Raw genomic sequence first — 51,860 nt, 5'->3', positions numbered from 1 at the left:
TTGTTAAAATCAAACTAAGTTTAATTTTGGACCCTTTGGACCTTAATGTAGACCAATTTAAAAAACAGGACCCAAAATTAAAAAATCTAAATACATGGTTAGATTTGGAATATCAAAGAACCCTAATAATTCAATTTTAGATGAAATCAAACAAAGTTTAATTTTGGACCCTTTTGACCTCAATATGAACCAATTTGATAACGGGGTCCACAAATAAAAAATCTAAATACATGGTTAGATTCAGCATATCAAAGAACCCCATATATTCAATTTTTGTTGAAATCAAACAAAGTTTAATTTTGGACCCCAATTTGGACCAACTTGAAAACTGGGCCAAAAATCAAAAATCTAAATACATGTTTAGATTCAGCATATCAAAGAACCCCATATATTCAATTTTTGCTAAAATCAAACAAAGTTTAATTTTGGACCCTTTGGACCTTAATGTAGACCAATTTGAAAACTGGACCCAAAATTAAAAATCTAAATACACTGTTAGATTCGGCATAACAAATAAATAAATGTGATCAAAGATTTTACAAATCTAATGCGCCATACTGTGCAATTAAAGATTACTTCTTGAAATTTTTCAATATTTGAAATTTGAAAAAAAAATAATATTTGAAGAATAATTCTTTTTAATTTCTGAAATCTGAAATGAGAAAAAATTGACCCCCCACAATTTCTTTTTATCCCCCCCCCCCCAATTTTTTCCCCCAAAAAATTCTTTCCCTCAAGATATGGTCAAAATCTCAATTCAAATTTCCAATGGAGTTGGCAACCATAATTACCCATTTAAATTTACCATAGTGCTAACTTAATCTATTTTATAATAGAATTAAAAATATAGTGTCAAATCTTTCATATGGATTTTTTTGTAAAAAAAAAGATGCAACATTTGCAGATATTTTTACTGGTCTTCCTTTATAATTATGCATTTCTTTAAACATAATTTAAAAGCAGTGTAAGGGAAGTAACCAAAACGTTGTATTTGGATTACCTCCCTTACACTGTTTTAATTTATCTTTATTGTTCATTAACCATTACTTTATACATAATTCAAAAGCAGTGTAAGGGAGATAATTTCAATGATGTATTTGATTTATCTCCCTTACACTGCTTTAAATTATGTTTTGTACTAAAGTATTTGTCCATTAACCAGGACAACCTTGTTTTTCCCCCTTTTTTGCCCCTAATTCCTAAACGGTTTGAGCCATAACCCCCCAAAGCAAATCCTAACCATCCCTTTGTGGTATGGAAACTTGTAGTATAATTTCAGAGAGATCCATACACCGTTCCACAGTTATTGTCTGGAAACTAGAAAATGCTTATTTTTGGCCCCTTTTTGGCCCCTAATTCCTTAACTGTTGGTACCATAACCCCCAAAATCAATCCCAACCTTCCTTTTGTGGTATTTAACCTTATGGTCAAATTTCAAAAAGATCCATTCACTTAAACTAAAGTTAGAGTGCGAAAACCAATGTGTATTCGGACGACGACACCGGACGACGACGACGACGACGCCAACGTCATACCAATATACGACCACAAAATTTTTTTGCGGTCGTATAAAAAGTATGGTAACAATTTATTGCCATAAATAAAATCTCATACAGTACATGACTTATTCCATAGTTCAATCCAAATTTTATACAAAAGATATACTGTCAGCAGTCTTGATGGAAATACAAAAGTGGAGAAGGCTTAAAAAGGTGTAGCCTGTTTTCCAATATCATTTTATTTGCTATTAATATGTAATATCTAAATTCAATATCAGCTGAAAAGAAATGTTTTAAACGTTAAAAATACATTTTTCATATAAACGCTTTCCTATGACATTAACATCTCAGTTAACTAATTCATAAGCCATTTAAAACATTTCTTAGTAGAAAGATAAATATTTAGAGATTTTTATTTTTGGTTTAATCTACCATTAATTTTAAAATAGGGCTCGGAAATAGAATAGTATTTTAATAAATTACAATTAAATGATACATATGCATAAAATACCAACGGTTCTCATAATCTAAAGTAGCAATGATTTACAAACTAGTGACAATTAGTTTTGTGTACAGATCATTTCCTTCCCCATAAGATATTGTGTTTGTTGTTAAAATCTCTTTTTTTGTAATACTGTTCAATATGCCTTATGTTCAAATGGATTTTTTCAGAATTTATCTGTTCTGGGACCAAAGAAAAATGTTTTAGTCCCAGATGTGTTAGACATTTTCATTGCAAGTTATCAATATTGTTTAAATTATGACATACAAAATTCAAAAATGCTCAAGCAGAACTTACTATAAATTGATGGTAAAATTAACTCATAAAAAAAATTAAAGGTTGTTCACTTCCCAATTCTCATTTAATATGCTTATACTTTTCTTAAAATTTTCTATAATAATCTCAATAGAGTTGTTCCATCACATAACAATTAAAATGTGTGCCTAGCAAAGTTGACCCATGAATGGTCCTTTAACATTTTGGGAACCATGGAGACCATTTCAAATCGACCAACATAGTTCATTTCGAGAATATTAATGAAAATTACAAGTTTTTACAATGAAAAAAAGAATAAACCTGTATCTAAATAGGATGATAAATAAATGCTGTATATCAAATCAAGTGCCCTTTATAAGCTCAGAATACGATTGGGCCACTACATGCTTTCATATTGCCAAGGATAGTTATCTTTAATTTCCTAAGAATCAGTCAAAATTTAGGTAAAAGAAATGCATTGTGTCTACTAACAAATGCCACAAACATACCTCAATACAAGTACATCTAAATGTGGTAAGATAAAAAAAAATTTCCACAAATGTTTAAAATATCTATACTCAATTCAATCATACATATAACTTTCACTCACACACTGTTAACTAGCATGCTTTATGTTCAAATGGATTTTTTCAGAATTTATCTGTTCTGGGACCAAAGAAAAATGTTTTAGTCCCAGATGTGTTAGACATTTTCATTGCAAGTTATCAATATTGTTTAAATTATGACATACAAAATTCAAAAATGCTCAAGCAGAACTTACTATAAATTGATGGTAAAATTAACTCATAAAAAAAATTAAAGGTTGTTCACTTCACAATTCTCATTTAATATGCTAATACTTTTCTTAAAATTTTCTATAATAATCTCAATAGAGTTGTTCCATCACATAACAATTAAAATGTGTGCCTAGCAAAGTTGACCCATGAATGGTCCTTTAACATTTTGGGAACCATGGAGACCATTTCAAATCGACCAACATAGTTCATTTCGAGAATATTAATGAAAATTACAAGTTTTTACAATGAAAAAAAGAATAAACCTGTATCTAAATAGGATGATAAATAAATGCTGTATATCAAATCAAGTGCCCTTTATAAGCTCAGAATACGATTGGGCCACTACATGCTTTCGTATTGCCAAGGATAGTTATCTTTAATTTCCTAAGAATCAGTCAAAATTTAGGTAAAAGAAATGCATTGTGTCTACTGACAAATGCCACAAACATACCTCAATACAAGTACATCTAAATGTGGTAAGATGAAAAAAAATTTCCACAAATGTTTAAAATATCTATACTCAATTCAATCATACATATAACTTTCACTCACACACTTTAGACACAACCAAGATTTATGTCCTATAAACATTTGTAGAACCAGTAACAATAAAATGCTTCGCTGGGGCGCAGCTTGATACGACCGCAGAGGTCGAACCCTGAACAGTTGGGGCAAGTATGGACACAACATTATAGCTTGATACAGCTCTGAATTTGGATTGTTATTAAATATTTGACACAGCATAGGTTTCTGACACAGAAAGAATGTGGTCTAAGAACTTGAATTTTTTTAATTTACCTATTATGGTCCAATGTCCAAAATCAAAATACATGGTTAGATTCAGCATATCAAAGAACCCCATATATTCAATTTTTGTTGAAATCAAACAAAGTTTAATTTTGGACCCTAACTTGGACAAACTTGAAAACTGGGCCCATAATCAAAAATCTAAACACATGTTTAGATTCAGCATATCAGAGAACCCCAAGAATTCAATTTTTGCTAAATTCAAACTAAGTTTAATTTTGGACCCTTTGGACCTTAATGTAGACCAATTTAAAAAACGGGACTTAAAATTAAAAATCTAAATACACGGTTAGATTTGGAATATCAAAGAACCCCAATAATTCAATTTTAGATGAAATCAAACAAAGTTTAATTTTGGACCCTTTTGACCTCAATATGAACCAATTTGATAACGGGGTCCACAAATAGAAAATCTAAATACATAGTTAGATTCAGCATATCAAAGAACCCCATATATTCAATTTTTATTGAAATTAAACAAAGTTTAATTTTGGACCCCAATTTGGACCAACTTGAAAACTGGGCCAAAAATCAAAAATCTAAATACATGTTTAGATTCAGCATATCAAAGAACCTCATATATTCAATTTTTGCTAAAATCAAACAAAGTTTAATTTTGGACCCTTTGGACCTTAATGTAGACCAATTTGAAAACTGGACCCAAAATTAAAAATCTAAATACTCTGTTAGATTCGGCATAACAAATAAATAAATGTGATCAAAGATTTTTAAAATCTAATGTGCCATACTGTGCAATTAAAGATTACTTCTTGAAATTTTTCAATATTTGAAATTTGAAAAAAAAATAATATTTGAAGAATAATTCTTTTTAATTTCTGAAATCTGAAATGAGAAAAAATTGACCCCCCACAATTTCTTTTTATCCCCCCCCCTCCCACCTTTTTTCCCCCAAAAAATTCTTTCCCTCAAGATATGGTCATAATCTCAATTCAAATTTCCAATGGAGTTGGCAACCATAATTACCCATTTAAATTTACCATAGTGCTAACTTAATCTATTTTATAATAGAATAAAAAATATAGTGTCAAATCTTTCAAATGGATTTTTTTGTAAAAAAAAAAGATGCAACATTTGCAGATATTTTTACTGGTCTTCCTTTATAAATATACATTTCTTTAAACATAATTTAAAAGCAGTGTAAGGGAAGTAACCAAAACATTGTATTTGGATTACCTCCCTTACACTGTTTTAAATTATCTTTATTGTTCATTAACCATTACTTTATACATAATTTAAAAGCAGTGTAAGGGAGATAATTTCAATGATAAATTTGATTTATCTCCCTTACACTGCTTTAAATTATGTTTTGTACTAAAGTATTTGTCCATTAACCAGGACAACCTTGTTTTTCCCCCTTTTTTGCCCCTAATTCCTAAACGGTTTGAGCCATAACCCCCCAAAGCAAATCCTAACCATCCCTTTGTGGTATGGAAACTTGTAGTATAATTTCAGAGAGATCCATACACCGTTGCACAGTTATTGTCTGGAAACTAGAAAATGCTTATTTTTGGCCCCTAATTCCTTGACTGTTGGTACCATAACCCCCAAAATCAATCCCAACCTTCCTTTTGTGATATTTAACCTTATGGTCAAATTTCAAAAAGATCCATTCACTTAAACTAAAGTTAGAGTGCGAAAACCAATGTGTCTTCGGACGACGACGACGACGACGACCCCAACGTCATACCAATATACGACCACAAAATTTTTTTGCGGTCGTATAAAAACTTGTTTGATCTAACATTCACAACCTTCTAGATGAATGCATGGTCTTATTGACATTTATGTCACTGCAAGCATGGGCTAATCTCAAAGTTTGAATATCAATCACAGTAAATTTAGAAATATTTGATTTATCTATTATTGTGATTGTTGAACATTGAGCAAAAATGTGAAATAAATTAAAATGATTTTAGCTAATGCTGCATACATTTAATTTAATAATGCTATGAAAATTGAAAATGCAAATTTTTTACTTTTGGGAAGCTGATTTCTTTATCAATTTTCACAAAAAAAAACTCACTAATATTCCGAATTTCTAGTGAATGTTCAAAGTTTTAACTAAGAATAGAACTTACAATTACTCAATCAAATAAAGCAAAAGAATAATAAAAACATTATATTTTTGGTATGAACATACTATCAATTAACTTATTTTTGCAGAAACTCTTTTGCATTTAAAACTTTTTTATACAAATTTGTTGATATAAATTATTAATATAACGACAAAATTCAATTTGACTTGTTCTCGATAAAATATATATTTGTGTTAATTTACTTTTTTTTTATGGGATTAATGAATTGAAAAAAAAAACTAGTCAGAAAACAATGGTATAATATAATTTTCATTATCATTTTCATGATTGAATAAAAGCTTCTGCAAACTTGATTGATTGTCGTTTATCGAAGGTCCAGTAGCAAATATTTCATGCATATTCAGGACAGCTGCAAAACTGGTTATATCCACTGGGAAAGGAAAACATATTGGTTTCTTTTTTTAAAAGTAAATTTATTGTAGATTGCTTTTACATGCCCATGTGTAACATGATTTGTGTACAAAAGTTTTATTGGTTAACATCTTTGTATAAAAACTACTAAATTGTTTTACAACACACATTCAACTCTATATTCATACTCTTTTAATTGATGTTTATAAATTTGATTTAACTTGTTTTCCCCTCAGTTATTTACCATGTGATTACGTATAAGAACTAGGCTGTTCAATGGCAAGCATAGAAAAACTTTGGGAACACTATATCTCTGAGTAAACCGTCTTAAAAATGTAAACCAAAACAATTTGTTACAGTTTTTTATACGGTATACAAAATTACATCTCTCAAAAATGACACTTACATTTTTTTTTTTATAACTATATTTATATATATGAAAATTTGAGTGCTATTTTAATTATGACCTGTAGACCTTAACATCTATGAGAATTACATGAACTCCTTGTAAAATAAGTGTTAAAAATAAATAGCAACTAAACAGATCAATGAACTAATGAAAGACTCATGCACTGACTTTGTGCAAGCACCAACCACAATATTATGAATGAAAGACATTATGTAAATCTTAACAATGTTATAAAATGCTCTTATAAAATATATGCATCAATGTCATTGACAATATCACAATAAGTTAAATGGAATGTCTTTCTAAGAAAAGAGTGCTTTAAAAAAAAAATATATACAATATATATACACAGCTGAAAGTCTCAAAATTTGAATAAAATCAGAGGTACTAATAATGTTCAGATATTTTTAACCTTTTTGCAATAGCAATCTGATTTTAAAATGTCAACTAAGTGGCATAAAAGGTAGGTATTACCAGCGCCAAACAAACAGGATGATGTCAAGTGAAATATTACTATTCTTAATTCACTCAAAGACGAGATAAACGAAGACTTAAGTGGAATAGAATTCATTGTTGCCACAAAAGGAAGTGTAGTTCTAACTGTAGATAATTTGCTGAAAATGTTGGAAGCAGATGAAAAATTAGAAACGACCCTGGCTTCATAATTATTTGTCGGATATTGAATTTTGTGGATTTTCGTTGGTATAAATAAACTATAAATAAATGTTCAATGAAGTTCATGTATTAATATCATACAAGCTTGTAAGCAGACTTAGCTAAAACCACAAATCAAATATCCACTAAAATGCAACTTTTCCTCAATCTATGAAAATCAGTTCCCACGAAAAAATAAATGAATCCATAGTAATATAAATATGCAGAATTTAATAAGTAAACCTTACAATTGTTTAAAAAATAATAAACTAGATAAAATGATCTGCATGTTAAGCATTAGTGTAATATGTACAAATAAATCTTTATTTGCCAGATTTATATCACAACAAATTATAGTGATCTTTTATCAGTTTAATAATTATAATCATTTTTTTTTTAAATTTTCAAATGCACCATAAAAATCATCATTTAAGATCATTTGCCAACAGCAAATACCACCTTTACAAAACAGCTATTACTTCCATTTGAAAAAGTAGCAATCATAATCAGCTGGTTCATTACCGGGGTACTCAAGGTATAATTTTTTAGGAGCTGAATTATAATGCTAAATTATAATAGGGTCTAACATTTTGCAAAGAGAGAAAGAGTGGTCTCAACATGAATGTATGGATATATATAGATATCCAACAGTTAAAAATGTAGTGTGTTGTGTATCATCTGGTAAAAATTTAAATATGTTTCACAATGTCCTTTTTAGATCAGCAGCTGACAAAGTTTCTATGATGAATTTGACTGAGATCAGTATTTACAAATATATGCATAAATAATAATATTTACCCTTAAATTTTTTTAAAGTGGGTGAAATTGGCAAGTATAAAAAAACAAATAACAGATTAAAACTTCATGGATTATATATTAAAAGCTAACAAAGCACCTTAATCATGGATGCTATAATGTAAAATTATAGTGAACACCAGAAATGCACCATCTCAATGCTTTTTCAGGTCCATAGTTTCAATTGTTTATAAATGAAATTTTTGAAATAGTTGCTTGAAATCTGCCAATAGCTGATAACATATATACGCAGTTTTCAACAAATATTTTTTTTTTGAAAAAGGATGTACAATCATATTAAAACAGAATAATCTAAGAGAAGCTTTCTAACTATTTACATGGTCCCACGAAATATAAAGTAATTTCTAAGCTAGATTTGCCTTATACTTTTGTATGCAAAACAAGGGAAGTCAAGAAATTTTACAAAATATTCTTATTCCATCATACTTTTTTGCCATAATAGCTTGTCTAATGTGACAATTGTCTTCTTTTTTTTTCTTTTTTTTCGAACATCTTCCTAACCTTAGTCATGTGAGGAGGACAAATTTAAATTAAAAACTGGTGATAAATTTTTAAGTTTAATTGCTCCTAATTTGGGGCCAAATATGACCCTTACTGCTCCAACTCCTTTTGAAAAATTTTAATCCTAATCAACAGGAATCTGTCTAAACCTTAAAAAAATGCTCCAATAATATTGTATCCCTTCCATTATGACAGTCTTTATGTAAAATGGACAAGTTTTTAATTACAACTGAAACTAGTACAATGCATAAACAACACATAAAAATTAGAGCTATTTTCTTAATGATTGTAGTTTAAAATTTTGGTTGGCTTGCTTGCTTTGTTTATATAAATGTTTGCTCAAGCATTGTAATTAAGATTGACATCTGCAATCAATACATAGGTGGAGCTTCAGCTTGTATACTTTATACTTGTAAATGTTATTGGATGATATATAATGTATACAAGCTGAAGTCCTGCCTATCTATTGATTGCAGATGTCAATCTTAATAACAATGCTTGAGTAAACATTTATACAAACAAAGCAAGCAAGCCAACCAAACCTTTAACTACAAGCATTAGGAAAAAAGCTCTAATAAATGAACAATGTCTGTCCTACATGTTAAGGGAGTCACAGGGCAATAAGTGTGTTAGAAAGGAGTTTTAAAAAGAAAATAGAAAACATCAAAGAAGAGAAGAAAGAAATAAAAAATTAATGGAAAAAAAAAGATAGAGAGAGATACAGATTGAATGAAGATGGTTTAAAGATAAAAATATACATCAGCTTTCACTTTTATAGGGAGGTAAATTTTCAAATTGCAATATTGATTTATTTATCTAATGGAACTGATGTGGATCAATCCTATCATTGTATAAGAAAAAAATGTGTAAAATAATCTCATTACTATGAGAAAACAAACATGGGAAGCCCTTAAATCCTTTTTTATAGTCTAATATGATTTATATGACTTCAACTCATATAATAAATCAGCAATAGTCTATCAGGTTTTAAGATACTCTATATATAAAATCCTATTATATCACATTTCATTTTCAACATTAACAAATTTATCTATACACTTTTTAAAAAAACACAACCAAACAGATAATATACAATCAGTATAAAAAAATCCATATAAAAATTCACATTTTGATCAATGATGTATTTTGACAAAATCCACGAGTCACAAGATTTGATCACTAAGACTATATTTGTGTCAAGTTGCCTTCTGAGTTGGTGAATAGAGTTGGGAAGCTATGATGGAGTGGAGACTGAGGTTCAAAATTATCCTGAACTGTGTCAGCATGGCCGAGATCAAATTGTGGTCTGTTTAAAAAAATTGCACCTGATGAAGAAGACAATCTGTGATGCCTCCTCTCTTGGTCTTCGAGTAATGGAATGTTTGATTCTTTGTCTGAAAGTTAAAATTATTTTGGTCCATTAATCCTAAAATCAGTAAGTTTGATTTCATCACAATTAATATTTCTATTTTCATTTTACCGAAATTTGGCTCCAGAGTATGTAATTTTTTCACTACTATGTGGTAGGACATTTAGGGGAAAAAATAACTGTTTTATATTTTCCATACACAACAAAATCATCGGAAAGAGTTAATTTTTTCCCAAATGATTTTCTTAAGCACAAACTATAAAATTTGACAACACCAATGGTGCTGAAAACAGCACATCTAAGTCTTGCCACTTTCGCAACAAGCGAAATAAAAATAAATACTTAAAAGTATTTATAGCTTTTACAGCTAGGATAATAAACGAATTTCAAATTCAGGCCTTTTCCTGTACATTTCCAATATCACAATGATTATGTTATTACATATTATTCAATGAAGCCAAGTGATATAACTCATTCATAAATAAAATGCTTTGCTGAGCGCAGCCTGATACAACCGCAGAGGTTGAACCCTAAACAGTTGGGGCAAATTTGGATATAATATTCAAGCTTGATACTGTCTGAATTTTGATTGTGATAACATTTTTGACATAATATAGGTTTCTGACACAAAATAAATGTGGTAAAAGACCTTACAAATCTATTGCGCAATACTGTGCAATTGAAGATTACTTCTTGAAACTTTTACAAAATTTGAAATTTGAAAATTTGTGAAAAAAATATGAATTCCTTAAAAAAATTGGAACCCCCCCCCCCTGCGACTTTTGGAATCCCCCCTTGGAGCAATTACCCCAAGACTCGATCCAATTCTTTCCTTTGTAGTATGGAACCTTGTAGCACAATTTCAGAGAGATCCATACACATCTAACACAAGTTATTGTTTGGAAACTAGAATAATGCATGTTTTTGGCCCTTTTTTGGCCCCTAATTCCTACATGTTTGAGGCAATTATCCCCAAACTCAATCCCAGCCTTTCCTTTGTGATATGGAACCTTATGGTACAATATCAGAGAGATCCATACACTTACACACAAGTTATTGTCCGGAAACTACAAAAATTGTTTTTTTTGGCCCCTTTTAGGCCCTTAATTCCTAAACTGTTTGCCCCATAACCCCTAGTATGAATCCCAAACTTCTACTTGTGGTATTAAACATTGTTGTACAATTTCAGAGCAATCGAAATACTTATACACAAGTTATTATCCTGAAACTAGAATTTTTTTTGTTTTGGGCCCCTTTTGGGCCCCTAATTCCTAAACGGTTGGGACCATCATCCCCAAAATCAATCCCAACTTTTCTTTTGTATTATTGAACCTTCTTAAAAAATTTCATAGAGATCCATTCACTAAAACTAAAGTTATTGTCCGGAAACCAACGTGTCTTGGGACGACGACACAGACAACGACGACTTCATACAATCCCAAAAATTTTTTTGCGGTTGTATAAAAAAGAACTCAACATTGGTCTATTTGGATAATTTTACCTAAAATGTTGACCACTGAGTCCTGATTTAGCATTAGATTTTGTAAATAATTAAATTTACCTTCACTATGGTGATATGGATGTACTGCTGCCACTTTTCTGGAAGACCTATCAGAATCTGCGCTTATAGATTCTTTGGAGTTTGTTTGAGCAGAAGAAACCCCTGAATCGGAAGATATGGTTACAATGGAAGACTTTTTAATCACTGGACGGGTAACTGCTGCAAGATTTTCTGTAATATTAACTTCTGGCATTTCATTTTCTTCATCTGTAATTTTGGGATCTGGAAGACAAGCAATATGAATTTGATTGTCAATATATAAGCAGTAAATCAGATCACACAGGCTTACAGTACAGGCTTCTTATTTTAATGTTTTGTCTTAGCAAGGAGAATATCACTATACTGACCATGTAACTAAACATGTTGCAATTTTTTAGAATTGGCAGATACAAGTGTAAAAAAAAAAAGACCATAGAATAATAATGTTAAAACTTTCAAGTCATCTAATGTTTCTATGAACTTTAATTTCACTGAATTTAATGGTTCGAAAATTGGGTTATATACCCCGAAAGCCATAAGCTTTTCAAATTTAGTGCAAGTTTAAGATATCTCATATGGTACCGTACAAATAAAACAATAGGTGTGAAAATCTCTCAGCCTGTAGACCAAACTATTAATCACACTGTTTGTTGCTGTTTACAGTTTTTGTCATGCATACCTTATAATCCTTATGAATTGTTAGTAAAAACAAAAAAAAAATCAACCTAACAGCACAGAAATACCAAAAATAGACATCTACAGGGTATCATATCAAAAACAAACGATAGCGCCTAATGGAATAATGTCCAAAATCTAGACAACTTTTGAATGAATGCAACAGACGATCAAAGATAGTTATAGACACCAAGTTAGAGAGATCTACTCTGATACAAGTCAATCTATGCCACATGATATTTGATTTTTTTAAAAAAATAAATAGCAAAACTTCAGAGGAAAGTATATTTAAGAGATGAAAAATTTCCTGTTGTCAGCTGTCACTATTTTTGCATAGTGTTTAGTGCTTCAAAGTTATGACTATTCTGATTATGCTCTATGTCAATAAAATAATTTCGATATTTCCAAAAGTTTAACAAAAGGCAACCAATTAATTAACAAAATCTCTATTTACTTTCAGTTTATTAAATAGAGTTAATCAAGAATGACAGAAGTTGAATTTATTCAAATCAAAGTAGTAAATATCATTAATAAAAAAATTAATTTGAAAGAAAGTTTGATTGATGCAAAGGAGTAGGCCCGGTAAGACCCCTTTTTGGCCCCAAAATATAGCATTTTTACAAATTTGTTGAAATGTAAACTTTTAGCTATTTATTGGAAAGTAGAATACTTTTGTTCCATAAGTATGGGCTGTTTTTTGACAATGCAATACACATGCATCAGGTGCTAGCATCATAAAGTCATGCAATATTACTGAAATCTTCACAATTTTAGCATGTGCTAATTTCAAGACAGTTTTTGTCTAAAATGGAAGTGGCCCCATTTGTGTTCAGTCTTAATATTAAAATAAATGTTGTATTTGATGATAATACATAACATATTTAAAGGTTGAGACTGAACCTGAATGTGGCACTTCATTTTAGACAAAAACCATCTGAAAAGTAATGTTTTATGGCATATTTAATAGATTTTTCATATTTAAGCTTGAATTTGAGAACCTTTAATGACCAAATTAGTTCAAATCTTTTACATAAACTAATTGAATCGACTGAAGACAAGTAAGTGTTAAAAAAATGTCAAAATTTTTTCATCATATGTACTTCGAATTCTAGGCCAAAACTAGCCCTTACCAGACCCTCTCCTTTAGACTGAAACTATCTTACCTCCTATAAAGCTCGGTTCTTTATGACGACTTTTTTTATATCGATAGATACGACAACAAACTATAACAAATATCACAACCAAAGCTCCTAAACTACAACCTGTAATTATCCACCTTAAAAAATAAAAATAAAAATATCTATCATACATTTCCTGATATATATGCAGCAGGCCACATATTCATGTGCCTGTTCCAAGGCAGGAACCTCGACAGTGATTGTCTTGTGTCATATCTTTAATGTTTGGCGAAGACTGCATGACGATCCCTCAATATCTATAATTTATTTTTGTTGTTGGCTTGCTGTCTCATCAGTGTTGTTCGGTGTTGTTTGGTCACGAGTGGAAAATTTTTCCATATTTGAGTTCTTTGATTAGTTATTCTTTTTATTACATTGACAATGGGCTTTTTAATGGAATTAAAGTAGAAAATGTAGGAACTATATCTTTTTCTACGCATTCACAATTTGCTTTGATGCGACATCATCGACAACGTTTTGACACCTCCTATTGTTGTGTGACGTCAGAGGAGTGAAATAACCCAGTTTATTTCAAATGTGAAATTATCGGTTTTTTATTTCACTGGGAAATCACGGTAATTCATTGCAACCAATGTAATAATAACCTTTATCTCAAACTATTCGCAGTAATGCTCATTGAATATAACACAGGGATTTAGGTCTACTGATAAAGTTCCTGTGAATGTAATGAAAGTTTGTAAATATTATGTATATATGTTAGTAAACGTTTCGAAGGGATGAATTCATCTTCACCACTTGGAAATCTTGGTTTAATAGCTAATGAAAATGCATGCATACCAGTTCTTAATACCTTTCAATCAATACAGATTTTAATAGAAAGTACCTTACCGCTTGTCTTTAAAGCTGCCATCTTTTGATTTGTTATCTACTGTTTTATTACCTAGTAAGTAAAAGACAATAAAATATTAAAGATGTGAATATGCTATAAATCAGCAGAGTCTTTCTCTTTCGATTAAAGCCTGATGCTTCATCTGGCAAACATATGCTATTTTAATGTTTATTTTCACTGCTTAATTTGTTCCCTGCACGACATGTTGCAGGGGGACATAGAAATACTGTCCATCCAGTCTTGTTAGCGCTCTCACATGTACAATTCTTGCAAGATTTTTATAAAACTTACATCATAGATTTATATCATCATTGTCTTGGACAATTTGAAAATCAGTGCCAAACAACAATTTTTAAAAGAGTTATGCCCCTTGGAAATATTAATTATATGGAAAATTGCATTGTAAGTGCTCTCATGTGTACAATTCTTGCCAGATTTTTATGAAATTTATATCACAGGTTTATATCAGCATGTATATATTTCTGTGTGAGGCACAGGAGCAAATAATTTATACTGATGCAAACAAAGCAATGCAAGATTGAATTTATATACTTTGGCACAAATTTGAATAAAATGCTTCGCTGGGCGCAGCTTGATACGACCGCAGAGGTCGAACCCTGAACAGTTGGGGCAAGTATGGACACAACATTCAAGCTTGATACAGCTCTGAATTTGGATTGTGATTAAATATTTGACACAGCATAGGTTTCTGACACAGAAAGAATGTGGTCTAAGAATTTCAATTTTTTTAATTTACCTATTATGGTCCAATGCCCAAAATCAAAATACATGGTTAGATTCAGCATATCAAAGAACCCCATATATTCAATTTTTGTTGAAATCAAACAAAGTTTAATTTTGGACCCCAACTTGGACAAACTTGAAAACTGGTCCCATAATCAAAAATCTAAACACATGTTTAGATTCAGCATATCAAAGTACCCCAAGAATTCAATTTTTGTTAAAATCAAACTAAGTTTAATTTTGGACCCTTTGGACCTTAATGTAGACCAATTTAAAAAACGGGACCCAAAATTACAAATCTAAAAACACGGTTAGATTTGGCATATCAAAGAACCCCAATAATTCAATTTTTTATGAAATCAAACAAAGTTTAATTTTGGACCCTTTTGACCTCAATATGAACCAATTTGATAGTGGGCCCACAAAATAAAAAATCTAAATACATGGTAAGATTCAGCATATCAAAGAACCCCATATATTCAATTTTTGTTACAATCAAACAAAGTTTAATTTTGGACCCCAATTTGGACCAACTTGAAAACTGGGCCAAAAATCTAAAATCTAAATACATGTTTAGATTCAGCATATCAAAGAACCCCATATATTCAATTTTTGTTGAAATCAAACAAAGTTTAATTTTGGACCCCAACTTGGACCAACTTGAAAACTGGTCCCATAATCAAAAATCTAAACACATGTTTAGATTCAGCATATCAAAGAACCCCAAAAATTCAATTTTTGTTAAAATCAAACTAAGTTTAATTTTGGACCCTTTGGACCTTAATGTAGACCAATTTAAAAAACGGGACCCAAAATTAAAAATCTAAATAAACGGTTAGATTTGGCATATCAAAGAACCCCAATAATTCAATTTTTGATGAAATCAAACAAAGTTTAATTTTGGACCCTTTTGACCTCAATATGAACCAATTTGATAGCAGGCCCACAAATAAAAAATCTAAATACATGGTAAGATTCAGCATATCAAAGAACCCCATATATTCAATTTTTGTTGAAATCAAACAATTAAAGTTTAATTTTGGACCCCAATTTGGACCAACTTGAAAACTGGGCCAAAAATCTAAAATCTAAATACATGTTTAGATTCAGCATATCAAAGAACCCCATATATTCTATTTTTGTTGAAATCAAACAAAGTTTAATTTTGGACCCCAACTTGGACCAACTTGAAAACTGGGCCCATAATCAAAAATCTAAACACATGTGAAGATTCAGCATATCAAAGAACCCCAAGAATTCAATTTTTGTTAAAATCAAACTAAGTTTAATTTTGGACCCTTTGGACCTTAATGTAGACCAATTTAAAAACGGGACCCAAAATGAAAAATCTAAATACACGGTTAGATTTGGCATATCAAAGAACCCCAATAATTCAATTTTTGATGAAATCAAACAAAGTTTAATTTTGGACCCTTTTGACCTCAATATGAACCAATTTGATAGCGGGTCCACAAATAAAAAATCTAAATACATGGTTAGATTCAGCATATCAAAGAACCCCAAGAATTCAATTTTTGATGAAATCAAACAAAGTTTAATTTTGGACCCTTTTGACCTCAATGTGGACAAAGTTGATAATGGGGCCCAAAAATCAAAAATCTAAATACATGGTTAGATTCAGCATATCAAAGAACCCCATATATTCAATTTTTGTTGAAATCAAACAAAGTTTTATTTTGGACCCGGATTTGGACCAACTTGAAAACTGGGCCCATAATCTAAAATCTAAATACATGTTTAGATTCAGCATATCAAAGAACCCTAAAAATTCAATTTTTGTTAAAATCAAACTAAGTTTAATTTTGGACCCTTTTGACCTTAATGTAGACCAATTTGAAAACGGAACCAAAAATTAAGAATCTAAATACACGGTTAGATTCGGCATATCAAAGAACCCCAATAATTCAATTTTTGATGAAATCAAACAAAGTTAAATTTTGGACCCTTTGGACCTCAATGTGGACCAATTTAAAAACGGGGCCCAAAATCCAAAAACTTAATACTTGGTTTAATTCAGCTTATTAAAGAACCCCAAGAATTCAAGAATAAAACCCCATTGAAATTGATCAAGAAATAAGCAATTTATACGAAGTATCTTCTTTTGCACAATACTGTGCAATTGAATATTTCTTGCTATTGTGCAATACTGTACAATTGACAATTTCTTGCTATTGCGCAATATTGTGCTATTGGATATTTCTTGCTATTGCGCAATACTGTGCAATTGAAGATTTCTTGCTATTGTGCAATACTGTGCAATTGAAGATTTCTTGCAATTGTGCAATACTGTGCAATTGAAAATTTCTTGCTATTGCACAATACTTATTATATAATAATTTACACATCCTGTTTGGTGTGTATCTCCTACCATATCATTATTATTTGCTTTTAAATATTAATCAGAAATAACCAACTTAAAATGGAAAATTTTAAAAGAAAAAAAAAAGGAAAAAAAGAAAAAAAAAGAAAAAAAAAAATCCCCCCCCCCCCCAAATTTTTTGAACCCCCTTATGATTCATCACCCCCAAACTCAATCCCAGCCTTTCCTTTGTGGTATGGTACCTTGCAGTACAATTTCAGAGAGATCCATACACTTGAACACAAGTTATTGTCTGGAAACTAGAAAAATGCTTATTTTTGGCCCCTTTTTGGCCCCCTATTCCTAAACGTTTCGGGGAATTACCCACAAACTCAATTCCAGCTTTCCCTTTGTGATATGGAACCTTGTAGTACAATTTCAGAAATATCCAAACACTTACACACAAGTTATTGTCATGAAACTAGAAAAATGCTTGTTTTTTGCCCCTTTTTTGGCCCCTAATTCCTAAAATTTTGAGGCAATTACCCCCAAAATCAATTACAGCCTTCCCTTTGTGATATGGAACCTTGTGGTACAATGTCAGAGAGATCCATACACTTACACACAAGTTATTGTCTGGAAGTTACAAAAATGCTTATTTTTGGCCCCTTTTTGGCCCCTAATTCCTTAACTGTTGGTACCATAACCCCCAAAATCAATCCCAACCTTCCTTTCGTGGTATTGAACATTATGGTAAAATTTCATGGAGATCCATTCACTTAAACTAAAGTTAGAGTGCGAAAACCAAAAACAAGTTTTAAATGCAAATTTTACACATGGAATCAATTTGGAATAGTATATAATACCAATATATAATTGTTCATTGTAATCCTAGAGCAGAAAGAAATGTAACAAAATAAATGATAAAAATTGTGATTTTTCAAACAAGTAAGATTTTTCAAAAATTAATTAGCTGAATTTCACCAAAATATGTTATGCACATCTACAGTTTATGTGCAACAACTGTGCACAATTGCATTGGCCTCCTATCTATAATTTTGGGAGTTTTTGTTTTTACAAAAATTGTTGACAGACAGGTGGAAGGACAGACAGACAGACAGACAGACAGACAGACAGACAGACAGACAAAGTGAAAACTATAGGGCTCCAGCATCCCTTGGTCCTATCAAGAGTTACTATGCTGTCATTGTTGGTCAAAGGTAATAAACTGCTTCGCTGAGCGCAGCTGGATACGCCCGCAGAGGTCCAACCCTGAACAGTTGGGGCAAAAATGGACACAATATTCAAGCTTGATCGATACAGGTCTGAATTTGGATAGTAATTAAATATTTGATATATTATAGGTTTCTGAATAAATGTAGTCAAAGAACTTGAAATTGGTCATATGAAAGATTTCTTGCTGTTGTGCAATACACTGTGCAGTTGCGCAATACTTAGTAAATCTGTTGTCAGACTATAAACAAATAAAATCTTATAACTCTGAAACGTAAAATCGAAAATTTATAAAAATCAAAAGGGAGCTTACAAAAATAGATATAAAAAATTTACCAAAGTCTCATAAAAAATGCTGAAAGCATTTTTGAGTTATTGTCCGAAAACAGGAAAATCCCCCTTTTTGTAATGAATAAAACCCCATAAATATATATTCTGAAATTTATAATAAAATGCTTCGCTGGGCGCAGCTTGATACGACCGCAGAGGTCGAACCCTGAACAGTTGGGGCAAGTACGGACACAACATTCAAGCTTGATACAGCTCTGAATTTGGATTGTGATTAAATATTTGACACAGCATAGGTTTCTGACACAGAAAGAATGTGGTCTAAGAACTTCAATTTTTTTAATTTACCTATTATGGTCCAATGTCCAAAATCAAAATACATGGTTACATTCAGCATATCAAAGAACCCCATATATTCAATTTTTGTTGAAATCAAACAAAGTTTAATTTTGGACCCCAACTTGGACAAACTTGAAAACTGGTCCCATAATCAAAAATCTAAACACATGTTTAGATTCAGCATATCAAAGTACCCCAAGAATTCAATTTTTGTTAAAATCAAACTAAGTTTAATTTTGGACCCTTTGGACCTTTATGTAGACCAATTTAAGAAACGGGACCCAAAATTAAAAATCTAAAAAACGCGGTTAGATTTGGCATATCAAAGAACCCCAATAATTCAATTTTTGATGAAATCAAACAAAGTTTAATTTTGGACCCTTTTGACCTCAATATGAACCAATTTGATAGCAAGCCCACAAAATAAAAAATCTAAATACATGGTAAGATTCAGCATATCAAAGAACCCCATATATTCAATTTTGTTGAAATCAAACAAAGTTTAATTTTGGACCCCAATTTGGACCAACTTGAAAACTGGGCCAAAAATCTAAAATCTAAATACATGTTTAGATTCAGCATATCAAAGAACCCCATAAATTCAATTTTTGTTGAAATCAAACAAAGTTTAATTTTGGACCCCAACTTGGACCAACTTGAAAACTGGTCCCATAATCAAAAATCTAAACACATGTTTAGATTCAGCATATCAAAGAACCCCAAAAATTCAATTTTTGTTAAAATCAAACTAAGTTTAATTTTGGACCCTTTGGACCTTAATGTAGACCAATTTAAAAAACGGGACCCAAAATTAAAAATCTAAATACACGGTTAGATTTGGCATATCAGAGAACCCCAATAATTAAATTTTTGATGAAATCAAACAAAGTTTAATTTTGGACCCTTTTGACCTCAATATGAACCAATTTGATAGCGGGCCCACAAATAAAAAATCTAAATACATGGTAAGATTCAGCATATCAAAGAACCCCATATATTCAATTTTTGTTGAAATCAAACAAAGTTTAATTTTGGACCCCAATTTGGACCAACTTGAAAACTGGGCCAAAAATCTAAAATCTAAATACATGTTTAGATTCAGCATATCAAAGAACCCCATATATTCAATTTTTGTTGAAATCAAACAAAGTTTAATTTTGGACCCCAACTTGGACCAACTTGAAAACTGGTCCCATAATCAAAAATCTAAACACATGTTTAGATTCAGCATATCAAAGAACCCCAAGAATTCAATTTTTGTTAAAATCAAACTAAGTTTAATTTTGGACCCTTTGGACCTTAATGTAGACCAATTTAAAAATGGGACCCAATATTAAAAATCTAAATACATGGTTAGATTTGGTATATCAAAGAACCCCAATAATTCAATTTTTGATGAAATCAAACAAAGTTTAATTTTGGACCCTTTTGACCTCAATATGAACCAATTTGATAGCGGGTCCACAAATAAAAAATCTAAATACATGGTTAGATTCAGCATATCAAAGAACCCCAAGAATTCAATTTTTGATGAAATCAAACAAAGTTTAATTTTGGACCCTTTTGACCTCAATGTGGACAAAGTTGATAATGGGGCCCAAAAATCAAAAATCTAAATACATGGTTAGATTCAGCATATCAAAGAACCCCATATATTCAATTTTTGTTGAAATCAAACAAAGTTTTATTTTGGACCCGGATTTGGACCAACTTGAAAACTGGGCCCATAATCTAAAATCTAAATACATGTTTAGATTCAGCATATCAAAGAACCCTAAAAATTCAATTTTTGTTAAAATCAAACTAAGTTTAATTTTGGACCCTTTTGACCTTAATGTAGACCAATTTGAAAACGGAACCAAAAATTAAGAATCTAAATACACGGTTAGATTCGGCATATCAAAGAACCCCAATAATTCAATTTTTGATGAAATCAAACAAAGTTAAATTTTGGACCCTTTGGACCTCAATGTGGACCAATTTAAAAACGGGGCCCAAAATCCAAAAACTTAATACTTGGTTTAATTCAGCTTATTAAAGAACCCCAAGAATTCAAGAATAAAACCCCATTGAAATTGATCAAGAAATAAGCAATTTATACGAAGTATCTTCTTTTGCACAATACTGTGCAATTGAATATTTCTTGCTATTGTGCAATACTGTACAATTGACAATTTCTTGCTATTGCGCAATATTGTGCTATTGGATATTTCTTGCTATTGCGCAATACTGTGCAATTGAAGATTTCTTGCTATTGTGCAATACTGTGCAATTGAAGATTTCTTGCAATTGTGCAATACTGTGCAATTGAAAATTTCTTGCTATTGCACAATACTTATTATATAATAATTTACACATCCTGTTTGGTGTGTATCTCCTACCATATCATTATTATTTGCTTTTAAATATTAATCAGAAATAACCAACTTAAAATGGAAAATTTTAAAAGAAAAAAAAAAGGAAAAAAAGAAAAAAAAAGAAAAAAAAAAATCCCCCCCCCAAATTTTTTGAACCCCCTTATGATTCATCACCCCCAAACTCAATCCCAGCCTTCCCTTTGTGGTATGGTACCTTGCAGAACAATTTCAGAGAGATCCATACACTTGAACACAAGTTATTGTCTGGAAACTAGAAAAATGCTTATTTTTGGCCCCTTTTTGGCCCCCTATTCCTAAACGTTTCGGGGAATTACCCACAAACTCAATTCCAGCTTTCCCTTTGTGATATGGAACCTTGTAGTACAATTTCAGAAATATCCAAACACTTACACACAAGTTATTGTCATGAAACTAGAAAAATGCTTGTTTTTTGCCCCTTTTTTGGCCCCTAATTCCTAAAATTTTGAGGCAATTACCCCCAAAATCAATTACAGCCTTCCCTTTGTGATATGGAACCTTGTGGTACAATGTCAGAGAGATCCATACACTTACACACAAGTTATTGTCTGGAAGTTACAAAAATGCTTATTTTTGGCCCCTTTTTGGCCCCTAATTCCTTAACTGTTGGTACCATAACCCCCAAAATCAATCCCAACCTTCCTTTCGTGGTATTGAACCTTATGGTAAAATTTCATGGAGATCCATTCACTTTAACTAAAGTTAGAGTGCGAAAACCAATGTGTCTTCGGACGACGCCGGACGACGCCAGACGACGACGACGACGACGACGACGACAACGTCATACCAATATACGACCAAAAAATTTTCAATTTTTGCGGTCGTATAAAAATCAAAAGGGAGCTCATGTCAATAGAAATAAAACAATTCACCAAAGTTTCTTGCAAATTGGTGAAATTGTTTTTGAGTTATTGTCTGAAAACTGGAAATCCCCCCTTTTTTAATGAATAAAACCCCAAAACTTGGAAACGGTAAATCCGAAATTTATATAAAATGAAAGGGAGCTCACGTAAATAGATATGAACAATTCACAAAAGTTTCATGGAAATTGGTGAATTTGTTTTTGAGTTACTGTCTGAAAACTGGAAAATCCCCCCTTTTTTAATGAATAAAACCCCAAAACTCGGAAGCGGTAAATTCGAAATTTATAAAAAACGAAAGGAGGCTCACGTTAATAGATATGAACAATTCACAAAAGTTTCATGGAAATTGGTGAATTTGTTTTTGAGTTATTGTCCGAAAACTGGAAAATCCCCCCTTTTTCAATGAATAAAACCCCAAAACTCGGAAATGGTAAATCTGAAATTTATAAAAAAAGAAAGGGAGCTCACGTCAATAGATATAAACAATTCACCAAAGTTTCATGCATATTGGTTAAAGCAATTTTGAATTAATGTCCGACATGTTGACGACGGACGGACGGACAGACGGTCAGCGGTATACCATAATACGTCCCGTAAACGGGCGTATAAAAACAGATACCGCTTATAAATTGTTTATCAATCCATCCAACTGTTATTTAAGTTTCAATTAAAACAAAGAACTGCTTCTGCATGGAAGTAACACTAATAAGTCTTTATAGGTATCCTTTCAAATTGTAATGATGTTTAGATTTTGGGAAATTAAGAGCAGGGGCAGATCCAGCTATTTTTAAAAGGGTGGGGTTTCCAACCATATGTCCACATTCAAAAGCATTGATCGTCAAAAAAAAAGGGGGGGGGGGTTTCAACCCCCAGAACCCTCCCTGGATCCCCCAGTGAAGAGTTTTAAAAAGATATGCATTCATGTGGGTGCTTGTCCATCACATGGTGCCCTTTATGTTTGTATTTGAGCTAGCTATTTACTATCATATCTTTTAGAATTCCAATTAAAAGTAAGAAACATACCTGTAGTTTCCTCTTCTAATATAGGAATAATTACTGGATTAATTGGTTTTGTTAAACTTTCTACTACTTCTGCTTCCCTAAATATAAAATTTTAGATGCAATCTTTTATAATGTTAAGGAGAAAAATCCTCAATTTGAATATATACATATATTTTTAAAATATAAGCGACAGTGAACCAACGCCTGGTAAATCTTCAATGCTATGAATACCTCGGGTATGCAGGGTTTTTACGACAAAAAACACAAAATGTGAATGCAGTTATAACAACATTTCAGGGATTTGATCAACATGTTTTGGGGTCTGATGATGGTGCCCTAGGCACAGAAACATGTCAATCTCATTAAATTACTGCAGCAATCCCTTAAGTGTTGTTGTTATAACTGCTTTCAAATATGTTATAAAGTACAGTACTTACAGATCTTTTTGCAAAATTAAAATACTGTGGATTCATTTTGTTCAGGGTTCATGTTCTAGTTTGCATGAATTTCATGGGCTAAGGTGGTACATAACACTACAGGGAGATAACTCTGTAAAATTCAGCTGAATGTTTTAATCACATTCTATTGGTAAGGATATATTAAGGTTCTCAATGATCAAAATTAGTGTTTGTCAAACTGCTATATATATATATATATATCCAAGGCAATTTTCCCGATAAAGTGTGTGGTTCAAGTTTTTTGAATTTTTTATATTTTTGTCAAAGGGTCAAAGTAAATATTTTGTCAAAATTTTATGAAAATTACACGAGCCAAATTAATTTTAGTCAAGGTGTTTGGTACCACCTTAAGACGAACCACAAATCCAAATACAAATTTCCTAAAGGCTTGAATGAAAAATTATTTCAAACCACAAAATATAAAGTACCCACGACAATACAATTTGTCCTTGACCAATAAAAATTGGTACCCACGAAAAAAAATGAATCCACAGTATTTAGCAATATATTTCACTACTCATTCATGGAATCAAACAAGAATTTTTTTCAATGGCTTCAACTTTTTTCATTAAATGATTAACTTATAATTTGTCTATATCTTCCTTTTTATGCTACAGCAATGCTGCTGTTAAAAATCAAAGTAAGAAGAGAAAAAAACCAAGGACCTGAAGTTTGAAAGTAAGCTGTGTAGGAACTATGGAACATGTCGATAGTAAAGGGAAAGGCGGCAATCCATCTATTCTATCATCTCAACTGGAAACTGGTTATCAAATTGAAAATATATTTTACCACAAATAAAGACCTATGTGTTACTTACTCAGCTGTAAGACAGGATCCATTTAGAGCTAATACTGTTCCAGGTATACATTCTCCATTAAAAGGAGAACAATTACAACTATCAAAACCATAAAAGTTTAAGTCTGTATTACATATACAGGGTTTATGACACCCTGTCTGTGTTAAGTAGTCTACTTGTTTTGATTCTGAAAAATTAAATAGATATAAGCTGAGTCAGATAGAAATCATCCTTAAGGAAATGAATATCAATACATCTGTTAACCTATTTTGGGTTTAAAAAATCTCTACGAAAAGTCATTAACTGTCTGCAAATTGACTTGTTATAAGAACCTTACAAAACAGACCAAGATCTTTTATTTGGTTTTTGAATGTTTCATAATCAATCAAATTCTTATACAGGTACATGTATACGTGCACCTGCATTTGGTCGATTTGTCATCATATTTTGTGTCTGTACCACTAAGTTTGGCTATTTGGATCATGTGTTGATCATTGATGTTAGATTAATATAAGGAGATGTGGTATGATTGCCAATTATATGTATCCTATTGCCTTCAACAATGAGTAAAACTCATACCTTTAGGTGGCTATAAAAGGCTGCCCCATGATAAAATACGAAATAAATTCAAATAAGAAAAATAACCTTTTTTAAAACTCACACAATTCATTGAAATTACTTTTAATTCTTTTAGGTTTTTTAAATTTTAAGTCAAGAAATGGTCTCTCTCAATTTTGATGTATAATATTGTATATTTTTGTAGGACAATTTCAATTCATTTAAACAATTCCTTAGACGGATATAATTTTATTTTAGTGGAAATGGAATAAGGTATAAATGTACAAGCACTGTCAGTTTTTTTTTAATTTATTGGATAATCTCCCCTTTTGAAATTTCAAGAGTCTGAAAAGTTTCTAATCCATAGGCAACTTAGGAAAAACTCTGGATTCAAAAAGATGGCATTTATAATAAGTTTAAATACAATTGACTAATTTGTAAATGTAAGTGACTTTTTTTCAAGTTGATCTATAAGTTTTATCAGAAAAGGGGAGATAATTCATTTTTTGTACAGAATTAATGTAGATTCACAGGAGAATTCATTAACTTGTTGAATTTATCTGTTGCTTTTTTCTAAATACTGTGAAACAGAAAATGTTTTGTATGTATATTTTTTTTATTGATTTTTCAACAGAATTTAAATTAACACTATTCTGAATTCCCAAACTCTAGATCTATTTGTGGATGCCACATGTGGAGCAGGAAATGCTTGCCCTTCCATAGTACCTGAGTTTATTGTTGGGATTTTTGTTGCTCATTCTTTACTTTTCTATGTTGTGTTTTGTAGACTGATGTTTGTCTGTTGGTAGTTTTTGTATTTTTGCCATGGCATTGTCAGTTTGTCTCTTATTATGAGTTTGTTTATCCTATATAATGAAATAACCACTACAATAAGTAAATACAGTATTAACTTTAAACAAGGAATTATTATACCCCAGGCAAAGTAGTTGCGAAGGGCATAATGTTTTTGACCCGTCGGTCTGTCTGTCCGTCCGTCAGTCCTGTTCTTGTCATCGCAACTCCTCTGAAACCACACAACAGAATTTCATGAAACTTTGTAGATAATAAGGACATACTATGTAGATGTGCATATCGACAGGAAATTATGATTCAATTTTTTTTCTAGGAGTAATGCCCCTTTGAACTTATTGGCCTCAATATACTACTGCAACAGTTTGTCATGGCAACTCCTCTGAAACCACACAACAGAATTTTATGAAACTTTGTGATAATAAGGACATACTATGCAGATGTGCATATCGACAGGAAATTACGATTCAATTTTTTTTCTAGGAGTTATGCCCCTTTGAACTTATTGGCCTCAATATACTACTGCAACAGTTTGTCATCGCAACTACTGTGCATATCCACAAGAAAATTTTATCAGTTGACTTTTGTAGAGTTATGAGTCTTTAAACTTAGGAATCTGGTGAGATTTTGTTTGTCCAGGTAGTTAGTTCATACTAAAATAAATTATCAGTGATAGTAACTTGAACCTTAGCCATGCCATGGCTAACCCACTAAAGTTGGGTTAGTTTTTATCATAATTTTTTTCGAATTTTCTAGAAATCAAAATTATTCTAGATTCAAATAATTCCTTGTTTTTTAATAATTATATGGTTTGACCAGTGGCCAATACTTTCAATTTGTCTAAACATTTATCATAAAACAAGGTTATATGTACAAGTTAACAGTTTTTCATTCATTATTTACTACTACGAATGCAGTTCATTCAAAGACCTTGAAATTGCATTTGACTATGAGTGCTTTTCTCCATAAATTGCTGTTCATTCAAAGTTCTGACCCAATTGTAATTTGTTTTATCAAATCAAATTGTTCAACTGGTCAGAAATTTGAAATCATTCAAATTTTAAATTTAAACTTATAATTTTTTGTTTTAAATACATTACCTAATGAGCAACTGTAATGAACACAAGGGTGTATATTAGTTGAATTTGTTCGATCTGCTAAATACTGTCCTTTGGGACATTTTTCACAGGAATCTGTTCCTAAATTTTCTGTACATTTCTTTACTCTGTAACCTATAAATAAAGAAACAAAAGCATAATCAAATTATTGTTGGAATTGAAATCCTACAAATTTATAGTTTAGTTTGATTAAATCATAACTCCATTATTATGCATTTTTTTCCTGTAAAAATATAAATAACAAAACAGTTTCATGTGTTGATATTTTGTAATATACCGATAATGTAAAAAGCTCATAGTGAATGTGTTAAAAATCAATGAGAAAACTATGTAATTTTATGAAGAAACACCAAAATCATGAAAATCAGGGGCAGATCAAGGATTTTGTAAAAGGGGCATTGTTAGGAATACCGGTAGGTAAAAAGTCTATATGCATTAACCATAAATATATCTCCATAAGAAAATAAGAGAAGACCCTCCCCACCAATCTGTATCAAAATTATCATTCATATTGTATGTCTATTTCATAATTATCACTGGTGTCAACATGATGATTGTAACTGCAATTACGATCATCCCAATATGGCGGACACAAATTCAGGTTAATTTTATAAGGCCGATTTCACCACTTTAATAAAATTGAGAATGGAAATGGGGAATGTGTCAAAGAGACAACAACCCGACCATAGAACAGACAACAGCAGAAGGTCACCAACAGGTCTTCAATGCAGCGAGAAATTCCCGCACCTGGAGGCGTCCTTCAGCTGGCCCCTAAACAAATATATATACTAGTTCAGTGATAATGAACGCCATACTAAACTCCAAATTGTACACAAGAAACTAAAATTAAAAATAATACAAGACTAACAAAGGCTTTAATAGCTTATTTTCAGATTTGTATTATGTCAAGAAACATCTTTATAAGCATTGCTATTGAATGTTTTTTTCCTAAATGATGGAAAAGCAACCAGAAGAACGAAAATCGAGATAAAAAAAACATGATGATGATCGTAACTTTTATTTATTTTTATCAACGATGATCGTAACTTTTACTTATGATCGTAGCTGTCTGTTCCAATGAAGCATTTCCTGATAAATATAGCTGTCTGGTATGCAAAAAAGGGTGCGTAATCAGCCAACATTGTGATAATAATGAGGGATGATCACTGGAGGGGAGGGTAACATCCTACTGATTGGTATACGGGTAAGTGCACTAATATGGGTCATGATTTTGCGAGATTTTGTAACTTTTTAATCTAATTCTATATTAAAATGCATTGGGGTTAACAACTTTATATTGATTTCATATATCTTATATAAATAAGGTATTGGACATTTCATATTAATGGCCAGTTTGGTAACATTTGAGATTTTTTTGTCTGTGGAACAAACTGTAAATGTCATTTTTTGGGTGTGGGTATTAAATCACAATATTCTACATAAGTAAAGGTCATTCTTTTTAAATACATGTATTTATCTAAGTATTGATACCAAATTAAAGTGAAAGCTATATAAAAATGGGTACATTTTTAAGGCAGAAGTGGCACATCCCTACAAAAAAAAAATCGAAGTACCAATTACTCCCCCACCCCCTTTTTCACCAACACACACATACACTTTGATGGGACAATAGTACATTTCGAGAACCTGATAATTTTGGGAAAACAAGCTCAAACCGAGGGAAACACATCAAAATAATGTAACTTCAAGTCTTACCATTACTTATTTCTAAAATGTTTTATAATATTCAGTGAAAGTTTTGCCCTGCAATCTTAAACTGTATCATGAGGATGATATTATCTTCATATAAACGTATTCCATTTTGAATGTTAATTAAGTAAACTACTCATCAGAAAAAAATATTGATAACATTTGCAAATAAGCTGGCTAATTCCCCCTTATGTCATTTCTTTTTGACAAATTGTGGTGTTCATTAACGCTCATTTTGTTCAGTTATAAAATCTTACTACTTTCAGTGATATTAATATATCGTGACTGCTAAATAGAATGTTCATTTAAAGAAGAAACACATTGTAAATTTTTAGTTACGATCATTCATAGACAAAGTTACGATAATCATCATGTTTTTTTGTATCTCTATTTTCGTTCTTCTGGTTGCTTTTCCATCATTTAGGAAAAAAAACATTCAATAAAAATGCTTATAAAGATGTTTCTTGACATAATACAAATCTAAATAAAAGCTTCTATGGTGGAGAAATCAGCATTATAAGAATTACCTGAATTTGTGTCCGCCATATTGTGATGATCGTAATTGCAGTTACGATCATCACCTTGACACCAGTGAATTATGCTTACATGCTGGCTGGAATTAATTATTTAACTTTTCAATGCACCTATTTTACTAAAGCTGAAACTGGCATTTATTACGATTTTAAATTATCTTATCTATCCACATGTTTGGAAGTGTTTTAGCAAGTAAGATAATATGATTTAAAATGAAATATCTCATTGAAGACAATAATTTCAGGTGAATCATGGAACAAAACAACAATTTGTAATATAAATTGAATGTGGCAGTTACTGAATTAACATCTATAAAACTGTGTTTTTTTTCAGATTTCATTTCTTTCTATAGAATACAGTGTTTAGCAAACATATAGGGGGTGATCGCTCTCAAAATAGTGCTTATATCATCATTTTATAGAATGAGTTGATGTTAAACAAGCTTAAGACTCTGATGAATCAAGTCTTTTCCAACTGATTTATATAGTGTGTTCTTATGTTGTGCTATTACATCACTGTCTCAGGTTAGGGGAGGATTGAGCCCTCACAAACATTTAACACACCACATTCTTTAAGTGTCTTTTCCAAGTCAGGAGCCTGTCCTTCCATGGTTGCTGTTGATTGCTGCCTATTTGTTTTGTGTTTGTAATGTTTAGCATATATCAGGCCATTAGATTTCCTCTCTTCAATTGTTTCACATTTTACATGCTAGGGACTTTTACAGCTTCTATATTGCTATATGTATGATAGGGTTTCTCTCATTGTTAACGGCTGTACAGTGACCAATAGTTACATCCTTGTCCTTCAGTCTCTGGTGGAAAGTTGTATAATTGGCAATCACACCACAACTCCTTATAATTATATGATAACTATAAATTTGGAAGTCTTTAGTAGATGCATTAAAGAATCAACCATCAACCTTCTGCTATCAAAGCATTAGCAAGTTACATTTTACCTGTACAAGTCAGGCCCTCTACAACAGTTTACAGGTCCCTAATCCAAGTTCAGAATTTGGACAGATGTGTGCATCTCGTACAAAAAAATCGTATCAACTTTTGTCTTTTTTGATGGAATTGTCTGCTTATGTTTTAACACAAGCATCTTACATGTACAAAAACCATATTTAACTGTATTACCTAGTTGGCAATTCTCTGTCAAAATTCTGCAGCAAATATAGTGACTTTCTGTCTGTTTTGTCCGAAGATATCTTTGTATATAGCCATCACCACAATTGATAGGAAAACATACCATACAGTGACTGAGCAAACATGTTGAGCAGAAAACATACCAAAAAGCATTCATTGCCCTAAAAATCCATGAAATAAAAATAATAAATCTTTACACATAATGACATTTTTTTAACCTTTAATATTATGGCAGGGTATATAATCTATCCCTCATCCCTAACAACAAAAAAGACACGAAATACAGATCTGAGAGAACTCACTGTAACTGACAGCTAGTTCAAAGCCAATAACAACCAATAAAAAAAATCATGTATTTAAGACTAATGTTGTCAACGTATATTTGTTCCGCCTAACAGAAGTTCCACTGGAAACTTTGTTATAAACAATGTCATAATATCTGTTCCTGTTGGAACAAATATTCTATACCATTTATTCCGTTAGGAACATTTACTGTAATATTTATTCCAGTGGAAATAATATTCCAGAATATTGTTTCCATTTGGAACTTATATTATGAATGAATTAACTTCTATTTTGTGACAATGTCAGTCAATTTGAAATGAGGAAAATCTAAAAGCCTCAAAGCAAAAAATATAAATAGTCTTCCAACATGTCATAATTATTGCAGGACTACATAATTACTGATCATTGGAACATTGAAAATTCAAATTCATGTACTATCATGATTATTGGAAATTTCAGTGACTTGAAGTGAAATATCAGAAACATATGTAATACCTTATTGCACTTGGAATAGTAGTGTATAACTATTTATACATGCTGTACCTCTATACGAGGGAAAAAAAGCAGCATGTATAAACTACTGTTATTGTTATCAGAGACATTGACTTGAAAATGATTCCATGAGACACTGATCGCACTGCACATCACATGGCCATGCCGGTTCGATCTGTTGAAGACTAAATGTTAATTTTTAAATCAGTAAGTGAAGATAAACATTTTTTAAGATAGCCATGTAATTCATCAATGGATAATCAATTACACGTGTCCATTGGCATTAATTCAAAACCGTAAACCTTACCTTTCAAATGCCAACCATACTGTCAAAGACTGTTCTAGATCTTTTAAAACAACCACGCATCTATCTCTATATTTAGCGTAGGTGATTTCCAGTCTATTAGTAGTGATTACACCAAGGAATTGTATATATATATACAATTCCTTGATTACACATAGAAATATATTCAGAAATGAATAACTGGTTTGAAATGTGAAAACGAATATTTTTAACAGTTTTGTCTATTTTGTTTAATATGAACAAAAAATATTAAAAAATATTGCATATCTACTTTCGATTTTACATCATTATACTTTCGTTTTTAATGAATGGTTGCCATTTTGTGTTTTGAGTCAAATCAGATGATGCAGAGATTTATTTAAGGTTAGAGTGTACAAATGCAATTAATCAGCATAAGCGAATATCATAATTATAATGCAAGCACTAAAATAACACAAGTGATAAAAGGCTGCTGAAAGCTAAAATGCACACCATATAAAAATAGGCATGTCTTTTAAAAAAATATGTGTGTGTAAAGAATGTCAACCTCATTTTTTAACACTAATACAGGTAGGAATCACCCTTATCCTTTTCTGCTCAGTGGGCAGTCAAATAAGAAAATCTCTCTGGACTCAAAATCTCATAAAGAGATCACTCATCCAAATCAGTTATATATCCCATTTACAGTTTCACTAATTAGCGACAAGAAGGAATAATAATTAGAGATGAGAAGAAAAAATTAGCGACAAGAAGACAAATTTAACAACAAGAAAGTTTATACACTATTAAAACACAAAAAAATATATAGAAAAAGTCAATTAATTAGTTGATTATTTGTTGTTTAATTGTTAAATAAAGTTTCAAATGTTGTTGTATTTTATAGTAGCACTCTTGTAATGAATTTATAGTGATTTTTTTTACGTTATATCCCCCCCCCCCCCCAAAAAAAAAAATTAAATCCAAACACTTGTGTATACTTTATGATTAATAACTATAATTAATAATGTAAATATTTTAACATGTTATTCTATGTAGACTCTTTTCTTGAACAAATGTTTATTTTCTTCTATCAGTATATTCAGAAGTCCATTACTAGATGAAGTGTGCAAGCTGTACTATATAGTAAGGCGATCACGATGTCCCCCTTATCAGTGGAAAGCCCCATAGGTGGTCCTCCCAAATCTCGTTTTATAACTATGGAATCATGGGTAAACATATTATCATCAAACAAATAGCTGTTAATTAGTCTCCTTGAGTGTTTGATTAATTATCAGTTTGTTGTAAATAAAGTGAGCCGACTAAGTGCGGTGGTTTCTTATTGCCAGTAATTTAACTTCATATTAAATCAACAATTAGAAAATGATACAAAATTTTATAAACGAATACATTGGTACCATTTTTCATCGCGAAAAGGCAAATGAGAACTATGAAATCTGCCGTGTCGGACAAAAAAATGTATCGTCTATTTAAAAGATATACATGTAGTTGTTTTTGTCAAAATATAGTCATAATTGCCTTTTTTTTTTAATAGAATTTTGTTTTGAAGAATTATGTCTCTGTTATTTACGCCATCAAGGAAGCTATATACGGTGATGTATAAGCAAAAGACGGGTTTTTTCTTCGCTTCTACCGAAATATGTTTTTTAAAAAAAATCCGACCATTTGTTGCTTCAGATGACTTAGAAACTATTTCGAATTTCAAAAGTCTCTTGTTTTTAGATATTTTAGATTAAGAGACATACTTTTCTCCTGTATGTCCATCATTACATTCACCTTCATAAGATGTATAAACGTGAGTCAGTGTTGCAACGTGTCGTTTTATACTCACAAGACTGAAGACATTTGTAGATCATGCGGATTAAAGTTTTGGTGTATCGTGTGTTGGTAGTTTAATGTTCAGTGGCAAATATATCATGCATATCCCATCAAAGAGTTGTCGCAAGTGTTATTTAACATCAGAGATCGTAACATTCATCCTGAATACGCGAGGTACTGGATTTAAAATCCTCCGACCAGAGGCGGCTGCTATTAATGTATACATCCTACACATGTAAGAAAAGGTTTTATTGTTGGTACCAGACAATTCCAGGGATTCCTTACGGCCCAGCTTAACCCTTGAGATTGATTTAGTATTGTACCAAACTTGGACAGAAGCTTGTTTATGATCATAAGATAGTATCTAGAAGTAAATTTTGTAAAAAAATAAATCCATTTTTTCCTTATTTTACTTTTAAATGGACTTAGATTTTCTGCTGGGAAACAACATATTCACTCTGTGGTTAAAGTTTTTAAAATTTGAATAACTTTCTTATACTATTTTGGATTTGAACCAAACTTGGACAGAAGCTTGTTTATGATCAAATGCTAGTATCTAGAAGGAAATTTTGTTTTTTTCCAGTTAACATTACATTTAGTCTACAGTTAAAGTTTTTAAACATTTATTAGATTCTTAAACTATCCTGGATTTTTACCAAACTTGGACAGAAGCTTCTTACAATCAAAAGATAGTATCAAGAGGTATATTTTTATTGATTTACTTCCTCATTTTTGTTGAGCCTGCGATTAACAGAAAAAGTAGGCGAGACACTGGGTTCCGCGGAACCCTTACAAATTTTTTACAAATATGGTTGTTTTTACACCTCCAAGTTTATTCTGAATACAGAAAAACTGGAACAGTTTAAAGGCAATTTGCTGGATCAAGATATATAAAAGTCGATTTATACAATTTCTGTTTCAGAAATTTAGAAACTTTTTTGGATTTTGATGTTGATTTTTATACGACCGCAAACAAAATTTTGTGGTCGTATATTGGTATGACGTTGGCGTCGTCGTCGTCGTCGTTGTCCGGCATCATCGTCCGAAGACGCATTAGTTTTTGCACTCTAACTTTAGTTTAAGTGAATGGATCTCTATGAAATTTTACCATAAGGTTCAATACCACAAAAGGAAGGTGGGGATTGATTTTGGGGGTTATGGTACCAATAGTTAAGGAATTAGGGGCCAAAAAGGGGCCAAAAATAAGCATTTTCTAGTTTCCAGACAATAACTGTGGAATGGTGTATGGATCTCTCTGAAATTATACTACAAGTTTCCATACCACAAAGGGATGGTTAGGATTTGCTTTGGGGGGTTATGGCTCAAACCGTTTAAGAATTAGGGGCAAAAAAGGGGGAAAAACAAGGTTGTCCTGGTTAATGGACAAATACTTTAGTACAAAACATAATTTAAAGCAGTGTAAGGGAGATAAATCAAATACATCATTGAAATTATCTCCCTTACACTGCTTTTAAATTATGTATAAAGTAATGGTTAATGAACAATTAAGATAATTTAAAACAGTGTAAGGGAGGTAATCCAAATACAACGTTTTGGTTACTTCCCTTACACTGCTTTTAAATTATGTTTAAAGAAATGCATATTTATAAAGGAAGACCAGTAAAAATATCTGTAAATGTTGCATCTTTTTTTTTTACAAAAAAATCCATAAGAAGATTTGACACTATATTTTAAATTCTATTATAAAATAGATTAAGTTAGCACTATGGTAAATTTAAATGGGTAATTATGGTTGCAAACTCCATTGGAAATTTGAATTGAGATTATGACCATATCTTGAGGAAAAGAATTTTTTGGGGGAAAAAAGGGGGGGGGGGGGTAAAAAGAAATTGTGGGGGGTCAATTTTTTCTCATTTCAGATTTCAGAAATTAAAAAGAATTATTCTTCAAATATTATTTTTTTTTCAAATTTCAAATATTGAAAAATTTCAAGAAGTAATCTTTAATTGCACAGTATGGCGCATTAGATTTGTAAAATCTTTGACCACATTTATTTATTTGTTATGCCGAATCTAACCGTGTATTTAGATTTTTAATTTTGGGTCCAGTTTTCAAATTGGTCTACATAAAGGTCCAAAGGGTCCAAAATTAAACTTTGTTTGATTTTAACAAAAATTGAATATATGGGGTTCTTTGATATGCTGAATCTAAACATGTATTTAGATTTTTGATTTTTGGCCCAGTTTTCAAGTTGGTCCAAATTGGGGTCCAAAATTAAACTTTGTTTGATTTCAACAAAAAATGAATATATGGGGTTCTTTGATATGCTGAATCTAACGATGTATTTAGATTTTTATTTGTGGACCCTGCTATCAAATTGGTTCATATTGAAGTCAAAAGGGTCCAAAATTAAACTTTGTTTGATTTCATCAAAAATTGAATTATTGGGGTTTTTTGATATGCCAAATCTAACCGTGTTTTTAGATTTTTAATTTTGGACCCGTTTTTTAAATTGGTCTACAATATTAAGGTCCAAAGGGTCTAAAATTAAACTTAGTTTGATTTTAACAAAAATTGAATTCTTGGGGTTCTTTGATATGCTGAATCTAAACATGTGTTTAGATTTTTTATTATGGGCCCAGTTTTAAGTTGGTCCAAGTTGGGGTCCTAAATTAAACTTTGTTTGATTTCAACAAAAATTGAATATATGGGGTTCTTTGATATGCTGAATCTAAACATGTATTTAGATTTTAGATTTTTGGCCCAGTTTTCAAGTTGGTCCAAATTGGGGTCCAAAATTAAACTTTGTTTGATTTCAAATAAAATTGAATATATGGGGTTCTTTGATATGCTGAATCTTACCATGTATTTAGATTTTTTATTTGTGGGCCCGCTATCAAATTGGTTCATATTGAGGTCAAAAGGGTCCAAAATTAAACTTTGTTTGATTTCATCAAAAATTGAATTATTGGGGTTCTTTGATATGCCAAATCTAACCGTGTTTTTAGATTTTTAATTTTGGGTCCCGTTTTTTAAATTGGTCTACATTAAGGTCCAAAGGGTCCAAAATTAAACTTAGTTTGATTTTAACAAAAATTGAATTCTTGGGGTACTTTGATATGCTGAATCTAAACATGTGTTTAGATTTTTGATTATGGGACCAGGTTTCAAGTTTGTCCAAGTTGGGGTCCAAAATTAAACTTTGTTTGATTTCAACAAAAATAGAATATATGGGGTTCTTTGATATGCTGAATCTAACCATGTATTTTGATTTTGGACATTGGACCATAAAAGGTAAATTAAAAAAAATTGAAGTTCTTAGACCACATTCTTTCTGTGTCAGAAACCTATGCTGTGTCAAATATTTAATCACAATCCAAATACAGAGCTGTGTCAAGCTTGAATGTTGTGTCCATACTTGCCCCAACTGTTCAGGGTTCGACCTCTGCGGTCGTATCAAGCTGCGCCCAGCGAAGCATTTTATTTTCATTGCTATAGAAGGAGTCAATATAAATGAAGCTTGGTCTAAACTTGTCAGGTTATAATTGTTATATTCTGTTTTGATTGTTAGGAACAATAGATATCCAGGGTCTGGATGGGGTTTACAGAATAGAAACGTGCAGAAAAAAGGGCTAAAAAATAAAGAATAGAGATAAATAGGCCAAAAAAATAAGAATAGAGAATGATGGGGTGCTTAAATATAAAGAATAGAGAATAACAGGCAAAGTTTATAAAGAACAGAAAAATGGCCTAAAAAATTAAAGACAATACAGAAATGAAGGACCCCCATCCACACCCTCATATCTGCACATCAAGAGATGATTTATACAGTGTAACTAAATTGACAGTATCTAATAAAATTCTATTGTTTGTTTATTTTACCATCTTCTGCATATTTGAAAAAAAATCTCTTAAACTCTTTTATATATATATATATATATATATATATATATATATATATAAAAGAGTTTAAGAGATTTTTATATATATACACGAGTCTAAATTGAAAACAACTTTCAAACCTATGATTGCATTGGATAAAAACCGCAATTTTTATACGTGTGCATGTAAAACAAATTTCTTGGTAGAGGGGTCTACCAGCACAAACAACATTTTCCAAAACACCAAAAAAGTGAAAAGTATATTTTAACAAAACGCATTTGACTAACAGGTCCAACAACTGATGTTCTTAAACCCTGCTCACTTCAGACTGCCATTGACGATTGCCAAATAAATTGATCACCAGATGTAACATGGATCTTATATTTAATTTAATACCAAACAGAAAACAATAAACTTGCGGAGAAGATGGTATACCGCAAACATGAGGTGCAAAAATTTGTACACCATATCCGGATTTCGACAATTAATGTCTCTTCAGTGATGTTAGGGATCGAAACAGTATTTGGAAGGCCATATAATCTACCTCAATTTAGGATAGACTCTTGAATTTTAAAGAGTCGAAATAGGATGAATGGATCATATAAACCAGAAGGAAAATATAATACAAGCCCAAACTAAAAAATATAAACGAGTCTAAATTGAAGACAATGTTCAAACCTATGATTGCATTGGATAAAAACCGCAATTTTTATACGTGTGCATGTAAAACAAATTTCTTGGAAGAGGGGTCTAAATACAGCACAAACAACATTTTCCAAAAGACCAAAAAAGTGAAAAGTATATTTTAACAAAATGCATTTGACTAACAGGTCCAACAACTGATGTTCTTAAACCCTGCTGACTGCCATTGACGATTGCCAAATAAATTGATCACCAGATGTAACATGGGTCTTATATTTAATTTAATACCAAACAGAAAACAATAAACTTGCGGAAAAGATGGTATACCGCAAACATGAGGTGCAAAAATTTGTACACCATATCTGGATTTCAACAATTAATGTCTCTTCAGTGATGTTAGGGATCGAAACGGTATTTGGAATACCGAATATATATATATATATATATATATATATAGGTCCAGTCGAAACGGTATATAAATATATATATATATATATATATATATATATAGGTCCAGTGGCCTTAAAACTTTTCCAGGTGCACAGGTTTGCATGTATACTTTTATACATGCACATGCATAAAATTGAGAATGGAAATGGGGAATGTGTCAAAGAGACAACAACCCGATCATAGAACAGACAACAGCAGAAGGTCACCAACAGGTCTTCAATGTAGTGAGAAATTCCTGCACCCGGAGGCGTCCTTCAGCTGGCCCCTAAACAAATATATATACTAGTTCAGTGATAATGAACGCCATACTAAACTCCAAATTGTACACAAGAAACTAAAATTAAAAATAATACAAGACTAACAAAGGCTAGAGGCTCCTGACTTGGGACAGGCGCAAAAATGCGGCGGGGTTAAACATGTTTATGAGATCTCAACCCTCCCCCTATACCTCTAGCCAATGTAGAAAAGTAATACATAAATAACAACAGACTACTAGCAGTTAACTGATATGCCAGCTCCAGACTTCAATTAAACTGATTGAAAGATTATGTCTTCATCATATGAATATCAGGCACAATCCTTCCCGTTAGGGGTTTAGTATCATACCATCATAACATATATGAGAAGAATATAACCCGTGTCATGCCAACAACTGGTGCAGACATGTTTGCCAAAAAGTTAGCATTATAAATTAACTAAATTCATGATTAACAGTATAAATTTTCTTTTAGCTTCACTTACACAGATCTTTTACCAGTACTTTAAACCTTACTTTAAAAATTATCATGGATAGTTCAAAGACAAATCTCAAAAGTAAGATTATATTGGCTTAACTTTTTTGTTGTTTCCTTTTTGATTTTAAATAAAGATTATGAAATGTAATAAATGTCTTCTGAGTTCATCATGAAAAACAAGTACTTAAGCCTGTTGATAATTTAAAAAAAAAAGGAGTCCAACTTTCTATATTGCATGCTTAAAAAAGTGAAGGTGTATGTTGCTTAACTTTTGGTGAGTATAATATATTTTTTACATCATGTTTAAATAAATTTCAGACATGGTCCCTGACAATCAGTCCACATCATCATGGAAATCTGCATGGAAACAAATAATTATCAAAGTGACCTTGGAGGATGGAAAAGAAATAGGGAACACAGATGCGACAGGAACCTTGATGCCTGTTAAGATGCAGTTCTTAATGACCCATCATAGGAATAGACTGGAGCCAGTAATTAAAGGAATCTCAAGTCTTCAAATTAGCAAAATCAATTTTGCAGAGGAATTTCTAGAGGTTATAGTGAAATCAGAACCACCACTTGCGGTCATTTCAGAAATTGTCAACTGTTTGACCAATGAATTTGATGAAGTAATTCTGAAAACAGTACCAAAGCTACCATTTACATTACAAATGGCAGAAGAGGTTTTACAGGAACAACTGGCAGCAAAGAACATAGATCTGTTAGAAGATAACACAACAATGTTCATAGTTGGGTTTTATGACTCCAAGAGTCTTATGAACAAATTAATTGAACAAATCACAAGTTCGTCTGTTAAAAAGTCAGTTTTATTAGACGAAAAATGGAAGACAATGGCTTTGAAAAGGTTTGGTCTATTAGAACAGCTATCACAGAAGTTTCATGATGTTAAAATTGGACTGCAAGAGGAGCAAAACTGTTTGTATTTTCAGGGCCAGGATATCAAGGTTCAAGAAGCAATAAATGCAATGAACAAATGTTTATCCTCTCTTCTTATGAAGAAAATTCCATTTGATCCCTTGGTTATTGAGTTATTAACATGCAGTGAAGCTTCTCGTTTATTTTGTGAAATACTTGAAAAGGAAATACCCAACTGGTTTGGAAAGTAGATGAATCTGCTGCTGGGAGTCTGCTTTTTTATTACAACCAGGATATTGATGTGTGCATAGTCAAATCTGCCATTTATGAAAACTTTCTTTCCACTGGGCTGTCAACCTTAGTTGAAGGATGTGAAAATGCAAATGCTTTTCATAAAAGCAAAATTTTTACAGATATCATTGCAAAAAATAGAAATAAATTGTTAATTTGTAAATATACAGATAGAGGAATATTGATTGCTTCTACTAAAGAAATCATTAAAGATCTATTTCACCAGGAAAAATTGTTCAGAAAAAGAAAGAACACTTCTAAGTCTGTGCAAGGTAAAAAATATCAGATAAATTTTCTTATAATGAATATATGATTTTATTATTTGTTTGATAAATATTAAGGGAATGTTGATCGATGGTAGTTTTTTTTTGTCGAGCCTTCGACTTTAGTCGAAAAAGCGAGACATAGCGATCCTACATTCCGTCGGCGTCATCGTCGTTGTCGGCGGCGGCGTCCACAAATATTCACTCTGTGGTTAAAGTTTTTGAAATTTTAATAACTTTCTTAAACTATCCTTGATTTCTATCAAACTTGGACAGAAGCTTGTTTATGATCATAAGATATAGTATCCAGAAGTAAATTTTGTAAAAATAAAATTCCATTTTTTCCGTATTTTACTTATAAATGGACTTAGTTTTTCTGCCGGGAAATATTACATTCACTCTGTGGTTAAAGTTTTTAAAATTTGAATAACTTTCTTATACTATTTTGGATTTGTACCAAACTTGGACAGAAGCTTGTTTATGATCAAAAGCTAGTATCTAGAAGGAAATTTTGTAAAAAAAATAAATCCATTTTTTCCATTTTTTACTTTTAAATGGACTTAGATTTTCTGCCGGGAAACAACACATTCACTCTGTGGTTAAAGTTTTTAAAATTTTAATAACTTTCTTATACTATTTTGGATTTGTACCAAACTTGGACAGAAGCTTGTTTATGATCATAAGATAGTATCCAGAAAAAATTTTGTAAAAAAATAAATCCATTTTTTCCTTATTTTACTTTTAAATGGACTAAGATTTTCTGCCAGGAAACAACACATTCACTCTGTGGTTAAAGTTTTTAAAATTTGAATAACTTTCTTATACTATTTTGGATTTGTACCAAACTTGGACAGAAGCTTGTTTATGATCAAAAGCTAGTATCTAGAAGGAAATTTTGTAAAAAAAATAAATCCATTTTTTCCATTTTTTACTTTTAAATGGACTTAGATTTTCTGCCGGGAAACAACACATTCACTCTGTGGTTAAAGTTTTTAAAATTTTAATAACTTTCTTATACTATTTTGGATTTGTACCAAACTTGGACAGAAGCTTGTTTATGATCAAATGCTAGTATCTAGAAGGAAATTTTGTTTTCTTCCAGTTAACATTACATTCAGTCTGCATTTAAAGTTTTTAAACATTTATTAGATTCATAAACTATCCTGGATTTTTACCAAACTTGGACAGAAGCTTCTTACAATCAAAAGATAGTATCAAGAGGAATATTTTTATTGATTTACTTCCTCATTTTTGTTGAGCCTGCGATTAACAGAAAAAGTAGGCGAGACACTGGGTTCCGTGGAACCCTTACGAATTTTTAATGCTGTTAATTTATATTTTTAAAATTTTAAAAATAATTTTATATTGTCACTATCTTTGTAAATGCCGTGTATCGTGAAAAATACTGTATATGAGGTTATTTTTGGGGTAAAGTTTTGATCAAGGTTTAGGCTTTAGGATAAGCAGTTTAAAATCTTTGCTGTGTTTATAACTCATGCATGTGTCAAGGAAACCTTATACATTAAATGTTGTTTTGGTGGCGAACAAGACCTTTGGCTTATATCTATTTTTTTCAAAAACTATGTATAAAATGGCAGATTTAGGTTAAATGTGTTATTGCAACATGTTTTTGACATCATAGTGACAGCACAGTTGATCTTTCTGAACTAAAATGTCCAGATTATATCAAGCTGTTAATTTTTCAATGAACTAACATAATTTTGAAAAGCTTGAATAATTTTATAGTTTTTGGATTTTCGTGGCCAAGTAATGGCTGTTACCATACCTCCTCCTTTGTCAGAAGTTAAATTGTATCTTCTCTTGCGTAAATTTGCCAAATGATAGCTACAGGCTTGTAGAAGCCTTTTAATTTTTGTTAATATAAAAATGAGGAGATGTGGTAAGATTGCCAATGAGACAACTATCCACCAGAGTTAAAATGAAGTGGTAGTAAGTAATTATAGGCCTCTGTATGGCCTTCAACAATGAGAAACAACCCATACCGTATAGTCGTCTATAAAACCTATTTACTTATGTATATTTGCAGTGGATACTACTACTGAGGAAGTGTCAAAACTGACATCAGAAAAGGCTGAATTAGAGCGACATATTAAACACCTTGAAATGAAATTGAAATTAGTAGAAAAAGAGGGTGTGGCTACCAATAATACAGCTGATAAAAATCAAGAGCAGATTCAGCATATTGATACAAGTAAACAAGAAGCCAGGTACATGTTTACAAATAAATGATGAATAAGAACTTTCAATTAGCAAGATATTTGAGCATTGAACTTTAAAAAAAATTATGCAGGAAGATAGGGTCAATAATAAACCAAACATTTTTGAAAATCACTTCAACCTTTAACCCCAGAAGGAGTGTCAGAGTTATAGAGCAAGTAAAAGTGCATGAAACCTGTCATCCAATGTAGTTTTATTCAGACCAAGTCAATATAAAGTTTTTTGGTTTTTGTGTTAGAATGCAAGACTAAGGACTATGCTAACCTGGGTGGCTTTGAACTATTTGTATAAAGCTTCATATTTCAGATGGTAAAAGACCTGGGCTGTTTTCTGCATTGGTGGCCTTTGGCTGTTTTCTGCTCTTTGGTAGGGTTGTTGTCTCTTTGACACATTCCCTGTTTACATTCTCAATTTTACTTGATTTAAGTTCATATCTTGTATACAGATACCTTATTTTTTGAAGTTTCAATTGTACTTGACCTCATTTTTATGAACAAAACTGTTTAGATTTTTCTCACTTATTATAGGTAATCGAACTATTTTTGGTATAAAGAATCATTGCAAGGTCTTCATGTCCATCAGACATCAGACAGGTTCATCTGACCTAATCTCATTTCATGGATCAGTGATCATCATACACTTTCAATGGTTAGGTCCTATCTTTCTTGGATACTGTAAGCAATTGATTAGTCATATATATTTGGTGTATGGAATGATTGTAAGGTAAACATGTCTGTTTGTCAGGGTTCATATGACCATGACCTTATTTTCCTGGTTCATCGGTCAAGTTTTCTTGGTTTGGTCTGTTTCTCAGATACTATAAGCAATAGGTTAACTATATTTGGTGTATGGAATGATTGAATGGTGTGTATGTCCATCATGGAATGATTGTAAGGTAAACTTGTCTGTTTGTTAGGGTTCATTTGACCTTCACCTCATTTTGTTGGTTTATTAGTCAATAGTAAGTTTTCTTGGTTAGGTCTGTTTCTCAGCTATTATAGCATTACATAAGCAATATGTAAATTTATTTGGTGTATGAAATGATTGATACATGTGTACATGTCTGTCTGGTAGGTTTGTCTGACCTTGACATCAATTTAATGGTTCAATGTTAAGTTTATATGATCTCTGTAGTAAGACATTGATCTTGAAGATGTTTATCATAAAATTTAATTGTGACCAGTAGCACAGGCGAGACATTTAAGCTTGTTCACTCTAGTGCATGTTTAGTGCATAAGCAGCAAATATGAGTTTGAAATCTTAGTTTTATTATCAGGAATCAAACCAACAATTTCCAGAATCAATGAAATTCATGAGCAATTTCTTACATGAATTTCACCCTGAATGAGAGTATATTACCAAAATATGATATTTATATAAAAATAAGAAGATGTGGTATCATTGGCAATAAGACAACTCTCCACCAGAGAGCAAATAACATAGAAGTTTACAACTTTTGGTCATCATATGTCCTTCAACAATGAGCAAAACCCATACTGCATAGCCACCTATAAAAGGCATCAAAATGACAATGTAAAACAATTTAAATGAGAAAACTAACAGCCTGATTTATGTACAAAACAATGAACGAAAAAAAAATATGATGTACAGCAACAAACGACAACCACTGAATTACGAGCTACTGACTTGAGACAGGCACATACAGAATATGGCCTGGTTAAACTAATTTGTTGGCACCAAACTCTCCCCTTAACCTTTAATGTCTGAAATCTTATTTAAAAAATTGAAATCATTATATAATTTCTTTTACTATTTGATTTGATTTGAATTTAATGTGTAGAACTTTTGATCAAGATAACGATTTTACATGAAAAAATTCATCAAGCTGACATAAGTTTCCAGCAGAAAAATTATTTGATTGTGTAAAGCTTATTTCACATATAAAAAAAATCAAATGAAATGCTGATATGTATATGTCTGCAGATTTTTACTTGTGTACAGGAATCTGATGTTCAGTAGTCGTCGTTTGTTGATGTGGTTCATAAGTGTTTCTCGTTTCACGTTTTTGTCTCGTCTTGACGGAGTCAAAAAGCGAGACATAGGTATGCTGATTCCGGCTTTGGTGAGGGCGTCGGCGGCGGCGGCGTCAACAATGTATTAGTTTGTGATTAGGTCTAGTTCATGGTGAACCACTAGTGCTAGGTCAATGATATTTGGTATGCAGTTGTATTAGCATTGGCACATCTCATTACCATGGAGATTATTTGGCCCCGCCCCCTCAGTCAAGGTCTCTTGACTTTGAAACTTTTCATAGTTTACATGTATTATGTAATAGATGTTCCTAGGTTAATTCCCCTTAATTTCTACAGATTAATTATTTAGTATTTAAATGTTTATTTTAAGTTTAATTTGTTTTAAACATAGTAAGATAAAAGTAAGGATTGTTAATTTTACTATTTTATTATTTAACTTTGATGTTTCTAGAATTTTTAAGAATATTCATTTATTCAACTTTTCTTTCATACCTTTTCTGTTAAAGTTATCCTGATTAATGACAAGTTTAGGATTTTAATTTATAGTGAGTCGGAGTCTGCCTTGCACAGGCCTCCAAATACTCTCCAGAATGTATCATTCCACTTGAGGCTAGAGTTAGCCACCACTTCGGTGCAGTTCGCCAGAGTTAGTCACCCCTTTTTGGTGCAACACACAATGCGAAGCAAATTTTCTTAAGTGACTAACTCTGGAAATACTTTATTTTTATACAACCGCAAAAAAATTTTTGTGGTCGTATATTGGTATGATGTTGGCGGCGTCGTCGTCGTCGTCGTCGTTGTCGTCTGGCGTCGTCCGGCGTCGTCCGAAGACACATTGGTTTTCGCACTCTAACTTTAGTTTAAGTGAATGGATCTCTATGAAATTTTACCATAAGGTTCAATACCACAAAAGGAAGGTTGGGATTGATTTTGGGGGTTATGGTACCAACAGTAAAGGAATTAGGGGCCAAAAAGGGGCCAAAAATAAGCATTTTTGTAACTTCCAGACATAACTTGTGTGTTAGTGTATGGATCTCTCTGACATTGTACCACAAGGTCCATATCACAAAAGAAATGCTGGGATTGATTTTGGGGGTAATTGCCTCAAAATTTTAGGAATTAGGGGCCAAAAAAGGGGCAAAAAACAAGCATTTTTCTAGTTTCATGACAATAACTTGTGTGTAAGTGTATGGATCTTTCTGAAATTGTACTACAAGGTTCCATATCACAAAGGGAAAGCTGGAATTGAGTTTGAGGGTAATTGCCGAAATGTTTAGGAATTGGGGGCCAAAAAGGGGCCAAAAATAAGCATTTTTCTAGTTTCCAGATAATAACTTGTGTTCAAGTGTATGGATCTCTCTGAAATTGTACTGCAAGGTACCATACCACAAAGGGAAGGCTGGGATTGATGATGGGGGTAATTGCCTCAATATTTTAGGAATTAGGGGCCAAAAAGGGGCAAAAAACAAGCATTTTTCTATTTCAGGACAATAACTTGTGGTGTGTAAGTGTATGGTTCTTTCTGAAATTGTACTACAAAGTTCCATATCACAAAGGGAAATCTGGGTTTGAGTTTGGGGGTAATTGCCCTAAACGTTAAGGAATTTGGGGCCAAAAAGGGACCAAAAAACCACATTTTTCTAGTTTCCAGACAATAACTTGTGTTCAAGTGTATGGATCTCTCTGAAATTGTACTGCAAGGTACCATACCACAAAGGGAAGGCTGGGATTGAGTTTGGGGGTGATGAATCATAAGGGGGTTCAAAAAATTTGGGGGGGGGGGGGGGTTTCCTTTTTTTTTTCTTTTAAAATTTTCCATTTTAAGTTGGTTATTTCTGATTTATATTTAAAAGCAAATAATAATGATATGGTAGGAGATACACACCAAACAGGATGTGTAAATTATTATATAATAAGTATTGTGCAATAGCAAGAAATTTTCAATTGCACAGTATTGCACAATAGCAAGAAATCTTCAATTGCACAGTATTGCGCAATAGCAAGAAATATCCAATAGCACAATATTGCACAATAGCAAGAAGTTGTCAATTGTACAGTATTGCGCAATAGCAAGAAATATTTAATTGCACAGTATTGTGCAAAAGAAGGTACTTCGTATAAATTGCTTTTTTCTTGACCAATTTCAATGGGGTTTTATTCTTGAATTCTTGGGGTTCTTTAATATGCTGAATCTAACCGTGTATTTAGTTTTTGGATTTTGGGCCCCGTTTTTAAATTGGTCCACATTGAGGTCCAAAGGGTCCAAAATTAAACTTTGTTTGATTTCATCAAAAATTGAATTATTGGGGTTCTTTGATATGCCGAATCTAACCGTGTATTTAGATTCTTAATTTTTGGTTTCGTTTTCAAATTGGTCTACATTAAGGTCCAAAGGGTCCAAAATTAAACTTAGTTTGATTTAAACAAAAATTGAATTCTTAGGGTTCTTTGATATGCTGAATCTAAACATGTATTTAGATTTTTGATTATGGGCCCAGTTTTCAAGTTGGTCCAAATCGGGGTCCAAAATTAAACTTTGTTTGATTTCAACAAAAATTGAATATATGGGGTTCTTTGATATGCTGAATCTAATCATGTATTTAGATTTTTGATTTTTGGGCCCTGTTATCAACTTTGTCCACATTGAGGTCAAAAGGGTCCAAAATTAAACTTTGTTTGATTTCATCAAAAATTGAATTCTTGGGGTTCTTTGATATGCTGAATCTAACCATGTATTTAGATTTTGGATATTGGACCATAATAGGTGAATGTCCAATTTAAAATTTTTAAGTTCTTAGACTACATTCATTCTGTGTCAGAAACCTATGCTGTGTCAAATATTTAATCACAATCCAAATGCAAAGCTGTATCAGGCTTGAATGTTGTGTCCATACTTGCCCCAACTGTTCAGGGTTCGATCTCTGCGGTCGTATCAAGCTGCGCCCTGCGGAGCATTTTATTCAATTTACATTTGAATTACTTTATTTTTGAACTTCATTTTAGAAAGATTTATACTCCTGTTTAATCCAACTTGCAATTATTGTACATTTGTGAATAAATATAGTTTCATTTGATTTATTGTCTGTTGTTCAGCCATAATCTGATATCAGGTATCCAGATGGTCGAATAGGGACGAAGTACTGGCCACTACACGTCCCGGGAAGTGTCGTCTCCAACCCCCTCCTGTTACAATTAGTTTGTGATTAGGTCAGTTTATGGGGAACCACTAGTGGTAGGTTAATGATATTTGGTTTTCAGTTGTATAAGCATTGGCATATCTCATTTCCATGGAGATTATTTGGCACCGCCCCCTTAGTCATGGTCTATAGACTTTGAAAATTTTGCTTAGTTAACATGTATTAGTTTGTGTTTAGGTCTGTTCAAGGGAAACCAATTGTGGTAGGCCAATGTTAATTGGTGTTCAGTTGTATAAGCATTAGCACATATCATTTTCATGGAGAATATTTGGCCCTGCCCCCTCAGTCATGGTCTATTGACTTTGAAACTTTTGCTTAGTTTACATGTATTAGTTTGTGATTAGATCAGTTTAAGATGAACTGCTTATGTTAAGCCAATGATATTTGGTATGCCAATTTATTGGCATTTGCAAGTATCGTTTCCATGGAGATTATATAGCCCCACCCCTGATCATGGTTCATTGACTTTGAAACTTTTACATAGTTTACAAGTTAATGTTTGTGTTTAGGTATGTTTAAAGGGAACGACTTATAATAAGTCAATGGTATTTGGTATGCAGTTGAATTAGCATTGGCACATTTCATTCCATGGAGATTGTTTAGCCATGTACCTTCAGTCATGGTTCATCGACTTTGAATATTTGCATAACTTACATGTTAAAGTATTGCTATTTTAATTTCAACATTTGCATTATCAAAATTACAAAAAGGCGAGACATATCTCTGTGATAACAGTTTATTTATATAGATTAGACCGTTGGTTTTCCCGTTTGAATGGTTTTACACTAGTCATTTTTGGGGCCCTTATTTATAGCTTGCTGTTTGGTGTGAGCCAAGGCTCCGTGTTAGAGACGGTACTTTGACCTATAATGGTTTACTTTTACAAATTGTGACTTGGATGGAGAGTTGTCTCATTGGCACTCATACCACATCTTCTTATATCTATGTATGTTAAATATCTGGCTCAGCATTTTAGGATGTGACATTCCTTCAATTTGTAGAATTAGATATTAGATAAAAATTAAGATGTGAGACCATGTCACTGTCATATATATATATATCACTTTAACATAATTAATTGTTTTCTATCCTAAAAATGCATGTAATATCTGCGGCTGGACATTAACCATCTTTCCACCAATTACCTATCTTAAAGTCCATAAGCAGTAATTTAAATAAGATTGTGCAGAGACAAGTTTAGAAGGGAGGGGGCCTGGATCCCAACTTATGGAGCATACATATATGGTTATTGCATAGACTTTTAAAAAGTCCCACTTCTTATGTTTCCCTTGTGGTGGGCCCCCTTTTTAAAAATCCTGTTGTGTCATCTTGTTTAAAGTAAATACATTGGCAGAATATTCTGTTTTATAATTAAAATGAAATATTTGATGATTGGCATTTCTTTCAGAGACAAACATATTACTTTCATAAACAAGGACAGTAAAGGTAAAACAGAGACTAAAATGGGAGACATAGCTGCTCAGGTTGCCATGCCTAAGGTATGAAATATACAATTCTTGCATGAATTCCTGTTTTTGTCTTGCAGTATGTCCAATGATAAAGTGTGCCATTAACTATGAGGATCCAAATTTTTCTTCTTTTCAAAAGTGGCATATATTGGATAGATGTAAAATGAGTTCTTGATTTTAAAAATTATATGTCATATACTGCATTTATATAAACTTGATACTAGTTAAAAAAAAATATTGTCCACCTTCTACCTCGCTAAGAAAATTTCATAGGCCGATGCGGCTCTCTGAAGCAGGGGCAAAACTTTTTGTCCGCCTTCTACCTCGCTAAAGAAATGATGAAGCCAACAGATGTGTATCACTTCAAATTTTAAGGGGCCTTGGTGGCTGAGGGTCTAAGTAGTCCAACTACTGTACCACTAGCATGTCAACACTGAGGTTGTGAGTTCGAACCCTGCACTTGGCAGGTTCATTCAACTCCAATTTTAATTAACTAGGATTGTGACATTGTCAGTTTTCCTGCTGAAGGTCAATAGTTCTCTCAGGTCACTCTAGCTTCCTCCACCAATAAAATCTGATCACCACAAAATAGCCAATAGTGCTGAAAGTGGTGTTGAACACCAATCAATCAACCAATCAATTTTCAAATTTTGACATTCTATTCAATTTTATTTGAATGAAATTATTTTTTAAATGTTTCGTTTTTAGGCTAAAAAACTATCTGACAGTTTCATACAATCAACTAACTGCCAATCTTTCATTACAAAAGAAGAGATAGTCATCAGAGTGTATGTTGGAAGTATTCTGAAACTTAATGTGGAAGGTATAGTCAATGCTTCAAATGGAATGTTATCTCATGGGGGAGGAATTGCTAATGTTATATCTAGGGCAGCAGGTTATGATTTTGAACAGGATTGTGATGCATACATACAAAGAAATGGTCCTTTGAAAGATGGAGAGTGTTGCTCAACTTCCGCTGGTAATCTTCATTACAAGTGCGTTATACATGCCATTGGTCCAAAATGGTATGATTATCCTATTGATAAACCACAGTGTGCCTCTGTCTTACAAAGAACAATTGAAAATTGTTTACATGAAGCAGAAATTAATGGTTTTACATCAGTTGCAGTTCCATCTATAAGTGCAGGTGTGTAAAATTATGGTTTATTACATATTTCAGATATTGTCTGAGTCAAGAGCATTTCAACAATTTTAACAAAATTTAAACATGGTATAAACATTGACCAAGTGTTTTGTTCTCTGATGCTTTCAATAAAACATTTAAGATGAGAACATTGCATTTTTAGCTCACCTGGCCCAGAGGGCCAAGTGAGCTTTTCTCATCACTTGGCGTCCGTCGTCCGTAGTCGTCCGTCGTCCGTTAACTTTTACAAAAATCTTCTCCTATGAAACTACTTGGCCAAATTTAACCAAACTTGGCCACAATCAACATTGGGGTTGTCAACGTATATTTGTTCCGCCTAACAGAAGTTCCACTGGAAACTTTGTTATAAACAATGTCATAATATCTATTCCTGTTGGAACAAATATTCTATACCATTTATGCCGTCTAGTTTAAAAAATGTGTCCGGTGACCCAGCCAACCAACCAAGATGGCCACCATGGCTAAAAATAGAACATGGGGTAAAATGTAGATTTTGGCTTATATCTCTGAAACCAAAGCATTTAGAGCAAATCTGATATGGAGAAAATTGTTTATCAGGTCAAGATCTATCTGCCCAGAAATTTTCAAATGAATCGGACAACCCGTTGTTGGGTTGCTGCCCCTGAATTGGTAATTTTAAGGAAATTTTGCCGTTTTTGGTTATTATCTTGAATATTATTATAGATAGAGATAAACTGTATACAGCAATAATGTTCAGCAAAGTAAGATCTACAAATAAGTCAAGTTGACCAAAATGGTCAGTTGACCCCTTAAGGAGTTATTGCCCTTTATAGTCAATTTTTAACAATTTTTCGTAAATTTTTGTAATCTTTTACAAAAATCTTCTCCTGAAACTACTAAGACAAATTTAACCAAACTTGTCCACAATCATCATTAGGGTATCTAGTTTAAAAAATGTGTCCGATGACCCTGCCCGCGAACCAAGATGGCTGACATGGCTAAAAAATAGTACATAGGGTAAAATGCAGTTTTTGACTCATATCTCTGAAACCAAAGCATTAAGAGCAAATCAGACGAGGATAAAATTGTTCATTAGGTCAAGATCTATCTGCCCTGAAATTTTCAGACCAATCAGGCAACACGTTGTTGGGTTGCTGCCCCTGAATTGGTAATTTTAAGAAAATTTTGCAGCTTTTGGTTATTATCTTGAATATTATTATAGATAGAG

At 31.9% G+C, this 51,860-nt stretch overlaps 2 protein-coding genes and 1 long non-coding RNA gene across 3 annotated transcripts; 2 read left to right on the top strand and 1 right to left on the bottom strand.

Annotated features, from left to right (window-relative positions):
• Nucleotides 1-880: 880 nt before the first annotated feature.
• On the bottom strand, nt 881-31,757 carry LOC127720436 (uncharacterized). Its single transcript, XM_052227027.1, has 10 exons — nt 31,719-31,757; nt 30,626-30,795; nt 27,228-27,359; nt 24,781-24,946; nt 23,527-23,603; nt 14,320-14,371; nt 13,456-13,568; nt 11,639-11,860; nt 5,055-10,102; nt 881-1,000 (listed from the first exon to the last, which is right to left on the bottom strand). Exons 2-9 carry the CDS (start codon nt 30,789-30,791, stop codon nt 9,894-9,896), a joined length of 1,137 nt encoding a protein of 378 aa, XP_052082987.1. The 5' UTR covers nt 30,792-30,795; nt 31,719-31,757; the 3' UTR covers nt 881-1,000; nt 5,055-9,893.
• A 9,156-nt stretch (nt 31,758-40,913) lies between these two features.
• On the top strand, nt 40,914-41,966 carry LOC127720452 (uncharacterized). Its single transcript, XR_007990752.1, has 2 exons — nt 40,914-41,212; nt 41,598-41,966. It is a non-coding gene; the product is annotated as an uncharacterized LOC127720452 (long non-coding RNA).
• A 693-nt stretch (nt 41,967-42,659) lies between these two features.
• Nucleotides 42,660-50,661, top strand: LOC127719262 (protein mono-ADP-ribosyltransferase PARP14-like). The gene is made up of 3 exons (XM_052225278.1): nt 42,660-42,836; nt 49,446-49,536; nt 50,215-50,661. The coding sequence occupies exons 1-3, from the start codon at nt 42,733-42,735 to the stop codon at nt 50,659-50,661; spliced, it is 642 nt and encodes a 213-aa protein (XP_052081238.1). The 5' UTR covers nt 42,660-42,732.
• The last annotated feature ends 1,199 nt before the right edge of the window (nt 50,662-51,860 follow it).

This window comes from Mytilus californianus, unplaced genomic scaffold, assembly GCF_021869535.1.
Source record: "Mytilus californianus isolate M0D057914Y unplaced genomic scaffold, xbMytCali1.0.p SCAF_11, whole genome shotgun sequence".
Lineage (NCBI taxonomy): Eukaryota > Metazoa > Mollusca > Bivalvia > Mytilida > Mytilidae > Mytilus > Mytilus californianus.
The sequence above is the reverse complement of the archived record's forward strand: the minus strand, read 5'-3'. Positions and strand labels throughout refer to the sequence as shown.

Bases quoted from the DNA above. Each gene is read 5' to 3' on its own strand.
- LOC127719262 (XM_052225278.1), top strand. From the start codon at position 42,733: ATGAAATTGAAATTAGTAGAAAAAGAGGGTGTGGCTACCAATAATACA. The intron at 42,837-49,445 runs GTACATGTTTAC...CATTTCTTTCAG, and splicing joins ACAAGTAAACAAGAAGCCAG to AGACAAACATATTACTTTCA. The intron at 49,537-50,214 runs GTATGAAATATA...TTTCGTTTTTAG, and splicing joins CTCAGGTTGCCATGCCTAAG to GCTAAAAAACTATCTGACAG.
- LOC127720436 (XM_052227027.1), bottom strand. From the start codon at position 30,791: ATGAATGCTTTTTGGTATGTTTTCTGCTCAACATGTTTGCTCAGTCAC. The intron at 23,604-24,780 runs GTAAGTAACACA...TTTTATATTTAG, and splicing joins GGATCCTGTCTTACAGCTGA to GGAAGCAGAAGTAGTAGAAA. The intron at 13,569-14,319 runs GTAAGGTACTTT...TTATTTTTTAAG, and splicing joins GGCAGCTTTAAAGACAAGCG to GTGGATAATTACAGGTTGTA.